The sequence below is a fragment of the Rattus norvegicus genome, chromosome 2, assembly GCF_036323735.1.
Source record: "Rattus norvegicus strain BN/NHsdMcwi chromosome 2, GRCr8, whole genome shotgun sequence".
Lineage (NCBI taxonomy): Eukaryota > Metazoa > Chordata > Mammalia > Rodentia > Muridae > Rattus > Rattus norvegicus.
Window position 1 is genome coordinate 93,295,009 of NC_086020.1, and position 55,957 is coordinate 93,350,965.

Sequence of the window (55,957 nt, forward strand, 5' to 3'; positions counted from 1 at the left end):
AAAAGCAGCAGTTTGATCTACTCACAAACACTTCACAAATATACGAGCAGTCCAGTTCAGTAGTGTCAGGATAGCAAACGCAAATCAGCAGTGGTGGCACAACCCAGCAGAAACAGCCAGGCCTCCACCGAATCAGCCCAAATCAGCAGGAGGGACCCGGACCAATGGAGGCTCAGTGAGAAGCCTTTGTCTTGCCTCTCTCAACAAAGTGAAGAGCAGGCAAGCAAGTCCCATCACTGTTCACTGAGTCCTATTCATACTCCGTCCAATCATCACATGTCCTCTGCGGAACTTGCCTCAGTGCGAATCTTTCCTACAGACTCCACATGAATCTGTATCAGCTGACATCACCCTGCCAATCGGACCAAATCCCTGGAAGCAGCAAGAGGCTACAGAGCAACCCCAGCAGGTTTTGGTGCATTTCTTTCTCTGACATCACGACAAGCGGAGCTTGGCAACAGAAGTGTAAGGTGAACCAATGCATGCGTGCCGTTAGCAAAGAACCCCTTCGTCCCTCAGCCTTCCACATGCTTGCTTTAAGCAGAAACCCTCTCTCTCACCTGTGTCCACGTCAGGAAAACAACCCTTCACGTGTCTACAGCAGCAAAACACCATCCGACCCGACTTACTTCAAAGAAACCAGAAGTTTCCACTTCACAATTGTTAATGAAGTATTTTACAGTGCTCTACACCAAGCCTTTGGAATCCAGTGGGTATTTTACATTTAGAGTGCACCTCAGAACAGCTGAGGCAAATGTTTTGCCTGGTGCAGGCAACAGAGATGCAGCCCTGTAATTCTAGGGCTTCAGAGGCCAAAGCAAGAGGAAATGAAGGTCAGCCTGAGGTATAACGCAAGCTTGTGTGCTGCACACTGAGGCTCGGACTCAAAATCTCAGACAGAGGAAACAGGGAAGGGAGGCAGAAAGACAGACGAAGACACAGAGAAAATATATTTATTTACAAACTTAGCAGTTGAAAAGGCAGAACCAAGTTGTTGAAATGCTACAGTGTTTCTAACAAATGTACAGAGAAACATTTTTTAATTATCTAAAATTAAGCATAATTAAAATCTGCTCTAAACAAGCTCCTTTCATGGGTCTGGTAGAGACTTCTTCATAGACCCAGAAAGCCAGCTGCACCAGGCGGCCCATGGGTCCTGTGTTTAATCAGGAAGAAGACAAAGCAAAGCATCTCAAATCTTACCCTTGAGGCTTAACATTTTTAAATGTCTACAGGTCCTTTTGTTTCTGCTTGAGCTAATGCTATGGTTTAGATAGGTCCCTTAAAATTTCACAATAGGAAAGAATCCTCAGATTCTCATGCTAGGCAGAGGCAGAGGCAGGAGCTCTAGGAGGTCCTTAGGATTACAGAAGGCTCTGGGTGTGAAGCGTTCTAAGAGGGATCCCACTTAGCCACACTCTTGCTCAACAGGCCATGTGCTCACCAGGGTTACTGTGCAGCAGGAAACACTATTCACGTGGACTTCCCAGTCTTGAAAACTAAGTCAGAGTAGGTCTTTTGTGATTTATTCAGTCTCCGGTCTCGTTACAGCAGCAGAAAGTGGACTGACAGTTATGCTGAATCTTATTAAGCTTTAACTTGATCCTTTTGTCACATTTTAAGTTTCACCATTATTTCTTCCAGAAATGTTGTATCTGGTTCCCCCTAACTCACTCATCTGGCCCCTCCACACCAACCAGGCTAGGACTCCCATTGCCGGGGCTTAACATGATCCCATTGTGCACTCTTCCTCACTTCTTCTCAACTTCCCATCTCCTTTTGTTCTTTGTCTGTCTGCAGTGGTATCTCTTGCTGTGCCTTCCCTTACACACCTCTTTCCTTCTGCAATGGCTTGGCTGTTGTTAATACTTCATTGGTAAGCTTGTTGTTGTTGTCGTTTTTGTTAGATACATACATATTTTATATTTAATAGTTAATTTTTTATTTCCAATAGCCATAAATAATCATCAAAATATCAAGCTAATTCAATACTAAATCCTTAAGTGTCTGGATTGTTGAAATTAATGGCCTTTTGAGGTAGTCTTCCTCTCCCCCCACCCCCACCCCCAGTTGCTGTCAGTTTAATGTAGCATTTCAGCTTGGGTTGTTTTTAAGTACATCGTCTCCTTAGCCCAGATGTACGTTGATCATACGAAATGTATCTGTACTTCAATACCCTTACCTTCTATTATCCACGCCGATTCTTAGTCCCTTGCTATTGTTTTTCTTTCTTTTTTATTTTAATTTTATTTCTTGATCTCTCACATATCCAAATGCTGAGTGTTTGAGAATTTTATGCTGTTGGGTATCATGGTATTCTTATAGCTATCTTTGTTATTGCTAGCTTTAAATTCTTCTGTACCTATCTAGATGTGAGAATCATTTAGTGCTCTGTGGCTTCTTTTTATAGTTTTCAATATAGGTGTAACTTGGCCTCCTGCCCTGAGGACTCAACCAGACGCTGCCGTGATTAGGACGCCTCTCCACTCTGGAAATCGGTGATGAGGAGCATTCCTGGCACTGTGTGACTGTGGAGAGGGTCTGCCCATGTGCTCCCAGCAGTTCCTTTAACCAGCTCCTCCCTCGTGTGTGTTTGCAGATCCAGATTAGAAGGGACCCCTCTACTCATGTGCTTTATTCTGGTAGACTAAGCTGCCATGTTATCATCCTAAACCCTACAAATGTCAAGAACTTATTCCTCAGTCTGGAGGCATAGAAAGACAAGATGGGGGCAGCAAGCCTGGTGAGGACTCACACCAGGTCAGCGACCACCTTCTGGCCATCTTCTTGCATGGATGAAGCTCATGAACAAGCTTCTTCAAGTTCAAATTCCTAAGATCACTATTCCCACCCCGGAGCGCTCCTGTGACCCAAGCACATCCTTAAAGGCTCAACTGCCTAAACCCATTGTGGTGGTTTGAATAAACTTGGCCCAAGTAGTGGCACTGTTAGGAGGTGTGGCCTTGTTGGAGTTGGAGTGGCCTTGTTGGAGGAAGTGTGCCAGAGTTGGGGTGGGCTTTCAGCTCCTCCTCCCAGCTGCCTATGTCTGCCTGGATGCTGCCATGCTCCCGCCTTAATGATGATGGACTGAACCTCTGAACCTGTAAGCCAGCCCCAATGAAATGTTCTTCCTTATAAGACTAGCCTCGGTCATGGCATCTGTTCACAGTAGTAAAACCCTAATTGGGACAGCCGTCATCATAGAAGTAGGATTGCAAATGTGAGCTTGGGGTACATTCAAACATTCATACTGTGGATTACTCCTTCCTGTTCACACACATCTCTCTGTCTCTGTAACACTCTCTTTTCCAGACTCCCTCACAACAACAATAAACTCACCTGGCTCTGTCCAGTTTCCCTTCGGTGAGTCAAGACACTAGGTGTGTTTACCACATGGTTCTCCCTTCTCTAAGGCATCAGTGTCCAGTGCTGTCTTTAGTTCACTTTCTGAATACTGTCCCTTTACTCCAATACTGTGGCTTCACTGTTGCTTCACGGTCCAATCTTATCATTGTTTAAGGGCAGAAGGTAAATCCTGTCAGTCTACCAGTTGTTGTGCATTGATGAAATATTGACAGACTGCCTGCTGTACATGAGAGATTTTGAAGAGCCCTGGAAATAGACTATTAAAGACATGTAGTCTCTCTCAACCCTCACCTTACCACAGACCATCAGGAGAAAGCCTTCAGGTAAGGTGTGTGACCGAGCGCATGAAAAAAAATGCCACCAGAGTAAGCAGGGTGCCAAACAAAACAAACAGAAAACAAGCACACAGTGAGAAGATCTAATTTAGTCTGGAATTTTTTTTTTAAAAAGTTACCTAAGATGGAAATTTTTAGCCAGAATTTAGAAAATGAGAAGAATTTGGTGTGTGTGCTCTGCAGCATAGAAAGAATGCCAAGAGAAACAGCCACTGCCAGGCACCTGTGGCAGAATGAGAGCCCTGGGATCATCAGGCCAGCACTCAGACTTCCAAACCACAAACAAGGGGTCAAAGACTACCTACCCTGGGGCTGGTCCCAACCCACCGGCTGTTCAAATGGGTGGAAGGATGATGGGATTTGTCATTTAACTGCTATGACATGACATACGTAACACCTAGCTTTAAATTTCATTTTCATTTAAAGAGAATTACAGGCCAAATTTTTACTTGAGATACATTTTTTAATTGCCAGTATTTTAATATATTTACAAAGTGCACGCTGTGAAATGTTTGGATCTCGTTTTGTTTTGTTCTTGTTAAAAGGGCAAGAGAACACAAAACAGCAGAGAATGAACGGTGCTGGCAACAGCCTGCGAGTGTCCACTCAGCAGGTGCTTCACAGCCCGGAGACGCCTGCCCGGCACACTAAGCTGTTACTGCTTTCAGATTTTTGGGGAGATCCCTCCATTGCCCCACTCAAAGCTCAATCAGCGTACTAAACGTCAATTAAAGTAAAGCTCCCTGAAGATTTTCAGCTGTGAAACTCAACTGAAACTATACAGACTCACTAGAACAAGTCTGTTCTAGCAGCGTATTTATTTTTGCTGTGGGTGACCAGGATGCACACAGCTGCCTTGTATTTGCATAGACATCCCCCAACCCTGCACCCCCAGTTATCCTAGGTATTCCTCGGGAAGGCTTATAAACTGGAATGTGTATTAAATGTCAGAAGAGTTGTTTTCAATACATACATACAAAAAAAAAATCAACTATATACCAGGACTAGAAACACAGTAGTAAATAGAGCAGCTCCGTGAGTCCAGCAGTCTGGAAAGCTCTCCTCCAATGATACTGGGCCCCTTTGCAACCCTGACTATACCTTAACTGTTATTTAAAAGGCAACAATCCATGTAAAACATGTCTCTGCTAATTTCTAAGCTTCGCAAAGCATTTACGTCTTATGTGTAGTTCAATAATTTAGGTGTCAATTTTTTTTTCCGTTGTAGCTTAAGTGGCCCAGGCTGCCAGCTGCTTGAAGTCATCATCTTCCTCTGCCCTCCTGGAAGATGCTAGAACATAAGAGTGAAGAAAATCCGGCATTAGTCTTAAGCAGTTGCTAGCCATTAGTAGTCATTCTGCTTTCAGCATAGAAAACGGGTAGGAATTACATATAAAACGTGTTTATACAAATTCGCATAAGCAAGGACTGAAAGCAGGAGGCTGACTTCCGGGACCTATGAGGACACAGGTCGTGGGGTGGGTAACAGACCTGCTCGAGAGCGGTGCACAGAGGAAGGCACGCCGGCCTTCCTGCTGGGCTGTGCTGGGAGGGATGAGGAAGGCACATTTGGGAGCTCCATGCTTGTCATCTTCTTATTTAATTCTTCCTGCTCCAGTTCCTCGAGCTCCGCCAGAAGCTCATCCTGAGCACGGGAGAAAGAAAGAATTACGGAGCTAATGTTTCGGGAGGTGGGTTTCTCCAAACATAACAAGGAGAACATCTGCTACCCGATTGATATGTGGGAACCCGGTGAAACGGAATATTTATTTTAAAACTAATCTTTTTTTCGCAACACTGAGCAATGATTAGAAATGAATATTTTGGGTTGTACAAATTTGTCGTAGTTAATCTTATAATACTTCAGTAAACAGCTATTGAAGTAACTGCTGCTGAATGTGTTATTGCCTCAGGTTCTGGAAATTTACACGGCGATTGTTAGTTTTCCAGTGTGCTCACTTTTTTTTTCCTCTCCTGTTGAGAATTTCTGAGACTTTCATTAGAGGAAATAAATATTTATATTTGAGTTAATGCTACTTTTCAGTACAAACAGGCATACCGAAAAATATATCGTACAGAAAGTAAAAAAAAAAAAAAATAAACATCACGGTTCTTCTATCAAATCATCAAAGTCAATATAAATTGTGTGTTTAGGTGATTTTGTTCACAGGGCTGGGGTGGAGCACAGCGGTTCACGCCACACAAGCAGCTCTACCACTGAACTCTGGATCCAGCCCATGTGCTTGTGTCAGTAAAACTTCAAGATCAGTGTTATGTATTTTTTTTTCTTTATAGCGGCTCCTCAAAGTCTGGCTTAATCGTAAAGCACCTTCTACCCTGTGCCTAAGGAATGCTAACATCAGCTGAGACCTTAAGGATGTGGGTCACCTCTTGCCTAGCCTGAGATAACTCACACATACCTAGCCTGGGAAACCCTCCAGCATTCATCAGCCTGCCAGAGTGAGTAGTAGTCACAACCACATTTTATTATACATCAGAGGCTGTCAGAGAGAGACAGAAGGCAGACAGAGAGGCCTGGTCTGCCTCACAGCAAGGGGGCATCTTTGTCACCCACGTGTGTAAACAGGTAGAAAAGGCTAGAGCATGTATGTTACATTCTTGCCCACCGTTCTCAAGGGAAGCTGGAAAGTATAGTCTTTCAGCAGGGAACTATCAGAAAAGATCTATCATACCTGTGGATCCATCCAATTACTTACTCACCTATCACTGGAGTTTTTGAGATCTCACTCCTGGGCAGAGCAAGAGTAAACCAGGATGCCCTACATCACGGGAGCCTATGCTTGCATTTATGCACATCTGCATGCATCTTGTATTTGATGGCTTTGCTGCTGTAATTTGTTTTGAGATGAAATCTCTCTATGTATCTCAGGCCAGCTTTGACTTCACGATATGGCCCAAGGTTGACTTTGAACTCACAACTCTCCAGCACTTCTATGTCCAGACTGGTATTTTAAGCTTTGCAGGCAAGACACCTCCCTATTACCAGATCTTCTTTCTTATTTCCTATAGTTCAAGAGAGTGCAAATCATCCTTAGAGCTACACAAAAGTAGGCATGACTGACTGACTTACTGGCCATATTTTGCCAATACCTTATGTGTATTGTCTTCATAAATGTATGAGTAGAACATTTGTGCCAGATGCCAACAGAGGTTGGAAGAGGGCATCAGATCCCATAGAATTAACAATATGGAGGACTTTGATCCACTCTGAATCCTATGGTGTCTTAGACTTGTTAGATGTCATCTTGACTTGTTAGACTCATTCTGCCACATAACCCAGAAACAGGAAGCTGGGCTACTCTGTCCCTTGGGAATGTGCCATGTCCTCATCTGGGGCATGTGTAGCTTGAATGGAATCCCTAAAATTCTCATTGTGGGCCCCACCAGTGTAACTACAGCCTTCCTGGACTGTGGGGATGATGAGTGTGAATGGAATGGGAGTGTAAATAATGCCAGTCCACAATTACACAACTACTTGTTTTATAGACAGAGTAATGAACAGAAGCAGCCTAACTCCTAATTTAACAGCCACAGAGCACAATCCATCTGCTGCTTACACAGTGACACCGTCTGCTCTGTGTGGCCAGATGTGATCCCTCACAATGGGACCATTTATACTCCAACCACTAAAAGTCACTAACTTTACATAATCACAGGCTGTTTTCTTTCTCCTTAATAGCTGGAAACCTAATTAAAAAGCTGTTTCCCAAACTAGTCATCTTTCCTTGAAATCAGCTACTAACACCTCATTTCCCTCCTTGAAAACTCACTTCCAATAAATCCCATTTCTCTGTCCAGCCATGAGCAAACCGTCTGCTCTGCGTGATAGCAAGCTGCCCTCCACCGCAGCCATAGTTCCTTTAGAGGCACACCCACCTCACACCTACCTCATCGAAGCCATCAGCAAACTGAACTCTTTGAGAAAACGCTTCTGAGATTTCCTGGGCAATGTCCTGCTGCTCTGTGATGTCTTGCATCAAGTCATCGATTTTGTTGAGATCCCTGGGAAGCATTTTGTTGGGGTTTTAGAATTTCATCTTACAATTATGAATTTAGACTTAATTCCGTACGAAACCCAGTTAATCTCACATATACTCTTCAGTTACTTCAACGCTCTAACAAAAGTTCTTATCCAACATCCATCAATTCAACAAATAATTTGCACTTTAGTAATCCTGTACAATCACATGCGAGAATAAAATACCTGTGTGATTACCATTATTTGTCTATTTGGGGAGTGTATGTGGTAAAATATGTGCGGTGCTTCTCTGCTCCTTAATTTGCCCAGGACCGCCACAACAGAGATGACAAGGCAGCTCTTAGCAGCCATTCCTGAAGCAACTAAACGCTGGCACTTTCTATGACACAGTAGCTCTGAAATGCTCAGTCCTTGAAAGTGTTCCCCTCTGGGCAATGTGTGGGAGGGGCTAAATCGGAAGAATTTGACCCAGCACGTCCTCAGGAGGCCACAACCTCAGCAAAGGAAGGCAGGAAGGTTCAGGTTCAGGACAGTTCCTTAAAACTTAGTCTCAGGGGACGGGCCATGTTCCATGTTCTTTTTTTTTTTTTTTTTTTTTTTTTTAGATCTGTAATTTTCCATTTTAATGTCACCCATATATCACCCCTAAAGAGACCTAGGGCTCATGGTTGAAGAACATGGCATTTCAGCATGCCTTTTTACATGTAAGAAACATAAGGATTCTGCAGGTCAGTTTTGCTGGATGTGTTCTTATTAAGACTCTGAAGAACCTTGAGACAAGAGTAAATAAATAATGACAGAGTTAAATAAATAATTTTGCATAGGCTTGCATGGAGAAGCAATAGAGGGATTTTCTGTAGATGAAACCATTTGTGTTTGTAGTGTCTGTGCTCTCCTTACTCAGTAAAGTGTCCGACAAATAACAAGAGGTGGTTCTAATGAGCAGCTGATGTGGAGACAGCCCTTAGCTTGAAAGTATGGCTTTAGAGAAGGCCATCCTACCTCCCAGAGACCAAACGTTGGGCTGCCACATTTAATTCTGCACTTAATGAGTATATTTACTATAGATAGAAAAAGCAGCATGCCTGCTTTTGTATCTGGAAGAAAGAGTATCCCCTGAGCCAAATTTAATATTTATTCATGATAAAGGCTTAAACTAAATAAAAATAATTAAAAATAAAATCAGTTACTTTTGTACTGACTCAAACTTGAGGCCAACTCTCTTTTTGCCCTTCAAAGGCAATCAAAATCTCATAAACAGTAATTCCACAAATCAAATTTAAGACAATTAGTTTTCAAGTGAAGGCTTTTAAATCCAATAAATGTTTGCATGGATAAAGGCAAGAGGGAAACTATTGTCTACTAACTTATAAGCACTATTCTTATTTTTGTAACAGTGTTTCTGAACCGTTCCTACAACTCAGAAACCAGGCCAGGCTGATTAGTTGGAAGGGAAGCAACAGGGCCCTCCTTTATTGAATAGCCTCAGCGCTAAAAGTTTGAGCCCAGTGGAGTGCATCATTTCTTCAGTTTCTCAGCCCCCGCCACTATGAAAACTGAGACCCTCAACACATTTTCATAAGTAATCAAGTAGGATGCTTTTATCATTCGCCTGCCGCCTTTTATATTCAATCCTTATTAGCGTTGTAGTAAATGTATTTATTAAAGGGAGCACAGATATGCATGAGCCAAGTTTGGAACCGTGACTGAACTTATCTACAAAAGCACACTCTTGTCTGATGCTTCTAAGGAACCTGGAGACACAGCCAGACTGTGCAATCCACTTCAGTCAGCACCCGGTTTACCACAACTGTGGGAGTGACACTAACAACCACCGAAGTGACAGAATGGCAGCTGCTTAATGAGTTAGTAAGACAAGATGTTCTTGAGGAGGTCTTCACAGCCCCAGGCACTACTGCGGCCTCTTCCCATCCTCTGGAACTATGTCTGTCCCTCAGCACTTGCTGCTCTCTCTTATGCTCTCTTAGACGGGAGTCTACTCTCAGTGTCCCTCCCTAATCAGAAAAGGACCAGGTCCCATCTCCATTCCCCAGTGTAGATGCAGACCGAATGCACCTTATCGGATCTCAGACTGTTGATCACACAGTGATCTCTCTGGAGCAGGAAATGTGCCAGGTCTATCTAGCATCTCAGTGAATTTTACAACAACCCGAGGAAGTGAGCAAGAACTTATAGCTGGGGATACTGTGGGAACTATAAACCAGGAAACTATAAACCCTGGTCTCTGTAATTAATACTTTGTCAGTGATTTTCAAATATGAGGAAGTGTCGGTCTCAGCCAGGAGAACTTGGTTAAAAACAAAAGGTATAAAATCTGTCTTAGTTCAGGAAGACTTTGAGGCATCTGCATGTTTTTGAACAGCTTAGATGATACCAATACCCAGCAAAGTCTGGTAACTACTATCCTACAGTTCTAACACCTTCGCTGATGTTGGCATTGTTAACGTTACAGAATTACAGTTGAATTTCATAAATGAACTGAGAATTATTGAAAGCATGATTCTATGCTTTTTTTTTTCTTCTTCAAAAACTTTTTTTTTAAACTTTGCCACTGTAAGTTTGAAACTGCTTCTGAGAGTGCATTCCATTCAATACATCACGCAGTGACCCAGTCCTACCAAAATCACCATACGCTGTCCAGGACTCTTCTCAGCTTAAGGACGGGGAGTCTGGGTCACTCACATGTTTTCATGAACAGCTTTCATGGCCTTGGCTGCGAAGCCCATGTTCCGTAAGACCTCAGTGTTGGTGTGTGAGTTCTCTAGCGCCTCCCGCTGGAACTCAATGGTGGAAAGGGTGCCGTCAATCTGTGTGAGCTGCTTCTCAAATCTCTTCTTTCTTTTCAGTGCCTGCAAGGCAGCTAAATCAGGAAGAAACCGAAATTTGTATCAGAAGAAAGAGCTACCCCTACTTAAGAGGCTCAGACCAAACATGATGCATGGCCACAGAACGGCTAAAACCTGAAGATGAAGAACGCGTTAAACAACCCGTAAATGACACTTACGGGGGACATCTGTCGCCGGGTCTCTACACCAGCTATTATTCTCTCTCAAACACCCTCAGAGTCTTTCTTCCAAGAGTAAGAGGACGGGAAGTCAACTTTCATATTCACAAAATATGCCACAGAAATTTTTGTGCCAGTGCTGGATTTGGGAGAAAGCATCGGTGAAATATATTAAGAAAAGCCATACAATAAAAAGACAACCAATCTTTACAAGAGGAAAGGAGCTTAATGGCTGTCAAATCTACCCTTGTTTTCTTAAAGGCTAATTTACCAAGATCCAAAGAAGTGAAGCGATGTCCTTAAAGGCAGGCAGCTTCTGGGGGCTGGAACCTAAAGTTCTGAACTAAACACCTTGATTCGAACTGAGAGGGGCCCTAAGGTCGTGTCTAACATGAGTGTCCGTGAAATCAATGCGGCTGGAGTGCTGCTGCTCAGGAGCCCACTCTGGTGGAAGAATGGAGCGCTGCCTTCTGAGAAACAAGATCTGAATAAACCCCCCGCTGGCCCTTTACCTGCCTCACCTGAAAGCCACAAAATCAAAGGAATCCTTTTGACTGTGACACCCTCTGAGAGACCCTCTAAACAGGCTCAAAACATCCAGTTTGGTAAGGCATCTGGGGAAAATACAAGAATAAATACACAGATAAATGATAACTAACCAGATTGGCAAAGGAAGAGAAATAGACTGTGCATGCAGAAAGAAGCGGGTGAGTTATCACAGCAGATGTCTGGGGGGAAACGCCTACGTCTGCTGTGATCATTCTGCCTTTGTGGATCCAATGGATTCAGTTGTGTATTCCTGTGGTCTTTCATTGTGCAGAGACTCTCACAACCTTGGCCTTGGGTAGTTTTCACTAGAGACTGAGTGGGTCTTTCCCTTCCCCGGGCTGCCTGAGGAGCCGCACCATCCTAACTGTCTGAACCAGGGACCCCAAGAGAAAACAACCGCTTGCTCTGAACTCCTCACCCCAGGAGGCAATGGAATCTATGAGAGACATCTAAGAGGATGATACAAGATCACACACCCTCTACAGATGCCATATTTGTTTCTGAATTCAGAATACCCTGTGGTAGCAGCGAGATGAGTGGCTTTAGCATGTTTTGTGATTCCTCAGATGGTGCAAATTAAAATTATCCTCAATGCAAAGTGTCAAGCTGTGGCACCATATGAGACGGAAGAGTAAAAGGAATATATAATCCTTCTGCAGACTCTCAGGACTGCAGAAGCCAGCATCCATCCTGGCCAAAGACAAGAGAGGTTTTCAATGGCTTTATTGGTAATGATTGGAAAATTTTTTGTGAAAGATTAATAAGCCACAAAGCCTTTTTGAGAACCTATATTTAAAAAAAATTTTTTTTGCACAGTCCCATTTTATCCCTCCTGCCTTAGATTCCACTCTACATTATGCTTATTTAGCATTTTGATCTTTTTATTATAATCTGCCTGAATGTGTTTATGTGAATCTCTATTTCAAACACAGTTCGTTAGCTTGTTTGGTTGTCCATGAGACAGAGCCTCATTTAGTAGCCCAGGCTGGCCTCAAACTCATGAATATCTTGCCCCAAATTCTACAGTCCCAGGATTTCAGGAAAGTCAGAATCCATTCTTGTTTCTGGGGCGTGGTGCTCAGTTACCCTAGCAGGCACGGATCCACCTCCTCCCCCTCACCACAGGCTGTGGGGATGCACTGTCTCTGCAGACCACCACGAACAGGTCAGAGCAGCAGTCCACAGGCCTGGTGCTGCTCAGGGTCGCACAGGTATTCTAGTTGATGGTGGTCCTTACGAGGAAGTGGCTGGCCTGACCTCGGTCTCAGGGCCACCATGACCTCCTTTGAGATCAGCCGCAGGCTCCACTCCCATGGTCTTGCAATGAATCTGCTCATTGCTCCACAAGGAGCTTCTGGCCTTCAGATTACTGGGGTCAGTGCTGTGCCATCCGGTTCTTCCTCCTGGACAGGAAGTTCCACGAGACCATCCAGTGCAGATGTGCAGATACGGCCGCACCAATTCTCAGTATGACAGCTGGATACTTTTGTATTGTAGAACCAGGTCTTCCTTCAGCTAAAGAAAATGGCTTTCTATTATTTCTTTGTTCCTCCTCCATTGTTTCTATGTACTCTCTTCTGAAACCCTTACTATTTAATTTATTTTATTTAATTAATTTAATTTAATAAAACCCTTTTTTATTTAATTAGCTACACCTTTGCCCCCTTAGTGAACATTCTCTCATTCATTGGTTGGTTGGTTTCTCTCTTTTGAAATCCCTATAAGTCCCAATAGCAGCTTTTTGGCTCTGTCCTTAAATCTGACCGACATGTCTGTATTTTCTGATAGAGTTCTAGGATGCCTTCTTGACTTCGTCTTCTATATCCCCTGCTTATCCTCAGCTATATTAATTTCTGCTGATTTTTTTTAAAAATCGTTTTTGCTTGTTGTGGGTTTAGCTTGCACTTCAGTTTCATAAGTTAGTTCAGCAGTCAGTTCTCATCCACAATGAACGTCTGCAGTTTTTAACGTGGTTACGGGGACACGAGTTACCAAAGTATACAATGTGCTTGGTGAACTCTCATCCTCATTAAATTATCTGGACAAACAACCACAGACACAACACGGAACATGCCTTATGCCTCTGGCCTTGACAGCTCTGTTGAGCCTGGGGTCAATGTGCACTGCTGAAGACCCCTTTGTGGCAACGCTGCAGATTTCTGAGTGCCGGGGAGGTGCGCACCTTGAAGGCCACTAGAGGATGTGTTTATGAACACTCATGGTGCCTCCTGGATAACAGAACACCCCTTTCTTTCTCTCCATGTGCTTCTTGGCGGGAGCCTTTTCTGCTGGATCCACGTTAAAAAAAAGCTGTTTGAGCTTTTTGAGATCGGGTCTTGTGTGGTTCAGGCTGGTCCTGAACCCCCGATCTTCCTAATTCTGCCTTCTGTGCTGGTGTTGGTACATGCCACCACACCTTTTTTTAATTTCTAAGAATGTTTCCTAGTCTTCTAGCTGCTGACTCTGATGGCAGCATTGTTCTCTTGCCTTACAAATGCAGCAGCCTCCTCAATCTTCCTGCACACAAATGTAACTTCGATTTTTAAAATATTTTATTCCCAACATTCTCTCTCTCCCAGGCCCATCACTTGCTTTGCTTATTGTGATACTTTTTGTTCATTTAGCTACCGTCTCTCAAAATTCTTATTGCCCTCTACAGGTTCATATTTGTCAATTAAAGATTACAGACTAGTGTGCTGTGTGTTGTTCTGATATAAAATAGCTCCCAGAGAAGACCAGGCTCCCATGGAGGAAGGGCCACGCTTCCTTGCCAGGGTAGGTCATAATACACAGCTGGAGATTCCTGCACCCAGGCTTTCCTCTGGGTTTGTGACCTTTTCAATTTCTTTGCAAATGCCAAGGTTCCTCCCTGCGCCCCTGCACACTGTTCAACCTGCCACAGTAGCTGGAGGATGGAGTCTACTTGGGGTCTGCTATCTGTTTCCCTTTTGGGGGTGCAACTTTCATATTTGGAGCCCTTGATAAATAGCATATACATTTTAATTACAGAACAGGTCTTACTTATGCAACCTGACCTTTAGGGAATACATAATACTATATTTTTTAATTAACTGGTCTGAAGTCCTTGTTAAAATATCGCACTTAAGTAGGACTGAGCACATTCATGACCAGGCTGAGAGAGGGACTCCCAGTACACAGTGAGAGAGGTCAGATGACCCTCTTCTTATCACTCAGTGCATGGATTCAAAACTACTCTTGGTCTATGACACTGGTCTGTGGTCTTTTACAAAGCCTGTTCCACCCCACCTCTCCTGTACCTAGTTATAAGCCCTTTGAAAGGAGATAGAGCTCTTAAAAAAAAAAAAAGGCCACACCCGCGGATCCCGGCCCACAGCAGCTCTCTGCTCCCAGACCCGGTGAGAGAGAGACCCAACCGCCTGGTCAGGTGGGCACTCCTGAGGCTGCAGAGCGGAAGAGACCACCAACACTGCTCACCCCTGCCCACATCCCTGGCCCAAGAGGAAACTGTATAAGGCCTCTGGGCTCCCGTGGGGGAGGGCCCAGGAGCGGCAGGACCCCTGCCTGAGACACCGCCGGAACCTGAAAGAAACAGACCGGATAAACAGTTCTCTGCACCCAAATCCCGTGGGAGGGAGAGCTAAACCTTCAGAGAGGCAGACAAGCCTGGGAAACCAGAAGAGACTGCTCCCTGCACACACATCTCGGACGCCAGAGGAAAAAGCCAAAGACCATCTGGAACCCTGGTGCACTGAAGCTCCTGGAAGGGGCAGCACAGGTCTTCCTGGTTGCTGCCGCTGCAGAGAGCCCCTGGGCAGCACCCCACGAGCGAACTTGAGCCTCAGGACCACAGGTAAGACCAAATTTTCTGCTGCAAGAAAGCTGCCTGGTGAACTCAAGACACAGGCCCACAGGAACAGCTGAAGACCTGTAGAGAGGAAAAACTACACGCCCGAAAGCAGAACACTCTGTCCCCATAACTGACTGAAAGAGAGGAAAACAGGTCTACAGCACTCCTGACACACAGGCTTATAGGACAGTCTAGCCACTATCAGAAATAGCAGAACAAAGTAACACTAGAGATAATCTGATGGCGAGAGGCAAGCGCAGGAACCCAAGCAACAGAAACCAACACTACATGGCATCATCGGAGCCCAATTCTCCCACCAAAACAAACATGGAATATCCAAACACACCAGAAAAGCAAGATCTAGTTTCAAAATCATATTTGATCATGATGCTGGAGGACTTCAAGAAAGACATGAACACACTTAGGGAAACACAGGAAAACATTAATAAACAAGTAGAAGCCTACAGAGAGGAATCGCAAAAATCCCTGAAAGAATTCCAGGAAAACACAATCAAACAGTTGAAGGAATTAAAAATGGAAATAGAAGCAATCAAGAAAGAACACATGGAAACAACCCTGGATATAGAAAACCAAAAGAAGAGACAAGGAGCTGTAGATACAAGCTTCACCAACAGAATACAAGAGATGGAAGAGAGAATCTCAGGAGCAGAAGATTCCATAGAAATCATTGATTCAACTGTCAAAGATAATGTAAAGCAGAAAAAGCTACTGGTCCAAAACATACAGGAAATCCAGGACTCAATGAGAAGATCAAACCTAAGGATAATAGGTATAAAAGAGAGTGAAGACTCCCAGCTCAAAGGACCAGTAAATATCTTCAACAAAATCATAGAAGAAAACTTCCCTAACCTAAAAAAAGAGATACCCATAGACATACAAGAAGCCTACAGAACTCCAAATAGATTGGACCAGAAAAGAAACACCTCCCGTCACATAACTGTCAAAACACCAAATGCACAAAATAAAGAAAGAATATTAAAAGCAGTAAGGGAAAAAGGTCAAGTAACATATAAAGGCAGACCTATCAGAATCACACCAGACTTCTCGCCAGAAACTATGAAGGCCAGAAGATCCTGGACTGATGTCATACAGACCCTAAGAGAACACAAATGCCAGCCCAGGTTACTGTATCCAGCAAAACTCTCAATTAACATTGATGGAGAAACCAAGATATTCCATGACAAAACCAAATTTACACAATATCTTTCTACAAATCCAGCACTACAAAGGATAATAAATGGTAAAGCCCAACATAAGGAGGCAAGCTATACCCTAGAAGAAGCAAGAAACTAATCGTCTTGGCAACAAAACAAAGAGAATGAAAGCACACAAACATAACCTCACATCCAAATATGAATATAAAGGGAAACAATAATCACTATTCCTTAATATCTCTCAATATCAATGGCCTCAACTCCCCAATAAAAAGACATAGATTAACAAACTGGATACGCAACGAGGACCCTGCATTCTGCTGCCTACAGGAAACACACCTCAGAGACAAAGACAGACACTACCTCAGAGTGAAAGGCTGGAAAACAACTTTCCAAGCAAATGGTCAGAAGAAGCAAGCTGGAGTAGCCATTCTAATATCAAATAAAATCAATTTCCAACTAAAAGTCATCAAAAAAGATAAGGAAGGACACTTCATATTCATCAAAGGAAAAATCCACCAAGATGAACTCTCAATCCTAAATATCTATGCCCCAAATACAAGGGCACCTACATACGTAAAAGAAACCTTACTAAAGCTCAAAACACACATTGCACCTCACACAATAATAGTGGGAGATTTCAACACCCCACTCTCATCAATGGACAGATCATGGAAACAGAAATTAAACAGTGATGTCGACAGACTAAGAGAAGTCATGAGCCAAATGGACTTAACGGATATTTATAGAACATTCTATCCTAAAGCAAAAGGATATACCTTCTTCTCAGCTCCTCATGGTACTTTCTCCAAAATTGACCATATAATTGGTCAAAAAACGGGCCTCAACAGGTACAGAAAGATAGAAATAATCCCATGCGTGCTATCAGACCACCACGGCCTAAAACTGGTCTTCAATAACAATAAGGGAAGAATGCCCACATATACGTGGAAATTGAACAATGCTCTACTCAATGATAACCTGGTCAAGGAAGAAATAAAGAAAGAAATTAAAAACTTTTTAGAATTTAATGAAAATGAAGATACAACATACTCAAACTTATGGGACACAATGAAAGCTGTGCTAAGAGGAAAACTCATAGCGCTGAGTGCCTGCAGAAAGAAACAGGAAAGAGCATATGTCAGCAGCTTGACAGCACACCTAAAAGCTTTAGAACAAAAAGAAGCAAATACACCCAGGAGGAGTAGAAGGCAGGAAATAATCAAACTCAGAGCTGAAATCAACCAAGTAGAAACAAAAAGGACCATAGAAAGAATCAACAGAACCAAAAGTTGGTTCTTTGACAAAATCAATGAGATAGATAAACCCTTAGCCAGACTAACGAGAGGACACAGAGAGTGCGTCCAAATTAACAAAATCAGAAATGAAAAGGGAGACATAACAACAGATTCAGAGGAAATTCAAAAAATCATCAGATCTTACTATAAAAACCTATATTCAACAAAATTTGAAAATCTACAGGAAATGGACAATTTCCTAGACAGATACCAGGTACCGAATTTAAATCAGGAACAGATAAACCAGTTAAACAACCCCATAACTCCTAAGGAAATAGAAGCAGTCATTAAAGGTCTCCCAACCAAAAAGAGCCCAGGTCCAGACGGGTTTAGTGCAGAATTCTATCAAACCTTCATAGAAGACCTCATACCAATATTATCCAAACTATTCCACAAAATTGAAACAGATGGAGCCCTACCGAAGTCCTTCTACGAAGCCACAATTACTCTTATACCTAAACCACACAAAGACACAACAAAGAAAGAGAACTTCAGACCAATTTCCCTTATGAATATCGACGCAAAAATACTCAATAAAATTCTGGCAAACCTAGTAAGAGCACCAGTGGAAGGGGAAGCCCTGGGTCCTGCTAAGACTGAACCCACAGTGAACTAGTCTATGGGGGGAGGGCGGCAATGGGGGGAGGGTTGGGAGGGGAACACCCATAAGGAAGGGGAGGGGGGAGGGGGATGTTTGCCCGGAAACCGGGAAAGGGAATAACACTCGAAATGTATATAAGAAATACTCAAGTTAATAAAAAAAAAAAAAAAAAAAAAAAAAAAAAAAAAAAAAAAAGAAATACTCAAGTTAATAAAAAAAAAAAAAATTCTGGCAAACCGAATTCAAGAGCACATCAAAACAATCATCCACCATGATCAAGTAGGCTTCATCTCAGGCATGCAGGGATGGTTTAATATACCGAAAACCATCAACGTGATCCATTATATAAACAAACTGAAAGAACAGAACCACATGATCATTTCATTAGATGCTGAGAAAGCATTTGACAAAATTCAACACCCCTTCATGATAAAAGTCCTGGAAAGAATAGGAATTCAAGGCCCATACCTAAACATAGTAAAAGCCATATACAGCAAACCAGTTGCTAACATTAAACTAAATGGAGAGAAACTTGAAGCAATCCCACTAAAATCAGGGACTAGACAAGGCTGCCCACTCTCTCCCTACTTATTCAATATAGTTCTTGAAGTTCTAGCCAGAGCAATCAGACAACAAAAGGAGATCAAAGGGATACAGATCGGAAAAGAAGAGGTCAAAATATCACTATTTGCAGATGACATGACAGTATATTTAAGTGATCCCAAAAGTTCCACCAGAGAACTACTAAAGCTGATAAACAACTTCAGCAAAGTGGCTGGGTATAAAATTAACTCAAATAAATCAGTTGCCTTCCTCTATACAAAAGAGAAACAAGCCGAGAAAGAAATTAGGGAAACGACACCCTTCATAATAGACCCAAATAATATAAAGTACCTCGGTGTGACTTTAACCAAGCAAGTAAAAGATCTGTACAATAAGAACTTCAAGACACTGAGGAAAGAAATTGAAGAAGACCTCAGAAGATGGAAAGATCTCCCATGCTCATGGATTGGCAGGATTAATATAGTAAAAATGGCCATTTTACCAAAAGCAATCTACAGATTCAATGCAATCCCCATCAAAATACCAATCCAATTCTTCAAAGAGTTAGACAGAACAATTTGCAAATTCATCTGGAATAACAAAACACCCAGGATAGCTAAAGCTATCCTCAACAATAAAAGGACTTCAGGGGGAATCACTATCCCTGAACTCAAGCAGTATTACAGAGCAATAGTGATAAAAAACTGCATGGTATTGGTACAGAGACAGACGGATAGACCAATGGAATAGAATTGAAGACCCAGAAATGAACCCACACACCTATGGTCACTTGATTTTTGACAAAGGAGCCAAAACCATCCAATGGAAAAAAGATAGCATTTTCAGCAAATGGTGCTGGTTCAACTGGAGGGCAACATGTAGAAGAATGCAGATCGATCCATGCTTATCACCCTGTACAAAGCTTAAGTCCAAGTGGATCAAGGACCTCCACATCAAACCAGACACACTCAAACTAATAGAAGAAAAACTAGGGAAACATCTGGAACACATGGGCACTGGAAAAAATTTCCTGAACAAAACACCAATGGCTTATGCTCTAAGATCAAGAATCGACAAATGGGATCTCATAAAACTGCAAAGCTTCTGTAAGGCAAAGGACACTGTGGTTAGGACAAAACGGCAACCAACAGATTGGGAAAAGATCTTTACCAATCCTACAACAGATAGAGGCCTTATATCCAAAATATACAAAGAACTCAAGAAGTTAGACCGCAGGGAAACAAATAACCCTATTAAAAAATGGGGTTCAGAGCTAAACAAAGAATTCACAGCTGAGGAATGCCGAATGGCTGAGAAACACCTAAAGAAATGTTCAACATCTTTAGTCATAAGGGAAATGCAAATCAAAACAACCCTGAGATTTCACCTCACACCAGTGAGAATGGCTAAGATCAAAAACTCAGGTGACAGCAGATGCTGGCGAGGATGTGGAGAAAGAGGAACACTCCTCCATTGTTGGTGGGATTGCAGACTGGTAAAACCATTCTGGAAATCAGTCTGGAGGTTCCTCAGAAAATTGGACATTGAACTGCCTGAGGATCCAGCTATACCTCTCTTGGGCATATACCCAAAAGATGCCTCAACGTATAAAAGAGACATGTGCTCCACTATGTTCATCGCAGCCTTATTTATAATAGCCAGAAGCTGGAAAGAACCCAGATGCCCTTCAACAGAGGAATGGATACAGAAAATGTGGTACATCTACACAATGGAATATTACTCAGCTATCAAAAACAACGACTTTATGAAATTCGTAGGCAAATGGTTGGAACTGGAAAATATCATCCTGAGTGAGCTAACCCAATCACAGAAAGACATACATGGTATGCACTCATTGATAAGTGGCTATTAGCCCAAATGCTTGAATTACCCTAGATCCCTAGAACAAACGAAACTCAAGACGGATGATCAAAATGTGAATGCTTCACTCCTTCTTTAAATGAGGAAAAAGAATACCCTTGGCAGGGAAGGGAGAGGCAAAGATTAAAACAGAGACTGAAGGAACACCCATTCAGAGCCTGCCCCACATGTGGCCCATATATATACAGCCACCCAATTAGACAAGATGGATGAAGCAAAGAAGTGCAGACCGACAGGAGCCGGATGTAGATCGCTCCTGAGAGACACAGCCAGAATACAGCAAATACAGAGGCGAATGCCAGCAGCAAACCACTGAACTGAGAATAGGTCCCCTGTTGAAGGAATCAGAGAAAAAACTGGAAGAGCTTGAAGGGGCTCGAGACCCCAAAAGTACAACAATGTCAAGCAACCAGAGCTTCCAGGGACTAAGCCACTACCTAAAGACTATACATGGACTGACCCTGGACTCTGACCCCATAGGTAGCAATGAATATCCCAGTAAGAGCACCAGTGGAAGGGGAAGCCCTTGGTCCTGCTAAGACTGAACCCCCAGTGAACTAGTCTATGGGGGGAGGGCGGCAATGGGGGGAGGGTTGGGAGGGGAACACCCATAAGGAAGGGGAGGGGGGAGGGGGATGTTTGCCCGGAAACCAGGAAAGGGAATAACACTCGAAATGTATATAAGAAATACTCAAATTAATAAAAAAAAAAAAGAAAGAAAGAAAAAAAAAAGCCAAGTTGTATCCACAATGGAATCAATAAGTCAGCAAGTACACTATCAGTGTACAAGCCAAATAAATGAAGGAAACATTTAAAAAAAAAAAAGATTTATTTACTTAATGTATATGAGTACACTGTTGCTATTCTCAAACACACCAGAAGAGGGCATCAGATCCCATTACAGATGGTTGTTGAGTCACCATGTGGTTGCTGGGAACTGAACTCAGGACTGTAGTCAGTGCTCTTAACCACTGAGCCATCCCTCCAACCCAAAATAGAGCTCTTTATGAGAGCTCCTCAGCATCTGTCCCAACTGCTGGCACATAATTAACAAAATATGCAACAAAAACTAAGAATATATATTTCAGTGCAGGGGTTAGAATAAGAATGGCACTACGAGCTCACATATTTGGATACTTGGTCACCACAGAGTGGAACTGTTTGAAAGGATCAGAAGGATTAGGAGGTGTGGCCTTGTTGGAGGAAGTGTGTCACTAGGGGCTGGCTTTGAGGTGCCTTAGGATTGGTGTGTAGAATCTCAGCTACTTCTCCAGTACCAGGTCTGCCTGTGTGCTGCTAAGTTCCCCATCATGGAGTAAGCCTCTGAAACTGTAAGCCAGCCCCCATCAAATGCCGAATTTCTTAAGAGTTGCTTCAGTCATGGTGTCTCATCACAGCAATAGAAAAGTGACTATGACAGCCAGACTGGGGTTAAGTAATTTATGAGATTTAAATTCTTTGATTTAATTGTCAAAGAATACCAAGAGAAAGCAATATTCTTAACTTTGCAGGAGGTGTGAAGAAAGAGTATTAATTGAAAAATGCCGTAACTTTCTGGACCTGTATAATAACACAGTACCATGGAAAACATGGCCCTGAAGCCTGGAATGTGAGTTTCCTATGCCTTGGCAAATAGCTGCTCTTGGGAAAGTCATTCCCTCATTTCAAAGTTCAATTTCGGATTCTAGAGATTTACATTACGTGAGACTAGGTAATTACAGGGACTAATGAAACATCATGAGACCACCTTATATATTCCTTAACTAAAGAATAAACTATATAACATTCCCAATAATGAGTTTGTAATCTCGTTTGTAATTACCATTAATAAACTACCCATTGCTTCTAGGATAACTTCAAACACAAATACAATATAATAAAACATCTCCATGTTTCCTTAAGCACGACAAACAGTACAGTATCCTGAGAAACTAAACTTCAAATCTCTACCCAACACTCTGGAAGTAGAATGCCAATATGTCACCTGCCTTATTGGGCTGCTTCATGGTCTACTCTTATTGAAAACTCAGCAACATGTATAGTCACAAAGGTGTCCTTCATTTTTTAATGAAATTCTTAAGTTCCCATAAATAATTGTGACATGTTTGCTATTTAAAAAAAATCTACAGATTATACAGATTACTCTTGAAAATCAGGAAACACAATTTGGTACAAGAGAAGCTTTGTGATCTGTGGTACATCTACAGAAAATGTGGTACATCTACAGAATGGAATATTACTCAGCTATCAAAAGCAATGCCTTTATGAAATTCTTAGACAAATGGTTGGAACTGGAAAATATCATCCTGAGTGAGGTAATCCAATCACAGAAAAACACACATGGTATGCTCTCATTGATAAGTGGCTATTAGCCCAAATGCTTGAATTACCCTAGATGCCTAGAACAAATGAAACTCAAGACGGATGATCAAAATGTGAATGCTTCACTCCTTCTTTAAAAGGGGAACAAGAATACCCTTGGCAGGGAATAGAGAGGCAAAGATTAAAACAGAGACTGAAGGAACACCCATTCAGAGTCTGCCCCACATGTGGTCCACACATATACAGCCACCCAATTAGACAAGATGGATGAAGCAAAGAAGTGCAGACCGACAGGAGCCGGATGTAGATCACTCCTGAGAGACACAGCCAGAATACAGCAAATACAGAGGCGAATGCCAGCAGCATACCACTGAACTGAGAATAGGACCCCGTTGAAGGAATCAGAGAAAGAACTCGAAGAGCTTGAAGGGGCTCGAGACCCCAAAAGTACAACAATGCCAAGCAACCAGAGCTTCCAGGGACTAAGCCACTACCTAAAGACTATACATGGACTGACCCTGGACTCTGACCTCATAGGTAGCAATGAATATCCTAGTAAGAGCACCAGTGGAAGGGGAAGCCCTGGGTCCTGCTAAGACTGAACCCCCAGTGAACGTGATTGTTGGGGGGAGGGCGGCAATGGGGGGAGGATGGGGAGGGGAACACCCATAGAGAAGGGGAGCGGGAGGGGTTAGGGGGATGTTTGCCCCGAAACCGGGAAAGGGAATAACATTCGAAATGTAAATAAGAAATATTCAAGTTAATAAAAAAAATTTTAAAAAAATCTACAGATTATACAGATTACTCTTGAAAATCAGGAAACACAATTTGGTACAAGAGAAGCTTTGTGATCTGTGCCTATGACTTAATCCTACCTCAACCACTTAATAACTGGGGTGTATTTTGACCTCGATGCAGTGTGACCTTCTCTCTTCTTGCTAATGTTCCTCTCCCAGAAGATGAAGAGCCACACCCAGAGGATGGCAGAACACTGTGCTCTGGAACTCGTGCTGTCAAACTCTGGCTTCAGGTAAACACGTTCATGGATAAACACGTCCAGCTGTTAGATTTTGCTCATATGTATAGAAAATGTCTGCTGTGCTGTCTGAACATTAAGATTTTGATGATAATCCTCACCTCCTTCACATGTAGTCAGAATCCCAGAGGTGGAGCTACAACAGCCAGTCTTGCACGTGTTATTTATTAGCATTATTTTATTTTGTTTGGAAAGTGCACACTCCGTGTACATGCGGAGGTCAGAACGAAGCTTTCAAGAGTCAGTTCTCATCTTGCATCTTGTTGAGGCAAGATATCTCTCTCTCTCGCTTGCTCGCTCTCTCTCTCTCCCTCCCTCCTTCCCTCCCTCCCTCCCCCTTCCTGACACCAGGCCACAGACTGATGCAGGCTCACCTGACTCCTCTCTGCTTCACATTCCAACACAGAGGCAGCCACCTCAGAAACACCTAAGCCAACAGATGGCTTCTTGCTTTCAAAACGCGTGGGAGAAACGTGAAAAATTCCTTTAGAGTTGGCATCTCAGCTCCACACTATAATTCCTGATACTGAAAACTACAAATTGACCTAAGCCAGAGTTCCAAACTCAGAAGTCAAACGGAATGAAAATGGGTGAAGCAAAGAGAAAAACATTGAAAAGTCCAGCTTAAAAACATGATATGATAATTATAATGGTCATTATGATGATGGTGATAATGGTGGTGGTGATGGTGGTGCTGGTGGTGCTGGTGGTAATGGTGGTGGTGGTGGTGATGGTGATGGTGGTGGTTATGGTAATAGTGGTGTGATGACGGTGGTGGTAATGATGGTGATGATGGTGGTGGTGGTGATGATGGTGGTGGTGGTAATGATGGTGATGATGGTGGTGATGGTGGTGCTGGTGGTGATGGTGGTGGTGGTGGTGGTGATGGTGGTGCTGGTGGTGATGGTGATGGTGGTGATGGTGGTGGTAATGATGGTGATGATGGTGGTGATGATGGTGATGGTGGTGATGGTGGTGGTAATGATGGTGATGATGGTGGTGATGGTGGTGCTGGTGGTGATGGTGGTGGTGGTGGTGATGGTGATGGTGGTGGTTATGGTAATAGTGGTGTGATGACGGTGGTGGTAATGATGGTGATGATGGTGGTGGTGATGATGGTGGTGGTGGTGATGATGGTGGTGGTAATGATGGTGATGATGGTGGTGATGGTGGTGCTGGTGGTGATGGTGGTGGTGGTGGTGGTGATGGTGGTGCTGGTGGTGATGGTGATGGTGGTGATGGTGGTGATAATGATGGTGATGATGGTGGTGATGATGGTGATGGTGGTGATGGTGGTGGTAATGATGGTGATGATGGTGGTGATGGTGGTGCTGGTGGTGATGGTGGTGGTGGTGGTGATGGTGATGGTGGTGGTTATGGTAATAGTGGTGTGATGACGGTGGTGGTAATGATGGTGATGATGGTGGTGGTGGTGATGATGGTGGTGGTAATGATGGTGATGATGGTGGTGATGGTGGTGCTGGTGGTGATGGTGGTGGTGGTGGTGGTGATGGTGGTGCTGGTGGTGATGGTGATGGTGGTGATGGTGGTGATAATGATGGTGATGATGGTGGTGATGATGGTGATGGTGGTGATGGTGGTGGTAATGATGGTGATGATGGTGGTGATGGTGGTGCTGGTGGTGATGGTGGTGGTGGTGGTGATGGTGGTGGTAATGATGGTGATGATGGTGATGATGGTGGTGATGATGGTGATGGTGGTGGTTATGGTGATAGTGGTGTGATGCCGGTGGTGGTAATAATGGTGATGATGGTGGTGATGATGGTAGTGGTAATGGTGGTGGTGATAACAATAATAATAACAATAATTATAATAATAACAATAGTGCCACAGTGGCAAGAAATGGCACTAGACACAAGCCTCCAGCTCAGAACACCAAGAAGAGCTAGGACCCAGTGACATGTGAGTAGAGCTCTGTCCTAGCAGGTGTAGCATAGCTGAGGTCACACAGCCATGTGTCCCAAAGAAACAAGGCATGTAGATGTGCGTTCAGAATAGAACTTTGAATTGTTTCTCTTCCATGTGAGTAAACACGACAGCTTCTGCCTGGTTGAAACCATGCCCAAGACACTTAAAAACCACTGTGGCTTTTCCTGTCACCTTAGCATTTCTCCCAGGGATTAAGAGTTGTCACTTCCTAAAAGCCAAGAACTTGATCTCTCCATGAGATGCTTTGACATGAAGCGATGGTACCACTGATGCAGCCTCAGTGGCTTTGACATTGGGTCCATGAAGGATTTGAGAGAGAAACAGCTATCCTTTTTTCAGGGGCAAACTGGTGTTACAAAGCAAGCATTAATTTGGTTTGGCAAAGGACACATTCAGAACCATGTAATTTAACTCACTTTGAAGGTATAATTCAATCTTCCAACCTCCTGCATGTGCTGTTGAGTGGCTGGTGAGACCTGGACAGCATTCTTTCTACAACAAAGGCATCAATTGTAGTCTCTTCTGGGCGAGAAACAGCCAGAGGCTCGTCTCCTCCCTTAACAACAATAAACCCTCAGCTCGGGAGCTGCACAATGGAGCCCTGTAAGTGCACTGCTACCAGCATGCCTGCTGGAACATTTCAATCACTCACTAAGGCAAACCGGTGTAAGTATTCTCCACACAATCCAAAATTAAAACAGACCTTTATAATTCCAGTCTACCAGGTCTCCAAAGAAGGAAGGCTTTCCACCATCAATATCACATAATTGAAGACAGCACAAAGAATTGCCACTTCATTGTTTATAAGTAGGACAACTTGACTTTAAAGGTTAATCTATTCCCTCCATCCAAGGTGTATAAATGGTGCCATTGTTAGACCATAAGAACCTTGGAGGAGCTGACAAATGCAGCCAGCACAGTTTAACCTTTTTGTGAACTATACACAAGAATATGGCTGCCTGTCTCTTGCCCAGGAGTGGCCAATGAACTCTCTAGAAGAACTAAATAATAAAGCTCCAAAGTTATGAGTGTGCTCAAGAGACAGATGTCATCCATACGTGATTATGTCACCTTCTGTTTTCATTGGAAAGTCTCAAGACGATGCTTAATTGGGGAGCTTCAGTATAAGTCCTGTTCTTTCACATAGGGCAATTACCCATTAGGAAATGTTCCATTAGTGGTGGTAGATGGCTTTAGTTCACACAATACAGTTTAAATAGTTCTGTTCAAAGTCAAGGGTTATACTCAACGTAGCGGAGGAAACAATATAAAATTTTGAGACTTTTCCTCCTATTATGAATTTCTCTGGACTTTTACACTTTCAAAACCATGTTCATCCATTTCAGTCTCTTAAGTACATGCTGAGTATATACCACAGGCCTGGCACTGTAAGGCCTGAAAGGACAAAGAAATAAGGTGACAAGTTCAAGAGGACAAGACATGAAATGGGCATTTAATCACATATCCCTCAATCCATAAACCATACACATTTATTTTGGATGGGGTAGAGCTCAGTGAGAGAGGATTTGTGAAGTACTTTGAAGGCCCTACAGAAAAACAGAGTATGTGGTGGCATTTATTACTACTATGTAATGTGCTCTGTGCCCATAGATACTAACATGAATAAATTACATTTACTCTCCAATGGTTAGAGAAGATACAGAGGAGAAAAACAAGAGAGATCTACAAGGCACAAAATATTCCAAAGCCCTGTACGCATATATTCAACATGCGGATCAATAGAATCCATCAAAGCCCTATGCACACACTCAACATACAGATCAATAAAATGTGTGACTTCTACCCAATGAAAATCGCAGACCAATGTGAACTTTCTGGCTTGGATATACAGGACACCGTGAACTATATACCTTGAATAGCAGCAAATCACAGCAGGTGTTTTCTATGTATAACCTCCATATTTTCAGAGGTCTCTCCAGCAGTAAATGTCATAAAAAGTGTAAACAGCAAGCTAAAAAAAAAAACAGCTAGACCACAACAGTGATAGATGGGATTATGTAATGTGAGGATAGAGAAAAGAGAACAAACCTGGAAAAATAAATAAACAGTATGTGGAGACAGCATCCCTTGGAAGTCAGTAAGCAAGCCACTAACTCTGAACCAAATCTTGTGTTTTAAAATACACAGGATTGTGTATTAATATCACACAGAATAAACAGTTAGAAAGGCAGGTTGAGCAGTATATTATTCCTTCTTCAGGGAGAGGGGGTGGGGGGCACAAATGGACCAAGACACTTGAAATTATTTTCTAATAAAAATGAAGCTTCTGCCCTCATTCTCAAGATCAGACCATTCTAGCACCAGAGGATCATGGGAGAGAATATTAGAGGAGATAAATCTAAGAGGGGAAGTTCATGATTCAGAAAAATGCTGTTGACCTCTAGTTCCCAACAGTGCAAGCACAAAAGATAAATTTCAAACGCCCACTAAAGTTCTCATTCCTTATAATTAATTTCTTCAGAGGTCAATTACCAAGCAGGTGAAGTACTCAGTTATAAGAGCAACATACAAATATATTCATTAGAATCTACTTGATATTCTTGTAAAAAGCCCATTGATTGTTTGACTCCAGGCAGAATACATAAGTAACTGAAGTGTTTATTTTTATTTGCTACCAGTGTTATTTATAACCTCACAAATTAGTCAACTTTATGGATCAGTTATGGCTTAAGTAGGGAAATTGTGTGGATATGAAACTAGTGAATATTACCAGAAGGTCTCAGGATTAGCATCTGTGCTCGACTTCACAGGAGAGAGATGCTTACAGATACAATTTGTTTGGCAATATATAATTTGTTTCATATAATTATTTTGTACATATCTCATATGGTTCCCTATTGCAAAAAGTATGAGAAATTAGAGTTTTAAAATCCAAAATATTCATCAAGTACTTGATTATAATGTCAACAGCAGGGGCTGGAGAGATGGTTCAGTGGTTAAGAGACCTGGTTCTTCTAGAAGGCCACAGTTCAATTCCCAGCACTCACAGTGACACACAACTGACTGTAACTCCAGATATAAATGCCACCTTCTGGCCTCTGCAGACAAAAGCCATGTGGTACACAAGCAAACTACCCATATATGTAAAACAAAAATATATTACAATAATTATAATAACTTTACTACCCTAAATTCATAAAAATATGTAAAAAATATGTAAGCCTTATTTTATCCATGGTAGATATTAAATTTTAATTTTTAAATCAAGACTTTAATTTCTTTATTATTATTATTCTTTAATCTATTTTTACAGTCCAGTCATTATCCCCCTCCCAGTCTGCCCTCTGACAATTCCTCATCCCATACCTTACTCCTCCCCACCAACACCCTACGGTGTCTCCAAGAAGATGTCCCCACCCCCACCCTAACAGACTTCTCCACTCCCTGGGAGCTCAGATCTCTCATGGGCTAGGTGCATCTTCTCTGAGTCCAGACCAGGCAGTCCTCTGTTGTGTATGTACTGGGGGCCTCATATCAGCTGGTGTATGCTGCCTTGTTGGTGGCCAGTAAGACTCTAACTTCTAATGTAAGATTTTCAGCTCTAACAGAGACTGACTTCCTCTTCCCTCCTGTAATTTTAGAGATCACTGTTCTTGAATGTTTGCTCCAGTGTTTTCTTTCCTGGAGAGTGATTAACTATGTTGGTTATTTTCAGTCAATAGCAGGCTAGATGAGGGAGGTCTCACAGAGCTGTGGAAATAAGAACTTGCCCCTTCCTAAAGTACCCATCTATCTCCCAGCCGCTCAATGTAAATGCCTTCAAGTCAGAAATGTCTGGAAAGGTGCTTAGCAGTGAATGATGGTCAGTGGTGCAGAGGCTTAGCTCCTGTCACAGTACACAGTGACCTGATGGTTTTAGAATGCATCCTACATGGATCCTTTCAAGTAATTCCCTATGCACATCTGCTGTCTGAGGGACACAACCAAAGACTGTGTGTGGAAATGCCTTATTTCTACATTGTGCTTGCTTCTCTCTTTCTTCTCCTTTCTCAAACTTTAAAAACAATTGTGGGCTTACTAGAAAGAACTTCAACCAAAAAATAACCAGAAAAAGAGAAACAAAAAAACAAAAATCAAAAAAACAAAAATCAAATGAGCGCTCAAACCCATCTTCTGCTAAATGAGTAGAAACAGCTAACTTTACAATGGCAAATATCTCAGGAAGATGATTTTTAAAAATTCCCAATATTATATGTTATTTGAAATATCTATCTAAGGGATAAGTCCCTTTTAAGTGGATTGACATGTACTTAGGACTACAAGAAAGAAAACATGGCCCCGCAGGCCGTTTTTGGATGTTTGGTTTCCCAGTTGCTGGAACTGTCTAGGAAAGGTTAGGAAGTATGGTCTTGTTAAAGGAGGTTTCTTACTAGGAGTAACTCTGAAGTTTCAAAAGCCTTCACCAGGCCCAAGTCTTGCCCTCTCTATGTCTTGCCTATGGATAAGAATGAAGGTCTCAGGGGCTGGGGATTTAGCTCAGTGGTAGAGCGCTTACCTAGGAAGCGCAAGGCCCTGGGTTCGGTCCCCAGCTCCGAAAAAAAAGAACAAAAAAAAAAAAAAAAGAATGAAGGTCTCAGCTACTGGACCATGTACCTCGCTGTACCACCCTCTGAAACTATAAGCAAGCCCCTGATCAAACGATTCCATCTACAGGATGGGTAACCAATGACGGGCCCAAACCAAGACCCACTCCATGGTCAAGAACCAATCCCTGACACTATTAACAATTTTCCGTTATGCTTGCAGACAGAAGCCTGGCCTAACAGTCTTCTGAGAGACTCCACCCAACAGCCAATGCAAACAGATACAGAGAACCCCGGCCAAACATTAAATGGAACTCAGGGAGTCTTATGGAAGAGTTGAGAGAAGGATTGAGGGACCCAAAGGGGATATGGGCCTCCACAGGAAGACCAACAGAGTCAACTAACCTGGACCTCTGGTAGCTCTCAGAGACTGAACCACCAACCAAAGAGTGAGCATGGGTAGACCTAGGCCTTCCACACATATGTAGCACATATGTAGCGATGTGTAGTTTGGTCTTCATGAGGGTCCCAAACAACTGGAGCAGGGGCTGCCCCTGAATCTGTTAGCCCCCTGTGGATCCTGTTCCCCTAACTGGGCCACCTTGCCTGGCCTCAGTGGGAGAGAATGTGACTTGATGTTCCAGGATTGGGGGATATTCAGAGGAAGCCTCTCCCTTCTCAGAGGAGAAGAGGAGGGGAGAATGGGTGAAGGAGCTCAGTGGGGACCGGGGGCGGTGCTGAGAGGAGAGAGAGTTGGTATTGGGATGTGAAATGAATAAATACATTAATAAATGAAAATATGATTACATCTATAAGTGCTGTGCTCATGGTGTCACTTCACAGCAATAGAGCAGTAACTAAGACAAACACCAAAATAGATCACTTATGCCCACTTCAAAGGGGCATAAGCAAGAATCATAAACTCAAAAAATTAAGTATTGGGTAGCTTGCCTTTAAGGTCACTGACTATAATAGAGTTTTCTGATATGAAGCTGGCTGGAACAAGCAGTTCTGAATGCCAACAAACGCAATAGAATCGCCAAGTTCACCCATGAGTGTCTCACAGTTCCCTCTGCCACCGCTTCTCAAAGGCCTTTATTACAGTACAGTCACAGTGGGTAATATACTTTCTCCTGATTCTAACTTACGTTGGATAAATCAATAAAATGCAAAGCAATACAAATCGAAGAAAACTACAAAAATCCATGCCACACATATTTGAAGAAGGATTCAAAACTCTACACTCTTAGTGTCTGAGAGGCTGGAAAAGAGCATCACCATTGCTAGAGGGCAACGTGACTTCCCAAATTTGAAAACTACTAAACCAACTTCACGGTTTCTTTTCCTGGTGGCATACTGGTGCAAGGGAAAGCTTCAAGCCACCATGGCCTTCCAGCCCAACCCACAGAAGAATCAGAAACGACTGAGCCCCTCGATCCTGTCCTTCATGCTAAATCTTCCGATGACTAACAGTCCTACGGTGTTCTTTAGATTTGGAAGCATAATTTACAAGATATGTAGGATGTGACCGAAGAAAAACGTAATAGAAGTAAGATGACAAAAATTAGAAAATAGGTCAGTAGATGAATAAAACTCTTGTCAAGTGTTGCTCTGCCAAGAGGCCATCAAAATGCTTGGCTGAATCTTAAATGAGACATCTCATCTAAGCTCAGTTCCTATACTGCAGCTGCCACCTGGGAATGAAGTCTCAGGCAGAATGCCACAGGGCATTGGCTTTCCTCTTTTAATAAACGGTTATGTAATTTAAATAAATATTTTAATAAATTTAAAATTCTTATTAATATTTTAATTTTAAAATATTTTTAATTTTATATTTTATAAATACTATTACATTTTAATAATTTACATATTTGAATAAATATTTATATAACAACAAAAAGTCTGATTGTAGTTTTTTAATAAAGTTCAACTAAACCAAATAATTCATATAAAAAAGAATTAATTTTTTAATTCTAAGATAACTAGAGGTGCTGTTTAATAAGAATAAATCTGAAATACTAAGCAGAAGCATAATATACTGATTTAAACAAGAAGAGGGGATGTTAGCAAGTATGAGAACTGTGATTTAACTAAAAAAGTTCCCCTATAGGCTCACAGGGAACGGCACTATGAGGGGGCAGGCCTTTGTTGGAGAGGGCATGGCCTTTTTGAAGGAAATGTGCTATTGGAGGTGGGTTTTGAGTTTACAGATGCTCAAGCCAGGTCCAGCATCACTCTCTCTTCCTGCTGCTGCCAATCAGATGTAAAATTCTTGGCTACCTCCCCAGCACCATGTTTGCCTGTGTACTGTCTCTCACTGTACTTCCTGCCATGATGATACTGGACTAAACCTCTGAACTGTGAGCCAGCCCCCATCTAAATGCTGTCCTTTATAAGAATTGCTGTGGTCATGGTGTCTCTGCACAGCAATCAAACCCTAAGGCAAGATTTTAATTTTTTTATTTATTATTCTCTCTCTCTCTCTCTCTCTCTCTCTCTCTCTCTCTCTCTCTCTCACTGTGGGGTGTGTGTGTGTGTGTGTGTGTGTGTGTGTGTGTGTGTGTGTGTGTGATAGGTAAGTGTAGGCACTCACATGCTAGTTGATTCTCTCCCTTCCAACCCTGTGAAACCCTCTATTTACTCCAGAAAACAAATAAAAAAATTTAAGGGCAATCAAGGAAACAAAAAACCTAGTTCACTCCATGCTGCACAATACCTAACCATGTGGCTGAAGTATGTCTTACAGAGTTCTTGTCAAGGATTAGAGAGACATCAAGAGAGGGGTAAGCTAAAGACTATACATGGACTGACCCTGGACTCTGACCTCATAGGTAGCAATGAATATCCTAGTAAGAGCACCAGTGGAAGGGGAAGCCCTGGGTCCTGCTAAGACTGAACCCCCAGTGAACTAGACTGTTGGGGGGAGGGCGGCAATGGGGGGAGGGTTGGGAGGGGAACACCCATAAGGAAGGGGAGGGGGGAGGGGGATGTTTGCCTGGAAACCAAAGAATTATTATTAAGTATTAAATAAATTAAAAAAAAACCAATAATACATTATGACTCCTAATAAAAAAAAAGAGAGGGGTAAGCTAGAAGTTTTTAAATGACAGTTTAAGTGGGTGGGGCTAGTATAGATTCTTGAGTTTAGCCTACTGCAGAATGAACATCTCAGTGGTACTTCTGGGGTGACATGGGGCAGGGTATTTTCCACCAACTTATTTTGAAGAAGAAAGGGGGACAGTTGATTATAAAGTAACACATGGGTACTGATTAATGTTCTAGCTATACAATTCAGTTTTCTCCAGGAGCTAGCATACTGAGGGTAGCACAAAACAATCAGATAACCAAAGGTCAAGAAAGCAATATGTGATAATGGATAGTTTTACCTTGAGTATGGAATAAAGCCTTTGATCTTCCATAATCTGAGAGAGCCCTGGATCCGTAAGAACCAGACACTCACACAAGCCGAGCCATACCCACAGATGAACTGATGGGGCGAACATAGCAAGCATGCTGCCGGTCAGCACGCCATCCCTCTGAAACACCCAGAAAACCACCTAAAGGCTAAAGGAGGCTAAAGGAGGCTAAAGGAGGCTAAAGGAGGCTAAAGGGGGCTAAAGGAGGCTAAAGGAGGCTAAAGGAGGCTAAAGGAGGCAAAAGGAGGCAAGGTTTCATCAACTCTTAGTTTCAGACTTTGTTCCTGGTCCCCAGTCTCCATTACTTGGGACCTGCGGCAAGACTGAACATTATGGCAGGGGGGAGGGAGGTGATCAAGAGTCTGATCACTTGATGACAAACAATAAGCAGGGAATTGAGGGGAGAGGAACAGGGGACAAACAGACTTCCCAAGTACATACCCCCAAGAACCACACTCTTCAACAATGCCCCACCTACTGAGTCTCTACCATCTTCCAACAGCTAATCAAACGATGTCCCATCAGTAGATAAATCCACTGATAAGGGCAGAGAACTAATGATAAGAAAAATCTGAAAAGCCCACTTTGGCACCTTGCAAAATTGGAGACCAAGTCTTTAATATGTATCCTTTGGTGAATTTTCTAAATACAAACAATATGTACACCATAGGTTGTCGGCATACAGAACAGTGATATTTTGTTGAATACAGGCAAATGGACTGAACTAAAAAATTTTGTGTTAAGCAAAATAAGCCATACACAAAAAAACACCCTATCTCATACTTTCATTCATATATGGAAACAAAACAACTGAATGGAACATAGAAAGAGAACATTAAAGAGAAGGAGAGAAACTGGGGAGAAGATAGGACAAAAGAGGATGGACTCATTAAAGTTGATGTGTGTATATATGTATATTTTTATGTATATATGTATGTTTATAGATGTGTGTGTATACAGAAATGCCACAGTGAAACCTCTTAGTTTGAACAATTAATACGCATTAAATAAGCGGGAGGAAACAATAGTAGTCAGCCGCTCCAATTTAGTGGCTGAGGAACAAGCCACAGGTTCTTAAGTTTAGTGGGGATCACAACCACTGGGTATGTTCCAAATTCAGAGTGTACAATCTGCCAAGCAGCGTCTACATTAGAATCTCCGGGGGTTCCTGGGAATGAGCCTTCAGCAAATATCCATAAAAGCCCTGCCATGTTCCAAGAGCCCCACTTCGTCTTCAGAAAGGAGGTCATCAGGTAAGCTTCCTCTCCCAGGAGGCTTTCTCCACGCTCCTGCAATGTATGCTGTCTCACTTTACCCGAGTTGAGCCGCCATGCAACCAGCTGGCTCCTCGGCAGCTCTCTTTACACCAAAGTCCTTTGGCGGAAGAAGTGGTTAAAGACAACTGTACTAAAAAGTGAAATCAACCGCACAGAAGGCTCCTCCCACTGAGATAAGAGTAGGCTGTGAACAAAGTCCCACTCCATACGGAAAGGATCCCAGTGTGTTAGCACCCAGCTCGACTACTCACACACACAGCCTTGGCAATGCCCTGTTTGCATCCAGATTCCAAAACAAAATTCAACCTTGTTCCTTCACAGCCCAGGCTCCCAAGGGAAACTGAGGACTCTGCATTGGAAACTCATTTTCCCAAACAGACCTCTGAGGAAAAGACCAAATGGATGTTCCGGCACCGTGTTTCACTGGAATCCTATGTGTAACTGTGTGTGTGTGTGTGTGTGTGTGTGCGCGCGCGTGTGTGTGTGTGAGAGGGGGGGAAGGGGAGATAGATAGATAGACAGAGAGAGAGACAGAGACAGAGAGACAGAGAGAGACAGAGAGACAGAGATAGAGAGAGATTTTCCCCCCAAATCTGCTTACCCTGACTTTTTTATCAACACGGTCAATGCCTACGGCCTACAGATAACCCCCGACTGGATCCAAACCCTCTCACTTGGAGTTCCTGGCCCACGGGTGTGATTCGCAGGCCAGGCATTTCACCAGCCTTTCTCTAGGTCCAGCATAGTAAGCCAGCCTTAGCACAAGAAGAGTCTTCAAGGCAATGGAATCGGGGAAGTTGAGGAAAGGGGGACTTGGAGAAGTGACTGCTGTCCTCAAATATATGAAAGGAGATGGAGATTTATTTAATGCTGTTCTGGAAGAAAAATCTGAGCTAATTTCAACTTGAAGAAAATTGTTACAGACGTGGGGCTGATGTTTACAGTCCACTGAATGCTCTTCACCGTGATGTAGCTTATCCACACAGCTCGAGGATCTATGCTGTCAGTGCCATATGAGAAGTGACTAGACCGGCCAACTGACTGGTCTGAGAACAGAGTGGCACAGTTAGAGGAAGGACTACAAATCAAAGCAGGGCTGACCGCTCTAAGGCCCAGGCTCCGAACGACAGCATCCAGTACTCTGTGTCAAATTATTACAATTAAACCGCAATATTCCATCCCAGCCATCACCTGGGATGGCATAAAAAAACACCTCAAGAAGAAATAAAAACAGACACCTCTACAGGGTGGGGCCAAACCAACATGTCAGCACTGGCCAGTGTGCTAAGATACCACACAAGTCAGTTTCTGAAGCCACCTGCCTGGGGCATCAAGAGTTAGGGTGCTTACCCTGTCTCAAAGAATCATACTAATATTCATTGCCCATGGGTCCTAGGATGGGGAAAGGACCCCAGAAGCTGGGAAGAAGGACAGACCTAGATTTCCAACCTCATTAACAGTAGAAAATTACAATGGACTTAGATTTCCCACCCAGAGCAGAGCAAACTGGAAGCCCTTTTTTGGAAACCCAATACTTGAGTCCAGTTCCAAGCAGTTAGATCAGAATCTCTGGGGTAAGAGCTGGTGTCCAGGTGACTTCAATAAACAGGCAGGACCATACGCTGCTCTCGGTGACACGGCAAAGAAGTAGGGAAAGAATTAAGTGACATATAGTAAGTCTTTTTTTGCCCAAAACAGATCACTAGGTATAATGCAAGAGTTGTAGTAATCTGAATAAACTGTCCTTAACATCTCCGGCTCCCTGAAGTTTTTAGTTAAATTATAAATCTTGTTCCAGCTATTTCGTCTTTGGGACATCGTGACACCACAGGTGCAGGGCCTGTTTGGTTGTGTGTATTTCACACTCTTTCTGGGACAGGGCAAATGATAATCTCTAGAGAAGTTTGAGGTCAGAGGTCAGAGTTAGACAGTTGTGCATTTCCTTACTGCTAGTTATAATTCAACCAATTTTCAGGAAAAATAGATCAGCACCTATGTTGCTAAACAAATATTCTGTAGTAAGTTGGCAAAGCAACTCGTTTATCTGATTTACGAGATCAGTGAAGCTTAACTCAGTCCCTGGAATATGCCCTATGGAAGGAACATTCATCATGATCCACCTCGATCAGTTTCCAGATACTATCCCTGATTTGAGATCAAACAGGTACCAGATTGATATTTACTTATGGGTCCAAAAGATTCCCTCACCTGTTCAAACCTGGGGGACTGAAAGGTACCCCTAAACCACTGTAGTCAACCCGCATATTTAAAGTATTTGTGATTTCACCAGTGAGATCCATTTTTGACATGTATTTCACTTATTTAAAAACTAACTAGGGCTGGGCTTGGTGGCACACACCTTTAGTCCCATCACAAAGGAGGCAGAGGCAGGCAGATCTCTGTGAATCCATGATCAGCCTGGTCTACAAAGTAAGATCCAAGACAGCCTGGGCTGTTACACAGAGAAACCCTGTCTTGAAACTACCACCCCCCAATACACATACATACATACATACATACATACATACACACACACATACATATACACACATACATATATACATACATACATTCATAAATACATATATACATATACACACATATACATAAATACATATATACACATACATATACACACATACATATATACATACATACATACATACATTCATAAATACATATATACACATACACATATACATACATATATACACACATATACATATATATACATACATACATACATACATACATAGCACCCAGGAGGGGTGATGCATGACTTTAATCTCAGAACTTATAGTGCAGGGGCAGCAGATCTCTTTGAGTTCAAGGCCAGCCTGGTCAGCGTGAACTACAGTGATATCCATTAAAGTTAATAACTTATGATTTGATATTCAAAGAGCTAGTAAATTGGAGGGACTATTTCCTTCCTATTCTCTCTTTCTTTCTGTTGCCATTTGGAAACCTGAGTGAGAAATATCTGCTTCCCATGCCAGAAGAAACATTTCAGGAGCGTCTCATGGGACCTTATTAGCATCCTGAATTAGTTTCTTAAGGAAGTTCATATAGTTCTTATGACACAAACTATTTGGCATTGTAGTTCAGCATGTGGGTTCCGGAGCAGTCCACCCTGTTTTATTTATTATCTTCACTGTCAGCAAATTCTAGGTCTTTTTAAAAAAGAAAAGATAAATAAAAAATAAAAGTTACCCACTTCACCAGTAAAATTCCCTTTGGGTATTCAAAATGCTGTCTATGTTTCTGTTGTGGAGACATTCATCACTGAAGAACTTGTGGTCTCTGGTATGAGACTACTGGCCATTCAGCTAGGATGCTTGACACATTAGATGGCCATCTATGGAAGTAAGGCTCCAACTGAGGATACATTGTGTCTCTGAGATTACAGAGAAAATTACAGCTAATCTAGCAGTGCCATTCTGTAGCACAGGGTCAGTATTTGGGGACTGATTTTCCTATATATCTGAAAGTATCCTTAGCAGCTAATGGAAGGGAATGGCTTTGTCTATGGAGTTATCTGGTTTATTTGGGAGACACATTGCTATTGATGGGGCTTCTAATGCTTGGCCTGTGACTAAATTCATTCCATAGCTTATGTTAGAGATGGTCTCATGAAAGCCAGCCTCTGCTTATTCCCAGGGCCACTGGAGCCCAGGCCTGGGCTAACAACATTGATCTCACATATCTAAGCGATGATGAATCAATTTTTGCCCCAATTACTGCTTGCTCACAGTGCACGTGTAACTTCCCCAACTTAAGGAAGCTGGGTTGGTACTCAGCATTCTCTTCAAATGTTTTGTCCTTGTTTATCATGTAAGCTCGTGCTACACCTTAGGGCACCGCCACTGGAAACCTATAGAACCCATGCTGTGTACATTTCACTCTCTGAAAGCAAATCTACATTTTTACAAATTCCTAGAAATAGACGTTCACATTCTCACATTACTAAATAGACCTTTACCGAGTTACCACTGGAAGCAAAGGAACACACAGTCCCCAACTGTGTCCGGGGAGTCGGAGCTGTGACACCCAGCAAGCCTTCAGAGCACAGGGCTGGCCGGCAAGGAAGAGTGGAGTCTCAGCATGGACACTGCCTTTTTAGCCAGCTGTAATGGCATGGTCTCGGTTTAGAAAATGTCACGGAATAAGTTCCCAAAATATTTTTAACATGGAATAAAAATAGAAACCAGTCCTTAACTCTAAGCCACGCTGTACTGTGGCTAAAGTCACAGGCAATAGCAGAGAAGAATGAAACTTGGCCTTTTCATCGTGGTAACAAGAGCCTATATATATCCAGGCCCACTTTTATAAGAAGATGCAGAGCCAAGGTCACCTGCCTGAGACATCACTGCTTTCCCAGGTTGAATAAGAGTGACATAGGGATGAGCTAGTTCTTCCCAGGGCTTCAGTGTGACTAACATGGACTGAGGGTGTGGCATTCGCCTGGCATGCATGGGGCACTGGGTTCTGCCCTCGGCAGACACAGACCATGAAAGATGAAAAGAAGAGATGGGGAAAAGGAGGATGGGCACGAGGAGGCAAAATGTTCCTTCCACAAACCATTTATGGTAAAGAAGCTTGACATAGGGTCACAAATATTCAGAGTTCGTCAGTAAACAAAGTCATTGTCACTTCCAGTGTGTATGTGGGGGGTGGGAGGGTGGGAGGTGTCCTCCACTGCTCTGGTATTAAGAGCTAACCATTCGTCTCCTTCCTAGGTTTGCATGCCCACAGAACCGATGTGCACTGTTGAGGCCTAGCCTTACAGAGAGAGCACTATGCCGAGCAAGCCAATGAACTCTGACAAAGAGCAAAAGGTTCAAGGTGTGACAGGCTTCACCAAGAGTTATTTCTGACTCAAAGTCCTTTGTGTGTACTAAAAGCCAGATAGGAAACTTAATATTTAATCTCTTGATTCTGTTTTTCTAGATTGCAACTGCACAAAAGGCTACTGAAGCTTTCAAGAGCAGAGGAACAAGATAAACCAGAACATCATAGAACACGCTTCCCCAGAGATTTATTTACACATAAACTGTATGTGTGACTCGGGCAAACATACGGGAGAAAATTGGCATGTAATGGAGTCAGCAGAGCTGGGCTAGGAAGTAGTGAGCCAAGGGTGAAGCCCAAGTGGGTGCCAGAAACCGTACTCGCAAGTTAAGCTTCCTTTGAATGCAATATTCTTAAAACTCAAAAATAATACCCAAAATCGATGAGCAAAATATCACATAAAAAAGAGCTCTAACCAAGAAGTACCATTAAAATCTAAGACATGAGTTCAAGACAAGAGAAAAGTGGTCATTAATGTGCATCTTGACTTTAAACTTTTGATTCCAAGCTCATCACGGATTGACTTGGGTCATTTAAATATTACGTACAAATGTTGCTCATCACGATTTACTTAGAGCTTTTGGTGCTAAACATATTGCCAACCTGGCAAGTGCCTAGCTCAGCTCATTTCAATCACCAGGCCCTGGGGTCAGATTGGTTCCTAGAGAGGCAAGCCAGCCGGCCTGGGGGGACGCAGACTCCTACATGAAGATTGTCCCCAGGGAAGGGCTAGGGGGTGGGTGAGAGCCGCTTGGCCTGGGGCGCAGCCTACCTCGCTTGTTCTGGGAGCCGTGCTTCTTGGCTAGAGCAAGCTCCCTCTGGATTCGGTTCTCCAGGTACTCCTGCTTCTTGGCCATCATCTCCTCGGTCTCCCGGAGTCGAGCCAGGGCTTCCTGAGCGCTGGGAGCCGCGCGGGCCCGAGAAGAGCGAGACCCTTTGAAAAACTTGCCCAACTTGCTCATGGCTGAGCAGTGGTGGGCGAGCGTCCCAGCGCTCCCGAGACAGGTGAGCCACACTCAGAGCCAACAAAGCTCCTGGGAATCAACAAGTTGTTTCGGCAGGTGACACCCACTCCGGGGCATTTCCTGGCCCGGCTCAGCCCCGCCCTCGAATAGCCACTCGGGAAGGGGCAGGGCAGACGGCGCCACCGCCCTCTGGGAGTCAGGGAATCCAGAAAAGTTGGCCAGGAGAGAGGGACTGCTTTATCTGCACTAGGGACACAGCCAGGAGTAACTGCTGAGAAAGTGGCTCAGAGAAAAGCAAATCCATCAGGTTCCAAGGATGTTTGGCCAGACCGGAAGGATGTGAGTGCAGGTGGCCCACCTGTATATGCAAGGTGCTCTTTTGAGAGTGTGACAGAGTTCAGTGTTCTGTCTCCAAACTCTTTTGTTATGAACAAGAATATTCTGTCACGTTCTTCTGAGTGTGTGTACTATCCAGGACACAGACCTCCCCGACCGTGAAGATGTGGGCACAGCAGAGGCTGTGCTGGCTAGGCTGGCCTCTGCATGCGTGTGTGCTTGGTGATCTTCACAAGACTTCAAGTAGGTGGAAGAGGGTGACCGCCTCTTTTCTTACAGGACTTCTGTATGTGCTTGATGGTCATATCCGTTTCTGTTATTAACAATACCAAGTGTACAGTATGACCGCTATGTATCTGAACCTTAAATGGGGCTACTTTTGCGTTTGTCAAACACCCTTACATGGATATCCAAGTAACAGAAAGTAGAAAGTATTCTGGAGAGATAAATCGTCTTTCCTCCATGTTGGTTTTTCTGCCCCATCTCTTGGAGTGGAAGCAAAGCCTTTGGTCAGATGCTAGACTACAGCGGGAAACCTGTTTGAAGAGCATTGTCAAGAAGTAGCCTGCAGCATTTAGTCTATTCTCAGGTTTCCAAGGATTCGCCCAATATGCCACACTGCGGTATTTGAACAGCATCATCAGAATCTATTTGTGATCATAAACTACTGCTAGAGACAGCATCCATCAAGAACAAACTCACCTTGATACCTAAGGCCAGTAAACCGATCTGCATGCCATCACGGCCAATTAATCCATTTGTATCAAACATTACTATATCTTGCTGTAATTTTTGCCAAAAATTGAACATTTGAGATTACTAGCAACACACATACACACACACACACACACACACACACACACACACACACACACACACATTTGCTCTAATTTGGTAAGTGTCCAGGGTAACAAGTATTTTTGTTAGTTATCTGAAGGCATGTTTCCGTACTTACTTCCTTGATCACACTTCACTGCTGGACGCTTGACCTCCCCTTTATTGGGTGTGTTCTGTGTCTAAGATGCTGGGAAAGCAAGCCGGAACTTACTTTTTAAAGTTGGTAGTAACCGTTGTGATCTGCCGGGTACCCTGTGTGTGTCATGGATACTGTAGGCATTATCAACCACCTGACTTTACAAAATAGCTATTTCTACATGATTATTGTAAACATCTTTGAAAAAATCCTGCTAACTCATTCATAAGTGCACAAAGGTGTCTTTGTGAAGCTTGCCCACGATACTCTTTTTAGGATGAAAATAATTTATTTGTTCCAACAGATGAAGTACCTCGGACTCAGTGTATAGCTGGGATAAATTCATTCAGGCAATCAGAGTGGAAGAGATGCTTCAGAGCTACACCTCTCTTCCTTGGTCTTCCCAGTCAGGTCTGGTGGTGTGCCCCTGTAGTCCAAGCAGCTAGCCTGGGCTACACAGTAAGATTTCATTCTTTTCATTGTTTATGAAACTTCCCCAGAAGTTCTTCCCAGAAAACAGAAACTCATTAAATGTTAATTAAATAACATGGAATGAAGGGGAGGTTGTTCTGTCCTTATAAGTAATAGATCCTATGGGAGCTCCCCATGGAAAAGACTCATCATTTTCTTAACAGCTTTGAATAGTTTGTCGCACTTCATCAGGGTGAGAGTTAGCCAATCCCAATGGGCCAGCTCTAAACACATACACACATAGACTCAGTGTGTGTGTGTATGTGTGTGTGTGTGTGTGTGTGTGTGTGTCTGTCTGTCTGTCTGTCTGTCTGTGTGCACGCACACATGTGCGTGTATGTGTCTGTGTATATATATATACATATATATATGTATATGTTTGTGTATATACGTATGTGAACAGATAGATGAATCAAGGACTTAAGAAGAAATTTGGGGCAGGAAATGATGTAAATATAGTACATATGAAAGTCTCCGGGGCTGGGGATTTAGCTCAGTGGTAGAGCGCTTACCTAGGAAGCGCAAGGCCCTGGGTTCGGTCCCCAGCTCCGAAAAAAAGAACCAAAAAAAAAAAAAAGTCTCCAAGTTTTTAATTAAAAATATAATGTTTTCTAATGGTTTCTCTGTCATCTGGCCAATCTGGTTAATCAGCCTCTTCTAAGGTAAGTATTTGTCCTACTGTTTATGAATTCTCTGGGTGACTCCTAAGGTGTTCTCCCAATTGACCTAACTTTTAATAGTTATACGCTGAATAAATGAATATGCTAGCATTGGTGACATCAGAATAAACCTAGTTTGTTAATACAGAAAAACAAACAGAAATATAAAAGTGTGTGTACCATAACTAATATTGAAATAAACCAATATCATATGCAAAAAAAAGTAATGGATCAGGCTGGAGAAATGTTCAACGATTAAGAGCACTGAATGCTCTTCCAGAGGTCCTGAGTTCAATTCCCAGCAACCACATGGTGGCTCACGACCATCTATAATGGGGTATGATGCCCTCTTCTGGTGTGTCTGAAAACAGCTACAGTGTACTCACATACATGAAATAAATAAAGAAATTGTTTTAAAAAGTAACAAATTGCGCTCGTTTCAGCAGTACATATACTAAAATTGGAACGATACAGAGAAGATTAACAAGGCCCCTGCGCATAGATGACATGCAAATTCTTGAAGTGTTACATATTTTTATTAAATTGCAATTTCTATTCTGAAAAAAATAAAAATATAAAAAGGGAGAAAAATAACAGATCCTATATACATTATTAAATTCCTGTATGCCTAAATAGAAATGTATTCCATATAGTAAGTCGTTATCTGGTGGTTTACCAATTATACGTTTTGTTTGGTGGTGGTGCTAAGAGAGCACTGAACAGTCAGAACCTGGGAACCGAAAAGGTAGTGAGCCATGTAACCAGCTCCCATCCACGTGCATCTGTCAAATGCACACAGACCATCTCTGTATCCCTCCGCTGTGGTAGACATCTTAGGGGATATAACTAAGGACAAATAGAAATGTTTTCTGCTTTCTCAGAGCTTAAAGCTTAGAGGGGAACACAGAAGGTAAACAAATTATTATTAAAAAAAGTTCTAACAATTTCTGAGGAGAAATCTGGGGATTATATAAACAAATAATATAACGAAAACAAATCTTGTCATGAAATCAAAGGAGGAGAGCCTGGGGAGAAAGAGAAAACTAAGCTAAGTTATTGGAGAAATGAAAAGAGGTCACCAAAGTTCGCACGGGGAAATTAGTGCCCCGTAAAAGAAACTTCTTCATCACTTAGTCACTGTTTTCTTTGAGTGGATTTCTAAAAGATCCGTTTCTATTGTTGTTGTCTTTGAGGGTGTGTGCAGCTGTGCACACTCTAGAATATCCTCAGAGACCAGAGGCGAGTCAGATCCTTTGGAGCTGGTATAGAAGTGTGTGGGAATCCCAAAAAGGATGCTGGGATTCTCCCTCTGGTCCTCAGGATAGAGCTGTGTGCTGCCCAGTTCCATGTCAACTAACAAGGGTACAGTCAGCTGAGAGGAGGGAAATAACTAGGCTGTAGGCAGGCTGTAGGGCATTTTCTTTAAAAAAAAAAAAAAAAAGATTGATGGTGAGTCCAGTCTATTGTAGGGGGGCCATTTCTGGGCTGGTGGTCCTGGGTTCTATAAGAAGGCAGACTGAGCAAATCATGAGGAGCAGCAAGCCAGTAAGCAGCACCCCTCCGTGGCGTCCTCATCAGCTCCTGCCTCCATGATGCTACCTTATTTGAGTTCCTGCCTTGACTACCCTCAGTTAACAATGGCTGAAGGTATGTAAGTCAAATTCTGTTCTCCCCAAGTTGCTTTTGGTCATTGTGGTGGTTTGAATAAAAATGCTCCCCAACTGGCTCATAGATTTGAAAGTTTGGTCATTATGGAGTAGGGCTACTTGACAGGAAATAGGAGGTGTGGCCTTGGGGTAGGTGTGACCTTGTTGGAGGAAGTGTGCCACTCGGGGTGGACTTTGAAGTTTCAAATGTTCAGACAGACCCAGTCTCCTCTCTCTCTCTCTCTCTCTCTCTCTCTCTCTCTCTCTCTCTCTCTCTCTCTCTCTCTCTGTCTCTCTGTCTCTCTCTCTCTCTCTCCTTCCCTCCCTCCCTCCCTCTCTCTGTGTCTTGTCTCTCTCTCTCTCTCTCTCTCTCTCTCTCTCTCTCTCTCTCTCTCTCTCCAGATCTGGATAGAGAATTCTCAACTAAGCTCCCTAGTACCATGTCTGCCTCCAAGTCACCATGCATGCTGCCACGATGATAGACTAAACCTCTGAACTGTAAGTTAGCCTGAATTAAATATTTCTTTTATAAGAAATTTATATGTCCATGGCCACAGCAATAGTAACCCTAACTAAGACAGTCATAGTTTTTCATCATGCGATAGCAGCCCTCACTTAGACAAGCAAGAGTGCTGTTTATCACTGAACTCGCTTAAACCAGGGCTCTATAAACCTTTGGGTGTATTTTCTCTCCTCAGTGCATTTTTTGCAGCCTACATTCTTGTCAAGGCGTGGCAGACAATTAATAAAGTGGTCTACTGTGCTACAATGTGAAAGAATATTAGAGAGAATTATAGGACAACATACATTATACACAAAATATCCAAATATTGTATTAGAGTTTGAAGATAGTTTATAGAAAAGAATGGTAAAGATTTCCTCTGAAGGCACACAGAGTTCAGATCACGTGGGGTCTATACTGTGTGCTAAGGGTCCCATATTTTAGCAAAAATGATAAAGTTAATGGATAGTTAAAGTAAAGAATCTAGTCAATGATTTATAATCCGACAGAAAACCATTTCACGCAGTGTAATGTGTAACACTTTCAACCACATGTGACATGCAAAGCAATGTGCATTTAAATTAAAAATCATTCCCTTCCATTAATATATAAGTTCAGTGGGAGGAAGATAATGCTTTCCAGCAAGTAAACAATCCACACAGGCATTAGTGTTTAATCCAGCAGTGAGATATAGAAAAGAAATGTGTAAATCAATGATTTAGAAGCTGAAAATAACACATTCGTCTTCATTCAATACTCGTCGTACAGATGCGGCTTCACAAAGAGTCCTCAGCATTTGGAGTATTTTTCATTTTCTAATCTCAATTGATCTCAGCTAATAAGGAGCCTGTTGTTCAAAAGAATGATCTTGTTCAAGATGATTTAGCATGGTTAAGATGGCAAAGGAAATTGGAAATTTATAGATCTGTTAGAGAGACCTAGATGTCAAGCTAATTGATACATTTTGGCTACCCTTTGAAATTGCATCCATTTTTAGAATGTCAAGCGAGCTCTCTAAAGCAGCAAAGAAGAATCGCCCTTTAAGCACACTGCAGAATAGCATCAAATAGTTATCCATTAAGCAGCTCAACAAGCATGTACGCATTCTTCCCATCAGAATTTCTTGTTGTTCAGAACCAAATACGCATGGCATGTAACACGCAAGCATAACAGTGAGCAGAAAGGTAATCACAATGAAAAGTAAGAATTCTGCGAAACTCAAAGTTCGATGGCTCTAATTCAAAATGAAAGCTCATTGTGCCCATGACTAGAACAACGTACAAAGATCCTAAAGAAACCAACGGCTCTTAGATTTGACTGTAAACCTGACCTCCTGTGCTTGCCTAAAGGGCCCATACTGTGCTTGGAGACATAGTCACCTCTTACCAACAGTGTATCAGTAGGCTAATACCAGAACACCCTGTAAACACGTGATGTTGCCATAGTCCTCCTACACAGAACCAGAGTAACTTCCTTGCTCTAAAGCCAAAGTCTTCAACTCGTCTTCAAGGCCAGACAAACAATGATATTCATAGCATTCCTTGTACTGTGGGAGATTTTATAGTCGGTGCCAGGGTCCTCGACTTGCCCACCAATCCTCAAGTAATAGGAAAAGCTAAAAGAGGAGAGAGAGACTCAGTGCACTCATTGGGAAGAGGAGCAAAGAGGTCTGCTGATACTCCCAAATTCATCTTGGGTCCTAATCAGAAGTTCAGGTTAACTAGAAATCAAGAAACGTGTAGAGCAGAGTAGCAGCGAAACCTAGAAATGTGCCTGGCAGAGTAGCCTTGGTCAGACTGTGGTCTTACCCAGCATGGTCTCTGCTCCAGTCTCCCCTGGAAGGGGGTTTGACCACTTGTCTGGATTATATGGAATCTCTTTCTGGAAGACAAGTTCCTCCTCTGGTGCTCCTCTCTCAGCTTTTGGCCTTTTTCTTTCCCCAGCATGAGATTCTTGGAGAAAGTCCAATTTTCCAAGGAAGGACAGTTGTTTCCATAGTCTGATAAGCCACGAGGAGGGGCACAAACATATTTAGACTATCTTTTTTTCCTGCCAGGATGATTATACATGTTCATGCACTCTACTACTCCCAGACCTCTCCACTCTCCTGGCCTCCCCAGGCTCTGACTGAATTGCAGAACACATACATTCTCCTCCTTCCTGTAGACCTGCCCTACTCATTCCCCACATCTTATGCCCTCTGTGCTCACCACCCCCTCGAATTTAAAGTGGTTACCTATCTTTTCAAAGTGTAACGCCCACGGGCCCCCAGCCCTCCCCTGCACTGCTCCACACCACTTCCCACCACTGACTGTGCGCTGGACGGCCTTATAGCCGCTTTCTTTGCCCTTCCCTCTGCCTCGAGAATGTTTCCCAAAAGAACAGACGTTAGTATTTACTCTGTTCACCAGCATCTTCCCAGTTTGGAAGGCAGAGCTTAGCATGCTGTAGATACTCTAGCAATACTTGTTGAAGAAATGAATGCTAGAGAGGGCTGTCTCTGATAAATAACTGATAAATTATCTAAAGAGTTTACTAGATCCAACGATCTGCCACGTTACTCTGATAATATGGGAGAGATACTTTTACGGTGCATGCGCAGAAATTCTAATAAAATGTTGGCCCATTCTTACATAGAGAAAGGAAACCTTGAGATGTACCCTGCATATAGCACTAGAGAAAGAGGTAAACACTTGCCCTTGTTCAAAATATCCATGCTAGTTAAAAGATTCCATTCCTGCTTGATTGGTAAGAATTTCAAGGAGTGATATTAATAGTAGCAGTTGTTGCATCATCAAAAATATCTGCATAGTTAATTAGACTAATTACTTGAAGATTCAACCCATGCCAAAATGTAATTTAAGGTGTCATTTCAAATAATTTCATGTATGCCTGTAAGGACTACTAAAATTATCTCTCAAAGAGTGATTACTTAAGAAAATGTTAACAAACGTACTGGCTGATGAAAAACTTGATTAAAAGATATTTTTCAAAACACATACACACACCCCATACAGGGTCATACATGTGCACACACATACCATACAGATTCTCACATGTGCACACACATACACACACACACACCATACAGAGTCACACATGTGCACACACACACACCATACAAGGTCACACACACAAACACACACACATACACACACACACACACACACACACACACACACACACACACAGCCCTGATAATGAGGAAGGCATGCTGTGATGACAGACCTTCCTCTCTAACAGACCATCTTCATTTCCATTGCTCAAGTTCTAGACATTATTAACACCTTGAATTTTTATAATAATAATTGGAGTTCCTTCATCAACTTGCACTTTCCTTTATTATGCCCCAATTTTCTCTTTCACACTTGAAATCTGAACCAAGAAAAATGTTGCAGTTATTTTTGGCCAGGTAAGCAGAGCAAAACAAATAACTTTCTTTATGCTCATTCTTCTGGAATTTGAATTTTTTATTTTCCTCATTAAGATTACAACAGCTTATCAGGTCGCTGTGTGCCAATGATGACTTGTTTGTTCACTAAACAGTAAAGAGGTTTCTATTGTTGATTTTGTTTTCTTATCTTTTTTTATCCACAGGGCCTCATGCTCAGGCTAGTCCTCCTGCCTCAGTCTCCTGGGTGGCTTGATTGTAGTCCTAAGCCACTTAGTTTTGACAGTTATTTTCTGAAGCTGTACTCCAACCATCCTAGCAAGAACAAATGTATTCTACAGTGAATCACTCGTATGCCTCCCTCTGGCTATTAAAATAATGATCGAAAAGAATTGGAATTTCCCTACGATTTTTATGCTGGGACCAGGGAAAGACTGAATCCTTTCCAGAGGCCGGAGGAGGAACTTGTCTCCCAGAAGGAAATCTCACGGAGTTCTGACATTATAGGACAGACCAGGAATCAGGACAATGGTGGAGCTGATACGGGTGAGAGCATACCTTAAGCTGGACTGTTTGCATGGGCATAACTCTTGCCCTCTTCCCACTAAACCTCATCAAGGTACCCCCAAATTAACCAGGCAGACGTGGGATTTCTTTATTATTCATCTTCCCAAACTGGGAAGGCCAAATAAATCGATTTTCTCTGCTTTTTGTTATCACTTGTCTAGTTAATTGTTGAATCAAGAGTCGGGATTTAAGTCTAGATTGTTAGGGCCTCCAGAGTTGTCTTTAACCCTAGTAACTCTTGTTGTATTAGCCACTTGTCACATAATATTAATTAAAGTTTATAACACAACACTATTATACTCTGGAATTTAAAAAAAAGACGATTGAATTTTTCATTTGACACTAATAGTTTGGGCATCTTCACAGAACAAGTTTATGTTCTCTTGTATGTAACAAATATGGGTTATGTGCACACATATAGGGATCTGAGAAGGCCTGACACAGGCATCAGATGCCCTGGAGCTGGAGTTCCCAATGGTTGTAAACCACTTGATGTCTGTGTTAGGTGTTGACTGTGGGTCCTCTGAAAGAGCAGCGAGGGCACCTCAGGACCACTTCATCACCTCATTCCCAAGCTCATGTTCTTATGCACATCTTTGAGATTGCCAGTTCAAGCCAGAGTTAAATCCTATTTCAACCAGTTGAAAACTAAAACACTGTATCAATAAGAAAAAATCAAAACGTGCTAGGAGTGAGCTTTAAAGTTCTTGTAGCATTAAGGGCAGCCACATGTAATATCCTGTCCAAATATGTTAAACATTCAATTAGAACATAATTTTCTGGGTTGAAGAGATGGCCCAGTTCTTCCAGAGGTCCTGAGTTCAATTCCCAGCACCCTCACGATGACTCACAACCATCTGTAAAGGGATCTGATTCACTCTTCTGGCATGCATGTGTGCACTCCTACACATAAAAATAAATACATTGTTAAAAGAACGTAATTTTCTGTTCTTTAGAAGATAGCTTATACTTTTTACTTTTCAGTTTTCTCTTCTCTCATACAATAAATCCTGGCCACAGTTTCTCCTCCCTCCACTCCTCCCAGTACCCTTTCCCCCACACCACCTCTCCCCCAGATCCACCCCTTCACTTCCCTTCAGAAAAGATCAGGACGTTCAGAGCTATCAACTGAACACAGCATAACAAGTTACAATAACACTAGGCACAAACCCCCATATCAGGACCGGATGAGACAAGCCAGTAGGAGGGAAAGGGTCCCAAGAACAGGTAAAAGAGTCAGCAGCCCCACTCCCACTGATCAGGGTTCCACAGTAAGAAACACCACCATAACATGTATGCAGAGGACCTAGCGCAGAGCCATGCAGGCTCCGTGATTGTCACTTCAGAGAGTGTGAGTGTCTCTGTGAGTGTCTAGGAGCCCTGCTTAGTTGATTCTGTAGGCTGTGTTCTCCTGGTTCCTTAATGGTTCAAGCTCCTTCTTCCCCCTTTCCTGTGTGATTCCCTAACCTCTGCAGGAAGGGACCTGATGGAGTTCTTTCTGTGCCTCATGTTTGACTGTGGGTCTCTGCATCTGCTCCCATCAGCTGCGGGTAGGCACCAATCTCTCAGTATAGCAGAATATCATTAGGATTAATTTTATTGATATTTTTCCTATCCCAGGACTCTGGGCTATCTAGCCTCTGGTTTCTGGTCATCCAGGCAGTGTCCAGTATGGACTCCCTTTGGTGGCATGAGCCTAAATTAGACCAGTCATCAATTGGCCATTCCCACAAGTTCTGTGCCTCCGTGGCCCCCACACATCTTGCAGGCTGGGTAGATTGTAGGTCAAAGGTTTTGTGGCTGGGTTGGTGTTGGAGCGCCATCACTGGAAGTTGCCTAGTTACAGAAAATGGCCAGTTCACGCTCTATCTCCTCCATTACTAAGAGTCCTCACTGGTGTCACCGTCTGTATGGGTTGGTTTTGTGTGTCAACTTAACACAAACTACAGCCATCATAGACGAAGGAGCCTCCACGAGATCCAGCTGTAAGGCATTTTGCCAATTAGTGATCAATGTGGGAGGGCCCAGTCCATGGTACATAGCGCCATCCCTGGGCTGATGGTTTCAGCTTTTATAAGAAAGCAGGATGAACAATGTGAAGCAAGCCAGTAAGCAGTACTCCTCCATGGCCTCTGCATCAGCTCCTGCCTCCAGGTTGGGGCCCTGCTTGAGTTCCTGCCCTGACTTCCTCCAATGGTGGACTGTACTCTAGGAGTGTAAGCTGAATTAACCTTTTCCTCCCCAGTTGCTTTTTGGTCATGGTATTTTTGTTACAGCAAGAGAAACCCTGACTAAGACACCCTCATAGAATCCCGGGAGTTTCTACTGCACAAGGTTTCCACATTGTACCTTACAAATGCTTCCCAATTCCAGCCATCTCTTCCTCCTCACCTCCATCCCTCCTGTTCTATTTTCCACCCACCCTCAATCCACCTGCAAAATCTATTCTATTTCCCCTTCCCAGGGAGATCCATGTTCCCTTAGAGCCCATCTTGTCACTTAGCCCTCCTGTGTCTGTGGGTTGTAGCACGCCTATTGTTTACATATGTGCATGCTAACATGCAGTTATAACTGAATACATGCCATGTTTGTCTTTGGAGTCCCAGGTTAACTTGCTCAGGCTCATATTTTCTAGTTCCATCCATTTTCCTGAAAATGTCATGATGTCATTTTTTAAAATAGCTGAGTAATACTCTATTGTGTAGTTGTACCACATTTTCTTCAGTTGATGGGCATCTATATTGTTTCTAGATTCTAGCTGTTATGAATAAAGCCATAATGAACATAGTCAAGCTTATGTTTGTGGTAGGATAGAGTGTCCTTTGGATATATGCCCAAGAGTGGTGCATCTGGGTCTTGATTTCATTTTCTGGCAAAGCACCATATTGATTTCCAAAGTGCTTGTACAATTTTGCATTCCCATCAATGAAGGACTATTGTCCTCTCTCCACATCCTTACCACCATGAGCTGTCACTTGAGTTACTGATCTTAGCCATTCTGACCAGGGGATGATGAAATCTCAAAGTGGTTTTGATTTGCATTTCCCCGATGGTTAAGGATGTTGAATATTTCTTTAACTTTAGGTGTTTCTTAGTGATTTAAGACACCTCAATTGAGAATTTTCTCTCTTTAGATGGATACCCCCCATTTTTTATTGGATCATTTGGTTTGTTGTCTAGATTCTTGAGTTCTTTATGTATTTTGTATATTAGTTTTCTGTCAGATGTGCAGTTGGTGAGAATCCTTTCCCATTCTGTAGGCTGATGTTTTGTCCTTTTGATGGTGTCCTTTGCCTCAGAAAACTTTTAGTTTCATGAGGTCCCAGTTATTAATTGTTGATCTTAGAACATATAACCTTTAAATAAACATTTTTAATGTAAACCCTAATAAATTTATAGAGAAGTATATAACTACATATTATAGCTAGGTTAATAAAGAATTATATAGAGAACATCAAAGAAGCCAGGGTAGGGTACCAAGAATCCTCTCCCTCTTCAGGTATGCTATCCACCCACCCACCCCCACCTCCCTCCTCAGATATGTTATCCATCTCCCTTTACCTCTCTCCTCAGCTATGCTATCCACCGACCTAACCTCCCTCCTCAGGTATACTATCCACCCCTCCTCACCACAGATATTCTTTTTGTGGCACCCAGTATCTGCTTTCTTGAACTTTCTTCATACACATAATACTAGACACCAGTGCTTAACCGATGAGGTGGTACCTTTTTGATGATACGTATATCTGTGTGTGTGTGTGTGTGTGTGTGTGTGTGTGTGTGTGTGTGTGTGTAATGACATAGTACACATTATTTGGCTTTTATCTTTCCATTCATCGTTACATTTTTTTGTTTCATGAAAATTCTTGCATTTGGCTGTGGTTAACTGATTTTCACTGTGGTAAAGATGAATATTCATGGTATCATGAATATCCATGTTTTCTGCTGCTGCTGAATGTTGTTCTATTTTGTTTTGTTTTTGTTTTCTGATTGTGAAGTGTTAATAACAGATTATTTTTCTATGTCTCTTTTCTGTTTACAGCTCCTTTAGCACAGAGCGACATTATTTTTCCAGATGGTTAGGTTGTGACATTTTTCCATTCTAAAACCTGAGAGCAATGGCTCTAGCTTCACCAGGAATAAAGAAAAACTGTAAACGTCACAGACAGAGAGCACATGCATGATGTGTACAATATCAGATTATAACCATGAGAACGTTATAAAAATAGCCATAATAAATGCAAATGACTATAGAATTGATAATGAAATAAATACATTTGAAAGAGGTTTGTGAAGATGTGTTAACAGACATTCCAAAGTGGAGGGAGTAAGGCAAGAACACAAAGGAAAGGAGAGCAGGCACGGGAACCTGTGCCAAGCTCAGGTGGGCAGGTGCACAGAAGAGATTCAGTAATCTACTCGATGCATTCTGTGTCTCTAAAATATCGGCTCAAGGCCATTTTAATACAATGGGCAATAAAGGGAGGCAATTTTGACTTCAGGAACCTTACAGAGGGGAACATAACAAACCAGCAATTACATATTAAACACGAAAAATCAAGTCTGGGACAAAGGCTTAGGAAAAAACACACAAAACAAAGATCTGGACAACTGAATATGTTAAGTTAAAAAATATTCCTAAAAAAAGATTAGAGACAGCTGGGAGGTAGAAGTGGACTAGCCACAGCAGGATGAGCATTCCGAGTGAAGAAAATGGCTGTGCAAAGGGCCAGGTGATGGGCTGCAGAGTGACGAGGCTTCAGCAGATACCGAGGAAAAGGTAGGCTGGGCCAAATTTTAAAAGATTTTAAACGCCAAGCAAAGGCATTCTGTCTTAGAGAACATGAGTTCAGTGCAGCTGTGAACTGTGTTGTATTTAGCTCTGTATCAAATATAGAATAGTACCTCAAATGTAGATGCTCATATTGCTTGCTGAATTGACTCGTATGTGCATAATAGAATCCAAAACAGGGCTTGGGGTGGGGCAAGAGCAGCAGAGAGCAGAATCAAGTAAATTATAAAAGGAGCTGGTTAGAGCTAATAAGAAACTTGCAGAGTGAGTGCTGCTAAAGGAGATGTCTGGTGTCCTGGGGGCCGAACTCTACCTGTACCTTCCTAAAGCCTTGCAAGATGAAGGGGCGGCTGAAGTATATGCTGAAGGTGGACTAGGGGACAAAGGGTTTCCTAAATGTACTTGATGAGGACCAATGTATAGCCAATTACACAACTTCTTACAGCCATCCCACAACCCTGTAATTGGAGCCCAGGAGGAGGATGGCAGTTATATTTATTGACAAGCATGCACATTGATTCGTAGTTTGAAGGAAATTTGGAGATCCTTGGCAGAGAACATTCTAGGGAAAAGAAAATGGCATCTGCAATGTGTAGACACGTTAAAGAGCCCAGAACTCTATTGGACAGAAGGGAGACATTGTGAAGCTGGAGAAGGGGTGGGAGAGTCAAGGCTACATCTGAAAAACTTTACTGAACAAACTAAAGAATGCTGTGCCTAATGAGGAACTGAAAGGATATCTTGGGCAAGGAAATTATCTTTACTGGGAAAAATAATCCAGAGAATAAATAGTGCTTAGTTGGGGAGGGAATGGCACAGGGGGAAAAAGCCTTCATTTTGCACTTAAGTTTTATTGTCAAATAACAGAGTAGTTACTCATAAGAGACTGCAAGAAATACAAAACTCATGTTTCAAAAAAAGTTGTCATGAATAAGTGTGGAGGTAGAGGAGTTTCTGATTCAGAAACCACTGGAATTTCATCTATGAGGATATATTGAACAAAGGAATCAAACACAAATAGATGGAGAGATAGATTGCTGTAAATAACATCTAGAGAAAAATCAGAAAAGGAGGCTCAGATCTGAGTAGCTAAACGTCAGTCTTGGCTGTTATGAAAGCTCCCAGAGCTGGAAAAGAAATTGGTCTGATTGGATTCGTGAGATATATATTTAACACCTATTTAGAACATTCAGTCACGGTAAAAATCTAGAAAATCCGCTGTTGTTTGGCTCCACCAACGTTAATAAAATTGTAGGTAAGTAGCTGAGCCTTACGTTCAAGAAACCGCAAGGGCTGGGGAGGTAGCTCGGTGAGAACAGTGGTTGCTGTCCAAGCATAAGGAAGGGTCGATGTTCTAATACCCAGAATGCACTGAAGACGTTTGGTGTGTGGAAATCATACCCACTTTACTCTCCAGGAGAGTATTTGGGGACTCTTAAGTCACATGGGACATAGTGGATACTTTTCAGGTTCCTGTCACAAGTGTAGTTGATTGTCACTCATCTCCTGTGAATGGTGTCCAGTGTCTTGTCAGTGGAATGACATAACTTCCTAACAGCTGCAAGGCAAGGCCTCCCCTTAGTTCGCGTGAAGAGGCTCGTCAGGTTTCTAACAGCTCCCTTCGTGCTGTGTCCCAGGAACTTGCTTTGGCTGGGTAAAT

At 42.5% G+C, this 55,957-nt stretch overlaps 1 protein-coding gene and 1 non-coding gene across 3 annotated transcripts; one reads left to right on the plus strand and one right to left on the minus strand.

The window, feature by feature from the left end:
• Positions 1 to 4,143: 4,143 nt before the first annotated feature.
• Positions 4,144 to 41,067, minus strand: Chmp4c (charged multivesicular body protein 4C). 2 transcript variants are annotated; one of them, NM_001017466.2, is made up of 5 exons: positions 40,768 to 41,067; positions 10,405 to 10,582; positions 7,610 to 7,724; positions 5,193 to 5,346; positions 4,144 to 4,992 (listed from the first exon to the last, which is right to left on the minus strand). In NM_001017466.2, exons 1-5 carry the CDS (start codon positions 40,955 to 40,957, stop codon positions 4,931 to 4,933), a joined length of 699 nt encoding a protein of 232 aa, NP_001017466.2. In that variant the 5' UTR covers positions 40,958 to 41,067; the 3' UTR covers positions 4,144 to 4,930. The 2 variants fall into 2 exon arrangements, with proteins under 2 accessions (NP_001017466.2, XP_063138106.1); XM_063282036.1 differs by lacking the exon at positions 40,768 to 41,067 and adding an exon at positions 10,727 to 11,325.
• A 2,762-nt stretch (positions 41,068 to 43,829) lies between these two features.
• LOC120101172 (U6 spliceosomal RNA) lies at positions 43,830 to 43,936 on the plus strand. Its single transcript, XR_005501569.1, has one exon. It is a non-coding gene; the product is annotated as a U6 spliceosomal RNA (small nuclear RNA).
• Positions 43,937 to 55,957: the final 12,021 nt, after the last annotated feature.

Coding starts and splice junctions, on each gene's coding strand:
- Chmp4c (NM_001017466.2), bottom strand. CDS start 40,957: ATGAGCAAGTTGGGCAAGTTTTTCAAAGGGTCTCGCTCTTCTCGGGCC. Junction 10,583..40,767: donor CGGCTCCCAGAACAAGCGAG/GTAGGCTGCGCC, acceptor TTCCTGATTTAG/CTGCCTTGCAGGCACTGAAA. Junction 5,347..7,609: donor TTGCTGATGGCTTCGATGAG/GTAGGTGTGAGG, acceptor TCCCGTGCTCAG/GATGAGCTTCTGGCGGAGCT.